The 66,903-nt window shown below is 39.2% G+C and overlaps 1 protein-coding gene across 3 annotated transcripts; it reads right to left on the bottom strand.

Moving 5' to 3' along the window:
- Window positions 1–6,276: 6,276 nt before the first annotated feature.
- On the bottom strand, window positions 6,277–38,961 carry znf407 (zinc finger protein 407). Of its 3 annotated transcripts, none has more exons than XM_051720607.1 (10): window positions 38,878–38,961; window positions 30,253–33,278; window positions 17,973–18,087; window positions 17,320–17,394; window positions 16,856–17,022; window positions 13,428–13,511; window positions 13,228–13,348; window positions 12,763–12,941; window positions 8,723–8,851; window positions 8,159–8,302 (listed from the first exon to the last, which is right to left on the bottom strand). In XM_051720607.1, the coding sequence occupies exons 2-9, from the start codon at window positions 33,245–33,247 to the stop codon at window positions 8,748–8,750; spliced, it is 3,840 nt and encodes a 1,279-aa protein (XP_051576567.1). In that variant the 5' UTR covers window positions 33,248–33,278; window positions 38,878–38,961; the 3' UTR covers window positions 8,159–8,302; window positions 8,723–8,747. The 3 variants fall into 3 exon arrangements, with proteins under 3 accessions (XP_051576565.1, XP_051576567.1, XP_051576566.1); XM_051720606.1 differs by having other exon boundaries at window positions 8,168–8,302; window positions 8,708–8,851; XM_051720605.1 differs by lacking the exon at window positions 8,723–8,851 and having other exon boundaries at window positions 6,277–8,302.
- Window positions 38,962–66,903: the final 27,942 nt, after the last annotated feature.

Here is a 66,903-nt window from a genome sequence, read left to right as displayed (position 1 = left end):
TCAGAAAATTAGAATATTGTGAAAAGGTTCAATATTGAAGACACCTGGTGCCACACTCTAATCAGCTAATTAACTCAAAACACCTGCAAAGGCCTTTAAATGGTCTCTCAGTCTAGTTCTGTACGCTACACAATCATGGGGAAGACTGCTGACTTGACAGTTGTCCAAAAGACGACCATTGACACGTTGCACAAGGAGGGCAAGACACAAAAGGTCATTGCAAAAGAGGCTGGCTGTTCACAGAGCTCTGTGTCCAAGCACATTAATAGAGAGGCGAAGGGAAGGAAAAGATGTGGTAGAAAAAAGTGTACAAGCAATAGGGATAACCGCACCCTGGAGAGGATTGTGAAACAAAACCCATTCAAAAATGTGGGGGAGAACCACTACGCACAGACGTATGCAAGACATGGGTTTCAGCTGTCGCATTCCTTGTGTCAAGCCACTCTTGAACAACAGACAGCGTCTGAAGCGTCTCGCCTGGGCTAAAGACAAAAAGGACTGGACTGCTGCTGAGTGGTCCAAAGTTATGTTCTCTGATGAAAGTAAATTTTGCATTTCCTTTGGAAATCAGGGTCCCAGAGTCTGGAGGAAGAGAGGAGAGGCACACAATCCACGTTGCTTGAGGTCCAGTGTAAAGTTTCCACAGTCAGTGATGGTTTGGGGTGCCATGTCATCTGCTGGTGTTGGTCCACTGTGTTTTCTGAGGTCCAAGGTCAACGCAGCCTTATACCAGGAAGTTTTAGAGCACTTCATGCTTCCTGCTGCTGACCAACTTTATGGAGATGCAGATTTCATTTTCCAACAGGACTTGGCACCTGCACACAGTGCCAAAGCAACCAGTATCTGGTTTAAGGACCATGGTATCCCTGTTCTTAATTGGCCAGCAAACTCGCCTGACCTTAACCCCATAGAAAATCTATGGGGTATTGTGAAGAGGAAGATGCGATATGCCAGACCCAACAATGCAGAAGAGCTGAAGGCCACTATCAGAGCAACCTGGGCTCTCATAACACCTGAGCAGTGCCACAGGCTGATCGACTCCATGCCACGCCGCATTGCTGCAGTAATTCAGGCAAAAGGAGCCCCAACTAAGTATTGAGTGCTGTACATGCTCATACTTTTCATGTTCATACTTTTCAGTTGGCCAAGATTTCTAAAAATCCTTTCTTTGTATTGGTCTTAAGTAATATTCTAATTTTCTGAGATACTGAATTTGGGATTTTCCTTAGTTGTCAGTTATAATCATCAAAATTAAAAGAAATAAACATTTGAAATATATCAGTCTGTGTGTAATGAATGAATATAATATACAAGTTTCACTTTTTGAATGGAATTAGTGAAATAAATCAACTTTTTGATGATATTCTAATTATATGACCAGCACCTGTATATATATATATAGCAGGGAAATAAATTTACAGTGCAAATTTTGTTTACTCCAGGGATGCTTGTGCATCAGCATTAGACTGGAAATGTCCCACCCCTTACTGAAGTGGAAAATATGATTGGTTAGCAAATATCCAATTGCATCTGAAATTAAGGTTCTGACTGATGGATCAGCTTAGTCAGACTGTCTGTCTTGCCCGTGCTATCAGTTGTTTTCCCGACTTCCGCAGCTCCGTGCACATTTATAGGGCTTTTCCACTGCACGGTATGGCTCGACTCGACTCTGCTCGCATTTTGGGTGTTTTCCACTGTGGATAGTACCTGGTACTTTTTTTTAGTACTACCTCGGTCGAGGTTCCAAGCGAGCCGAGCCAATACTAAATGTGACGTCAAAACCCTGTAGATAACTGACTGGTCAGAGAGAATCTATAAACTAGATGGCAGGTTAGCTTACCCTCATGCGTCGTCGAGCTAACACAGTGATGTCCTCGTCTGTGCTTTGGTGTATGATTCCCCAAACTCTCCTGTTTTTTTTTTTGCTGTATTTTGTCTTGCTGCCATCAGCCTCTTTTTAAACAAAGTTTGTTGTCTTGCTGTGAAAAACAGCCACATGCCGAGAATCAAGAACACCATTCCTTCGATATCCTCCATTGCTCCTTTGTTGTGTGTTTGTGTCACGTTTAATATGATGTCACGGCAGTAGAGGCGGTGCAGCTATGACGATCAGAATATAATCCCACCCACGTTGAGGCTGCACTAAACTGCAGTGGAAAAGCAAGCTCAGAAATGCGAGCAGAGTCGAGTTGAACCGTAACGTGCAGTGGAAGAGAGAATTCTCTGTACACTGCTCAACAGTGCTGCAGCATCCCGTTAGTAGACTGAAAAAGTTCCGGGTCAAAAGCCTACTCGTTGTTCTGGCGACCATACATATCATCCACTGATCTATAATGTAGAATATAAAGATCAGTGGTATCATCACTTATATTTAGGTGGGCATACACAAAATCCTAAGAAAGATTGGTGGGTATACGGTTGCGAATGCCCTAGACTACACTACACTACTGTCTTAAACTATATTTTTCGGACATGTAAAAAGATTGATACTTTTGGAATGTTAACTGACAAAAAAGAAAAAAAAAAAGTAGAAATTCTTTGACATTTCAAAAAAATACATTAACTACAGCAAAACTAGTGTGATACATGTGAAGACATATTTTTTTATCTAAATATAACATAATATACAATTTATAGTAACATCTAATGTGAAAATTATTAGTAATTTGAATGAATGTCCTATTACTTATAACTGCTGAATACAACTTGGTGGTCAAAAGTTATAAAACCAACATATTCCTTTACAACAAATTAAAACAACTGTACAACTCAAGTTTACAACATTATTACTTATGTACGATGTTTTTAAGCAAAATCTATTCTATTTACTTGCATAGACTGGCGAATGTTGATGTGTGAGTTTGCTGTAAGCTGGTTCTGCATCAGATGGATGCAGAGTGAAATGTGGACAATTTCCTCTTTCAAGACCTATTTTGACTAATGTGTGCATGAACAAAATCTTGCCACACCCCCTTTAAGCCATTGTACCTTTGATTTAGTATATTTGTTATGTTTGTTACATCTGTCATGTCTGTTTTAACAGGAATGTGTGTGTGTGCGTGTTTGTACACAAGATGCAGTTCTAGTGAGAAACAAAAAAGTGTGTGAGAGAGTATGGGAAAGGGGCTAAATGTAAGTGAAGTGTTTATAAGAATTCACAGATGCTCAAAAAAATTGACATAATATTATGTGTAAAGCCACAATTGATGCCCGGGTCAAAACTGACCCGCGAACACAAAATATGTATTAAAAAAAAATAAAAATGGTTATATCTCTTAAACAATTTTATATAAAATTCTGAAGAATTTTTTTTTTTATTATGTGTATTTTGATAGTCTTGACAAAGTCACAAAATTTGGTCCCCATACTAAAAATTATGTGGTATTTAAAAATTATTATCTACCGGGGCCTGGGTAGCTCAGTGGGTATTGATGCTGACTACCACCCCTGGAGTCACGAGTTTGAATCCAGGGCATGCTGAGTGACTCCAGCCAGGTCTCCTAAGCAACCAAATTGGCCGGGATGCTAGGGAGGGTAGAGTCACATGGGGTAACCTCCTAGTGGTTCTAGCTCTCAATGGGGCACGTGGTAAGTTGTGTGTGGATCGCGGAGAGTAGCATGTGCCTCCACATGCTGTGAGTCTCCGTGGTGTCATGCACAGCAAGCCACGTGATAAAATGTGCGGATTTATTGTCTCAGAAGCGGAGGCAACTGGGACTTGTCCTCCGCCACCTGGATTGAGGTGAGTAACCGTGCCACCACAAGGACCTACTAAGTAGTGGGAATTGGGCATTCCAAATTGGGAGAAAAGGGGCTAAAAATAAAAGAATTATTATCTACCTGTCCCAGGTAAAAAATGATCTGAATGCAATATGAGAGTTAATTTTCTTTCATATTAATGTATGAAATGTTATTTTCTGTATTCTGGAATTAATATTTAGGACCTTACAGCCGTTATGTGGCAGAACCATAGTACAATGATGGTGTCAAGATAGTAATACTACTGTTCTGAATGGTTACCATGGTAGCCTACATGTCCAAAAACATGTAATACCATGGTACTTTTTTCAAAGTGATTAGTCTAATGGTTAATTAGTTTAAACAAAAAGTAAACTGACTTTGGCTAAATCAGATAGATCCTTTAGTTTGACAAAAAGTGAAAGTGACGCGACCGCTCCCATTATAATGAATAAAGCTGTGTTATTAAAGTGTGCAATGTCGTAAATGTGGTAGCAATCGAATATTATTGTTTGATGAACGTACAGTACAACGCATAGAGTGGATTTTTCAATCTGACCAGGTAAGTCTGAGGCAACGCTATGCCGATAATCTTATCTGCTGTAGTGTACACTGTTAAAGGCAACTCCACCTAATTTTCTTTAAAGGTGCACTCAGTAACTTTTGTCTTTGTGTCATTTTGGACTTACACTGACACCTAGTGGCTTGGATGCAGCATCATTTCAAATCAAAAGTTTTCAGTTTCAGATGCCATTGTAAAAATTTTGGCAGCCATGATTACTTTAATTAATGAGTGAAAGTATCAAATAACAGGACGGTTACTGAGATTAAGAGAGTAGTATTCAGCTGGTCATGTGATTCTAACATGGCAGCCCCCATGTGCGGACCCTCTCCATGTAGAACAAAACAGCTTTTATAAGGTTACTGATATGACTGGAGTCTTCATTTAAATGTGAGTGCTCATGAATTACTACATATATTACAAAATCACAGTTCATGTCTTTAGAAGTTAAACTTTTTTAATCAGGAAAAATTACTGAGTGCTTCCGGTCACTAATTTAAAGAGCACCTATTATGGTTTTTAATTTTGTTTTAAAGGTCTCACAATAGATTTACATGCATCCAAGGTCAAAAAACACAATTTAAATTGCAGCATTACCTTTTTTTCCCAGTGTCAAAAACTAAACTCCTCCTTTCAGAGAGCCTACTCTGCTCTGATTGATCAGATGTCCCAGTCTGCTGTGACTGGTCTACCGCTTAGTGTAGTGTTTGAGGGCAGGTCAAAGCTGTTCGCGAGTAGCCAATGAAGACCAGAGGCAGGTTTTTGTTACCAAATTACGTAGGTTAGTACAGGAAGTAAGTCTGGAATTACTAACAACTCATTTCATGTGTTCAGAATCAGTTCTTTCTTTTGGGAGTCAATAACTCCATTTGTCGTGCACTACGATTTTTGAAACTTTGCAGACTTTTTTACATTCACAAACAGCTATATAACACACTACATGAAAGGTAATATTTTAAAAACCATAATAGGTGCTCTTTAAGTCGATGTCAAATTGACACATTATTTCTATTATTGTGAGATTCTTAAGAGATTTAAATTTTTAGATTTTCCCCCTTTTTCTGTATGACCTTAAATGCCAAAGTATACTTCAGGTGTCTGCTTTGCGGATCCCTCTGCGCACAGTATGTGTGACGCAAATTGTGTCATCAGCACATTTGCGTGGCTTGACCACGTGCCGCCAAGATTTTCTTGACTCGCACACGCGGTCCACGTCTGTGCGTGTCGTCTGCACATGCGCTGGCCATTGACTGTACTAAAAGAAAGCAGTTGTAGTGTGCATGTGTCAAACATGTTCCTATTCATTCGTGGTCAGAAAAGTTTACTCAGAAAGGCAACGCATTCTGCCAGGCACGATCTGATCTGGAATGCGGAAAAAGTATACCTGGGCCTTAAGGGCACAGTCTTTAGGTTTTGGCATGAAAGGGGCAGGGGCAAGAGCCTGTTGCCCCCATTCTGTGCACGCCACTAACGTTTTAACAATGAACATTAACTAAGATTAATAAATGCTGTAAAACCATACACTCACTGAGCACTTTATTAGGAACTATGACCTCTTTCATCAACAAGGCATTTCCATCCACAGAACTGCCGCTCACTGGATGTTTTTTGTTTTTGGCATTATTCTGAGTAAATTCTAAAAACTGTTGTGCATGAAAATCCCAGGAGATCAGCAGTTACAGAAATACTCAAACCAGCCCATCTGGCACCAACAATCATGCAGTGGTCGAAATCACAGAGATTAAATTTTTTTCCACCTTCTGATGGTTGATGTGAACATTAACTGAAGCTCCTGACCCATATCTGCATGATTTTATGCATTGCACAGCTGCCACACGATAGGCTGATTAGATAATCAGGTAGGTATACAGGTGTTCCTAATAAAGTGTTAAGTGAGTGTATTTCATGTGAAGTTTTATTAATAGTACATACCTGTGACAACATATTTAACAATGTTTTTGAAACAAACACATGTCTTAATAAACCGATCATGTTCTTTAATTAGAAATGACGATGAACAGGATAAGAAACAATTCACAAACAAAAAACAACCCAAAACCCTCCAGCTGCAGTCAAACTCTCAAATGAAAACTGTTCAATTGTACATTTAATAGGAGGTAAATTCAGAAGTACATTCAAACACATTCTGTAAATCTATTTTTTTTTTCTCAAGTAGGTTTTAAATAATGTTATATTTCAACCTTAAATTGATTTTTTTTTTCACTAAACAGTTTGAGTGCGAAAGGATCTTCAAGGTTGTGTGAACATTGTTTAAAATTGTCTTGAGCTCTCAATTCACATGTAGCACAAGAAAATGTATTTCACAAATGAAATATCATCAATCATATATAAGGGAATCAAGCAGAAGGTGTATGTTGAACATCTAAGCATCTACAGATCATATCCTTAAAATGCTATAAATCTTTAAATAAGTTTTTAGTTGTTCCAATGTGAACATCTTTAGTGGCATCAGAAAACTATATGCTGCATTTCTACAAATAAATCAAAGCTGAAAAAGACAAATCAGCACTAAAGGGAGGTTCATGTCACAAGCATGTGGCTGTTGTATGTTGAATGTTTTTAGCACCAACACAGCCAAAATTATTTTCTTATTCAGTACATTTGTCTTGTTTTCCAGTAAACATATCTAAACATCTGTAAAATAAGATTTTTTTTTTTTTTAAATAATTTACTTGAGAAGAACAATTCTGTAAGGTAAGACTTATTTTCAGAGAATGTATCTTGAATTTTATCTTTCTTACCCAACTGGTATTTTTAAAGCTTACTAAGCCTAAGTTTAACTAAGCCTAAGCTAAATTAAGTTACATTTATGATTAAAACAATGCAAACTTTGCCAGTGGGGTAAGAAAAATAAACTTAATTCAAGATATATAATATGAAATATAAAATTCTAAACTCTGAAATATTATTAATATCTTAATATGCAACTTCTCTTGTTTAAATATTTTTACTGGAAAACAAGACAAATGTACTGATATAAAAAAGTATGTTTGCAGCAAAAGCAAACCATCCCAATGAGCTCGCTTGTGTGTGTGATGTCACAGGAAGTGACTGAGTTTTACAAGGACAGAGAGACACAAATAAACCTCAAAAGCATCTCGTCTCTCTCTCTTTGTCACTCTGGACTGATTTGGGAGTACACTATTGTCTCCTCTGTGGTTGGCTCCTCGACAGCACCCTCTACCTGCAGCGTGGAGCCGTCCAGCTGGGTGACAATGTAATGTGTTCCCTCATCATTAACGATGACCTGCGTAAGCCCCTCCTTCATCATCAGCTGACTGGCTGCAAACTGCAACACCTCCTGCATCTCCTCAGATGTGTGCTCATGAGGGGAACCCATAATCTGAGTGACCATGCCCACTGACTCCACTCCCTCTTCATACACCTGCCCTTCATTCTGTGAGTCAGTCTGGGAGGACCCGTCTCCACACTCCTCGTCCGGCAAGTGTTCTGACACCGTGGTGATCTCGCCTTCTGTAGTGCCGCTCTGTTGGCCCAACTCTGTAACAGCACAAAGCAATGCATCGAGAGCCGAGGAGGACTCAGAGACAGTGTTGCCAGGCTCCACCCCTTCCTGTCTGGCTTCTTCTACAGTCCTCTGCTCCACGAGCGTCGTCTCCCCGGACGACTCGACCAGCACATAGCGAGTGGAGGTCCCAGGGATCTGGATCTGCCCCCCCGACAGCTGGGCCTCGACTGAAGACACCTCCCGGCCAGATGCAATCAGCTGTCCGTCCTCTGTGATGTGCAGCACTTCGGCCAAGTGGCTGGACATGGCGAGGGTCTGTAGCGTGGCAGCGGCCGACTCTTCCAGTGCGTGATTGATGGCCACCTCCTCCCCGTCGTAACCCTGAATGATAATGACCTGCTGAACGGCCTCTGAAGTTAGTTTACTCTCGTCAGGCGCAAATGCCGCCTCTGACTGCACGAATGCTGCGCCCTGTCCTTTTAGACGACACTCGAATGATTTGGACATAATTCCTGCCACAAACACAGGAGAGAAGAGAAAGCGAGAGACATATAAGATCATTAAACGTATTCTAGGAATGGGTATCACTAGCTTCCTCATCATACATTAAACATGATAATACATACAGTTGAAGACAGAAGTTTACAAACACTTAGGTTGACTTCATTAAAACTCATTTTTTAACCACTCCATAGATTTAATTAGCAAACTATAGTTTTGGCAGGTCGTTTAGGACATCTACTTTGTGCATGACACAAGTAATTTTTCCAGCAATTGATAACAGACAGATTGTTTCACTTTTAATTGACTATATCACAATTCCAATGGGTCAAAAGTTTACATACACTAAGTTAACTGTGCCTTTAAGCAGCTTGGAAAATTCACAGGTGTACCTGTGGATGTATTTTAAGGCGTACCTTCAAACTCAGTACCTCTTTGCTTGACATCATGGGAAAATCAAAAGAAATCAGCCAAGGCCTCAGAAAAAAAATGTGTGGACCTCCACAAGTCTGGTTCATCCTTGGGAGCAATTTCCAAACGCCTGAAGGTACCATGTTCATCTGTACAAACAACAGTACGCAAGTATAAACACCATGGGACCACGCAGCCATCATACCGCTCAGGAAGGAGATGCATCCTGTCTCCTAGAGATGAACGTAGTTTGGTGCGAAAAGTGCAAATCAATCCCAGAACAGCAGCAAATGACCTTGTGAAGATGCTGGAGGAAACAGGTAGACAAGTATCTATATCCATAGAAAAACGAGTCCTATATCGACATAACCTGAAAGGCTGCTCAGCAAGGAAGAAGTCACTGCTCCAAAACTGCCATAAAAAAGCCAGACTACAGTTTGCAAGTGCACATAGGGACAAAGTTCTTACTTTTGGAGAAATGTCCTCTGGTCTAATGAAACAAAAATATAACTGTTTGGCCATAATAACCATCGTTATGTTTGGAGGATAAAGGGTGAGGCTTGCAAGCCGAAGAACACCATCCCAACCGTGAAGCTTGGGGGTGGCAGCATCATGTTGTGGGGGTGCTTTGCTGCAGGAGGGAATGGTGCACTTCACAAAATAGATGGCATCATGAGGAAGGAAACTGATGTGGATATATTGAAGCAACATCTCAAGACATCAGCCAGGAAGTTAAAGCTCGGTCGCAAATGGGTCTTCCAAATGGACAATGACCCCAAGCATACCTCCAAAGTTGTGGCAAAATGGCTTAAGGACAACAAAGTCAAGGTATTGGAGTGACCATCACAAAGCCCTGATCTCTCAATCTGATATAAAATTTGTGGGCAGAACTGAAAAAGCACGTGCGAGCAAGGAGGCCTACAAACCTGACTCAGTTACACCAGTTCTATCTGGAGGAATGGTCCAAAATTCCAGCAACTTATTGTGAGAAGCTTATGGCTACCCAAAACGTTTGACCCAAGTTAAACAATTTAAAGGCAATGCAACCAAATACTAACATTGTATGTAAACATCTGACCCACTGGGAATGTGATGAAAGAAATAAAAGCTGAAATAAATCATTGTCTCTACTATTATTCTGACATTTCACATTCTTAAAATAAAGTAGTGATCCTAACTAACCTAAGACAGGGAATGTTTTCTACGATTAAATGTCAGGAATTGTGAAAAACTGAGTTTAAATGTATTTGGCTAAGGTGTATGTAAACTTCTGACTTCAACTGTATGTCATGATTCAATACACTGCGATGCATCACAGTCAGTGTTGGGTTAATCTGATAACAATTAATGAATTACTGTAATACAGAATATTGTGTAACACAATACATTTAAATTATTGTAATTAGTTTATATTAACTGGCTTTCAATCAATTACTTTTAAGTACATTACTTGAGTTACACATATTTCTTAAATAATTAAGTAAAATACATTTAAAACATGAAAAAGTAGGTCTGTTGCACTTCTGTGACAGCAGAAGTGTGCGCCGCCTAACAAGTCAATGTAAGAGAGAAACCTGTAGTGCTGAATTTATCTTTCACACGACAATGGAGAAAATATAGACACTGATTAAGACACGCCCCCTCTTTTCAAAACCCTGCCCTCCAAAGATACTGTTGTACTGCTGAGACCGTCACAGAGCAAAAAAGCGGCGGTGTGTCTTCTCAGAGTTGCTACAACAGTAGCAAAACAGTGCCCTCAGATGAAAACTGTTATCAATCTGATTATGGCATTAAACCGGAATGATCCTCTTCAACTACTACACTAGGTTGTGTAGTAAGCGGAGCTTTAGTGACTTTCGCTTAGTTATTGTTGCTGTGAGGGGAAACTTCCTGAGAATTGTTAGAGACTTGGCCAAGACTAGCATGAGTGTGTTTACAAATAAATAAAGAGAGGAGAGTGGTCTATCAGCAGTAGGAGATAACATCCTGTTTACACTGTTGCTTGCCTCTGCCAGCAGCGATGAGCTGACCAACAGTATTACGTAAATAGTGTTCAAAAACACTTTACAATAAGATTTTATAACTTTACATTAGTTTATAGAATTGCTAACATAAAAAAAAAAAAAAATAAGTTTACAGCATTTATTAATCTTGGTCAGTGTTAATTTCTTTCTAATACATTTTAAACATTTCAAGTTGTATGCATTTACATTAGGTAATATACACTGCCTGGCCAAAAAAAATGTTGCATACTCTAATATATTCATTGGACCGCCTTTAGCTTTGATTACGACACACATTCGTCGTGGCATTGTTTCGACAACCTTATGCAACATCACAACATTTATTTCCGTCCAGAGTTGTATTAATTTTTGGCTGAGATTTTGTATTTATGACGGGAGAGTCGAATCACTCCGTGTAATGTTCTCTAGCACATCTCAAAGACTTTCAATGGGGTTACGTTCAGGACTCTGTGGTGACCAATTCATGTGTGAAAATGATTCCTCATGCTCCCTGAACCACTCTTTCACAATTTGAGCACGATGAATCTTGACATTGTTGTCCTGGAATATGCCTGTGCCGTCAGGGAAGAAAAATCCATTGATGGGATAACCTGGTCATTCAGTACATTCAGGTAGTCAGCTGACTTCATTTTATTGCAGCATAATGTTGCTGAGCCTAAACCTGACCAATTGAAGCAACCCCAGATCATAACACTGCCTCCAGAGGCTTGTACAGTGGGCACTATGCATGATGGGTTCATCGCTTTGTGCGCTTCCCTTCTTACCCTGACGCACCATCGCTTTGGAATAGGGTAAATCTGGACTCACCAGACTACATGATCTTTTTCCATTGCTCCACTGTTTAAACTTTAAAGAAAGCGAAAGTGAAACTACATGAGAGAGACTGAAATTGAGACTGGCGGTAAATGCATATGGTTGACTACACTTTTGTCCAGTATGATGCTTCACAAAAAACGGCTCTGACTGCACTGAGAAAAGCCACTTTCATAGTCAAATATTATGACAATTTAGATGAACTGCTTCTTCATTAATTGAACTGTAGGAAATAATATTAATGCACAGTTGCACACATGAAACAAATATTGATACAGGGATCTAAAGTATCTCTAGAATACTGAGAAATATAGAAATAGTGAGAAATAGTATTGTGATATCCTGATATATGATTATAAGGGCAGTCCTAATACTGTAGCTCAGTGTTAATGTATTATGAGCGATATATCGGCTAAATAATGCAGGAAACAGAAACAACAGAATATCAGCTCAGATGTCCAAAAGCAACAAAAATCCCATTCAGCATGTGTGAGTATCTTGCTAGGAAAGCTCCCTGAATGTTAATGTAATGAAACACACAGCTGATGTCTGCCAGACAAACACACAGGATAGAATAACTATATGACTTATTATTTAATTATAATTTAAATGAGAGGTTAAGCAACATCATGATAGGCAGAGACATCATCACAGTTGGGTAATGAGCAGGCCCAGACACAATCTGCAGACTTTCTTTTTTTTTTGTGGAAAATCTATGGAATTCTGCAGAATGGTTATAAACACAGTAAAATGTCTTCATAGGAGTTGAAAATACTACACTCTTATTGGTGGCTAAAATCATGATCAAATTAACCAAAGTATTTAATAAACATGAAGTGGTGAGTGTGTAGCACTTTGTAAAAGACTACAGAATTTTCTGTGGAGTTCTAGGGCCACGGGTTATATGCAGGCACGCTTATGAGGATCTGTGTGGAATGCAGAAGTGCATTTATGTGTACACATTTCTTTTTTAACACTTTAAACTGCAAGTAAGAAAAGTGTTCTTACTGTGACCTACAATTGTTTACATTAGTTACATAGTCTTTCATAAATCCACATGCCTTCATACAGTAGTTTTTACATCCTCATTTCATTACATGTGCCACTGATGGGAATTCAGTCTTTTATCCAAATCAGGACACATCATGTCTCGCTTGGCAGAGAAACTCTTCTACTGTAGATTTAACCAATGAGAGGTCTGTATGTATGTTGTGTATGAGTACCAGCGTGCAGGTAGGCCAAGTCTGGGTTCTCGATGTCGGTGTGTGTCTCTTTCAGATGGTTTCTGAAGTCCATGGGAGCATTGGTGGCGTAGTTGCACTTGGGGCAGTTATACATCTTCACCCCCTCGTGTTTGCCCGTGTGCAGGATGTGTTTACGAATGTTCTCTGCACAGTTTGATCTGAGAGAGGAATAGACAAAACATAAATGAGGATGAACATTTGATGAAATTACACACAAAAATGTATCTGAGGTAGAGTGAGAGATAGAGAAAATTCTCTCTTGAACCAAGCAGAAGTGCTGCAGGAAAAATTCATTCACAGATTAATGTTGATTCTTTCTCAAATGATTCTACATCCATACACAAAAAAAAAATCATTTTTACAATTGCATTGTGACTCCCTACTGTATAAAAAAAACACAGAAGAAACTGAAGAACACTGCAGCCCTGCACTCAAATCACTGACCTGTAATCACACCAGGGGCAGCGGTAGGGCTTCTCGCCCGTGTGCACACGCTTGTGACGTGTCAAGTGAGACTGTGTGGTGGAGGCAAAGTTACACATCTGACACTTGAAGGGCCGTTCACCTGCAGCAGACAGAGCTAAGGCATTAGAAGTCATGACAAACACTGGACGATTCTTGTAAACATGAGCACGCGTGTGCACCTGTGTGCTGGCGCCGGTGTTTGGTGAGGGCGTGACGAGTGCCTCCAGCAAACCCACAAAGATCACACAGGAAAGACTTTTCTCCTGAAAGAGGAAAAACACACACGCACACACACACACGCACACATTTACTTGTGGACCAGCATTCAAAACACAGCATATGTTTGTGACCAGCAATGGTGGGGTGTTTGGTTTCAGTGCTCCCTCATCCTATGTAAACATGTGGATGTACTACTTGCACAACTGCTTCCACGTTCTACTTACTCAGCCGTTTCAAGTAACAACATTCAGCACACTTACATGCAGAGATTTATTAATGGAAAGACAGTTATTTCTAATTTTTAAGGCTGTCAATTTATTAAAATAATAAATCACGTTTTTGGCATTAACATGACTGACTTCCAATTTTTAATTAGCTGACATTTGAGTCTAAATATATTTTTTTCTTTCCAAATGTACACTCATCTCCTGAATAACAAATTAAATATACAGTACTTTGCAAAAGTCTTAGGCACATAAGATGCTTCACAAAAGCATTTGTCTTAAGATGGTTATTTAAATCTTCAGCTTTAGTGTGTCAATAGGAAATATAAATGTAAGACTCCCAAACATTACTTTTACAAATAGAAAAGATTAGTATAGAAGAACAGGGAGCCCTGCAACAGGTGTCATGGCCCCCACAGACCTCCCCCACTGAACATTGAGTCTGTCTGAGATTACATAAAGAGATCGAAGTGATTGAGACAGACTAAATAGATAGAAGAACTGTGGCAAATTCTCCAAGAAGTGTCCAGGTGTACCTAGGAGAATTGGTGCTGTTTTAAAGGCAAAGGTGGCCACTCTGAATATTGATTTAGCTTTTTTTATTTTTACTGGACTTTGTATGATTTTAACTGATAAATGAAAACTATTTATGTCATTATATTTGAAGACATTCTCACTATGCAACATTTTTCACAAGTGCCTAAAACTTTTGCACAGTACTGTATGTAACCCTTTAATGCATACCTTGGGTCTTTAGTGACCCAGGACCTAATTCCACCCCATGTACCTCATAAATTTTTTGGAGTTCTGCCCACACCTCTTTAGTATTCCTCAAGCTTTCTCTTCTGAATAGTGTAACAAAAACAAGAAAATGACAAAATTGCTAAATATATTATATTATAATATAATTATATATATAAATATATAATTGCTTAATTACCAAAAGTGTACAGTATAGGGTCATTAAAGACCCGAGATATGTAATAGTGTCACTTTTTTTAGCTTCCATAAATTATATTTTTTATGATTTTCATATCTATATAAGTTTACTATCACGGGATATCTATTTCTTTGTTTTTTGTTTTTACAAGACAAATGAGTATATTCATACAATTGACTACTATATAATGTTGATTTTCTGTGTGGCACTGGTGAATTATCAGTATCACAGATACATGTACACATACGTATTAAGCATGCTATTTGCTCCTCAAGGTGGTGCTAATGTTTCAGTGAGTGAACTGATTTACATTTGACAAATTTAAGTAATGTTCAGAATATTTCTTCTCCTGCCTCTGAAAATGTCCAGACTCTAAAATTTCTTCTGAACACTAATTATAAGTGGAGTTTCAGGAACAAGGCAACTATGGCACATTGTAAACACATTTAACCAGAAACTATAGTCACATTATTTCTAAGCAGAAGAACATGATGAAGCTCAGAGCAAATAGTCCCTAAATTCATAATCTGACCAAAATCTATTAATAATGCAAATTAATAACCAAGTTTCCATTTACTTTTTGTGCCTTTCTGTTATCGGCAAAGTGGAAATGCGTAAAAAAATATTTGCGAAATTTGGTGACTCATGCTCATTTCCATTCAAATGGCCTTTTACCGATAAAATTGAAAAAAAGTTTTGGTTTAGCGCAAAAGAAATCTGTTCTTGAGGCATTTCCATATAAATTTTGTGTATATCACAAATTGTATACCTTTTGCGTCCCAGATTTGTGTAAAATGGAGAGAGTATTGATTTAATTTACTGAAATTGACCAGCTTACTGTCATTTTAATTTCACATAATTGCAATCGTCAGAAACGTCAGAAGGTGACATCGAAATGAAGTATGCTTGTCTGTATCTGGGATTATTAGAAGAAATTGAATGGAATACCTGGCAAATACAATAGAACAGGTGGCATTTATAGTGAACTTGTAATGCTATATTACATTCTTGAATTATAAATATGGATAGTCCGTTCACATTATGTAATTTTATTTGTCCCTCCAGAAAATATGTTGTGAAACGCGGGGCTTTGGTGTCTGAAAAACACATTAAAACTTCAACACTCCTCTTTACTCTGCTCAAATCACACAATTTTGTGTGTAGGCTACTTTTCTAATTTTTCCAACCAAAAGAAATCACGATCGCTTCTTTCTCTTTTACACAGGTAAATAAAAACAAAAAATTTATAGCATGAAATGCTTGACAAACATGCATTAGTCCATATGCAACAGCCAGCGTTATCTGCTATCTGCAGTCATTTTTTCAAAGAAATGTTGGAATTTACATTAAAACTCCAATAACAAAATTTTTTGGAATGGGTGAATGAATTTTGGTGTCTTTATATAATTTTTGGTATAATCTGACCCCATAGCTCTGTTGTTTATGACTTTATTTACCCGTCTCTGCACACTTATGATTTATTTTTTCTTATTTAAGTTAACTACTTCATCTATATCCCTTCTCTCTAATGACTGTTTTTATCTGTACATTAATTATTTTGGCACTTTTGTTTTCAATTTTATTTCTCTTTTTGTTTTTCTGTTCTGAAAACTTCTGTTGTTGCAATACAATAAAAAAGAAGCGGATAATTTAAACAACCGTAAATAACGGGCTTACAGGCTGGACAGTGCAGATTCACTATTTTTTACCAGCATGTCAATTGCACGGGATTAATATGAGTTATTTTTACTGGCCGTTTTGGGAAAAGACACTGTAATCTTTACCAGCGTGCAAATGCGCAGTCCATAAAAAGTAAAAAAAAAACGTCCATCAAGAATAAAGGTAGGCTAGTGTCATTGTCTTTGAGGAAAACCCGAGTTTCCTCAACACTCCAAGTGATCCTCTCCGCTATGCTCTTTGTTGTGAGGACAGATGTGATGTAAATTCTGTCATGTGACACTGAATTTTTTTGCGATAATGCCATTTTTCTAAAATAGTTTTTCCACAACATTTGACGTGTCAACACAGGATTTATGCGCTAAAGATAAATGGAAAAATATTATGTTGATCCTTGTGAAATTGTATCGATAATATGCATTTCCATCAGCTTTATTTTGATGCGCTAAACCTTTTTTTTGTGCAAAAAATCCTTAGATGGAAACGTAGTTATTGACGCTAACATTTATAGACACGATCCTGATACTGTGAGATGGGGAGTGTGTACCTGTGTGTGTTCTGTGATGGTCTTTCATTGCAGAAAGCGTGAGGAAGGCGTAATGACAGGAGGGCCAGCTGCACTTGTAGGGTTTTTCTCCCGTGTGCAGCTTCATGTGATTATTTAGAGCCCATTTCTCACTAAAGTTCCGCTCGCACAACTCACACTCAAACTTCCTGACACAAACAAAACAACACACGTCAAAAGTCAACAGATGCCAGATGTCTCATCTACATGCAAATGTTTGTTATCAATGGAAAGCTGAGACTTTTGGTAAAGACTCGTGCAGTATTACAATAGTAATGCAAACACGTGTCAATTCATATCTGATAAATGAGTTTTTGACTTTTTTCATCAGTAAATCACAAGTAACAATTTTTATAGTTTTAATTTCACTAATGTTCCCAAAACATAAGGCCAAGTAAGTTGTGTGTGCGTGTGTGTGTGTCTGTGTGTGTGGTGTAGTTCAGTACCTCTCTTTGGGTTGGCCCAGTCCGTGTTTCCCTAGTAGATGAGTGTTCAAATGTTTCTTCATCACAAACGCCCATCTGTAACACACATGCAGAATATCACTGCACATGCTAGCTCTATATAACTCAACCCTTTACAACATTTCCATATATCAAATCTGTGTGATGTTTACACTACATGATGCTGTGTAAAGCAGTGTTAATCCAGTACAGCAAATAAAACTGACTTCATACTGTTTACAAAGAGATGTGCTGATAATTAATATCCAGAAACACTTTTTTCACTTATATTGATCACACATTACTTTCCAGAACAAAGGCTGCTGAAAAAGTAGGCAGTCACTGTTTTGTTACTTTCAGACAATGGCACCTTGTGATTAGTCAAACGGAGTTGTGACGTCATTACAAGTAATATAGTCAAATAAGCATGAATCTCTGAATAAACTACACATTCATTATCATTTATTGAATTAAAAAAACACTAATAAAGTGGTCTATCCACCTCTGATTACTGTAAAGATGTTGTTTGTATTATGATTTAATCCTTATCAGAAGAGCTTCACACAAGCGTCCAGATCTACTGAACATCGCGTAACCGCACTGTCTGTGTTAGCAATATCCAATAATGTCTGTGCTCACTGTACATGTGAACTCACCCGCAGATGTGACACTTGTACTCTCTCATGCCCAGATGTCTCTTGACGTGGTTACGAGCATCACCCAGCTGAGCAGTAGCAAAGTTACAGATCTTGCACATAAAGGGTTTGGATCCTAAAGAGGAAACACAAAAAAAAGAGATGCTTTATCATATTGACAACCCTGACAAAATAAAGTTCAGGAATGTTACATTAAACCAATATCACATCACTGTGAGCATTTCAGCATTTCTTTACCTTTATTGCTAATATCATCATAATTCTTTCTTTCTGCACTGGTAAGTTACACATACTAGGGCTTACATGAAACAAAAGCTGTGTTATGTAAAACAATACGACCTCACTTTTTTGGAACATTTCTGTAATAATTGTCTTACACTCATTGGCTCTCACTAATGAAACCTGAGCAGAACAAATGTGTAAATTAGGGCTGCTAGGCAATGAAAATCTTCAATGAATTGCCGATTAATGAATCAAATTCATTGCAATTAATCAAATATATAAATATTTACTAAAAAGGCCCCCTAATAAAGCTAAATTAGTATATACCATAATAATTTCAATATTATAAAATATGTAATACATTCTACATTTCAGATATTTCAAATATATTAGATCATATGCATACTGTATATTGTGGTAGCAAACAATTAACCTTGTGCAACCCCATGTCCACATGTGTGGATGTTGTATTTTGGCTTCGCTATATGCAACGCATAATTTAAATTCATAAAAACCGACTGAATACTGTTCACAAGACTCTAGACTGTCATTTAAAGGGTTAACTTCTGCCGCACCGAGTCACGTGACAACAACATGCCGTAAAGTGCTCCTATGGACGCAGCGCCAACAAAAGTGCTTCTGGTTAGAAATCTCGAAGTTATTTCATTGAAACCTGTTTGGTTGTTCATGTGTCAGCGCGCTTATAAATATGATGTCCACATCTGTGGAAATTGGCACCGCATTTTCTCAAAATTAGAATTTAAAAAAATATGTAATAACTTTCAACTGTGGGTCATTTCACTTCAATTTGATACACATTTTGTTACATTTTATTATGTTATCACTGTACAATACGATTATATTATTTAACATTAGTAAATGCATTCCTATATTTACTGTGTATTTTCACATTAAGAATAAATAGGCTCATTCAAAAGATTAAAAATATACAGAGTAAGGATGAAAATAAGGTGCAATTCAAATTGTTCTGAGACCACTGCAGACAGACAGCACACTAGAGGTTAAGTCATTCACTAAATAGTGAGCAAGGGAGCATCCTATAGCTTTCTATGCAGCCAAGTGCATTAAATCCGAAAAAGTTCAGTTTCAGGCTTCAGATGATATTTGGACCACTCAACATGTTTGGCAGACATGGGACAGTGATAATCAGTACATAGATTCAGAATTGTATAATGCTACATTTTATTTTAACATGGTTGGCAGTGATTGGATGATGCTGGGCATTACTTTTAATCAGAATTATTTATTCAGCTTTACAGAAAATGAGCTGTAATGTTTGTAATGTCTCAAAAACATGAACACTCCTGGAAGCATAAATAATTTGATGAAAAAAATCTGACATTCTAATGATTGGTGTTATTAAAAATTTCACAACGTAGTCTCGCTGACCACGTATGTGGTCATCAATTTGTAGGACAACTATTTGCTCTAGAATTTTTTTTTTATTTTTTTAAGTGCTACTAGTTACAAATCAAAAAAGGAAATGGAAAAATGCTCACAGCAGTCATGCAGGGGTCTCAGGAGGTTAAAGCATTTAGACAATACAAAAAGTGGCTTTAGAAGTCAAAATAATGTTTGTTTCTTTCCAAATAATTGAACAGAACCCTATTATTGACCTACTTATGTCTGCGTTACTTTTAATCATTGGTCTATGTACTCATGTGTCAGACGGACGCTTTTGAAGTGCCTCGTCATAAACGTTGTGTTTTTAGGACGCTGTGTAAAGTTAAACGTAGTTTGAGACTTTGAAAAACACATCTCAAGATCCCTGCATTCTCGTTGCCACTCTTTCTTGGGGTCACTTCCTGTTGCTTCTGACGCCTAGCTTGAGTCTGTGTTTGTAGTCTACTAGCTTTTTTTTTTTTTTTTTTTTTTAGCATCGCTTAAATATCTGTTTTCAGCATTTAATCTTTAAAATCTGCCATTTTTCAGCGCGTATCAGGTTTTCCCCCGCATTATTCTCTTATAGCTATTCAACTGCATGCATTTTTCCATGTGCATCAGCTTTCTATTTTTAACACGATTAAACTGTGTGCATTTTACAGCACACACCTGTTTTCTCATCTGTGTTACGCGGATTATTGCATCGATCTCAAAGCACCGCTTATCAAGAACAATCATAACAAACAATGCGTGAGGGATTCACATCGATCTCAAACCCTCGCCGCTCAGGAACAACCAACAACAACAAACAATTGTGGTAAGTCATGGCATTCCCTCATATTATTGCTTCCTGCATTACATGCCACATGTTTACTATAGCTTCTTTCAAAAGCAGTGAGGGGTTTACATGTGAAAAATGTAAGGAATTAGTCAGGCTGACAGAGAAGGTTAATGAGTCAGAGACCCGCATCCAAACCCAGGTGGAGGTCAGTGAGAAACAGAAGCCGGTAGATACAGTTTCTGATGCGGGTAGAACAGCGAGCAACACACACACTTTGGTTCCAGCTCTAGAGCCCCTGCAGCAGGGCGTTTGCGTGACGTCTCGGCAGCATACTCGCTCAGCAAAGTGACACCACTCTCCTGTTCCTGTTAGGGTTTCCAATCGATTCTCCCCACTCAGGTGATGCACCCACTGAGAATCATGTTGAAACAGCCCTAATATTTGGTGATTCTTTTGTAAGGAACGTGGAAATAAGAGACTCCAGCCACTATTGTTAAATGCGTTTCGGGTGCCAGAGCGTCTGACATCAGATCAAATTTATAAGTGCTGGCTAATGCTAAATGTAGATTTTCTAAAATTGTTATTCATGTCGGAAATAACGATGTCCAGTTTCGCCAGTCGGAGATCACAAGAGATAATGTTAAAGAGGTGTGTGAACTTGCAAAAACGATGTCAGACACTGTAATATGCTCTGGCCCCCTCCTTGCTCGTCGTGGTGACCAGGTTTATAATAGATTAGTGTCACTGAATGGCTGGATGTCTGAGTGGTGTTTGGAGAATAGCATAGGATTTATAGACAATTGGAAGAGTTTTTGGGGTAGACCTGACCTGCTAAAGAGAGACAGACTCATCCCTCCAGGGAAGGTACCACTCTCCTCTCTAGTAATTTGGCTCATAGTCTTAATAGTGATAGTATTTGACTAACTGGGGCCCAGGTCAGGAAGCAAAGAAACTGACATCACACAGGTCACATAAATTACAACACAGAGACTGTATCACCTAGATATCATATAGAGACTGTCTCTGTTCCACTAACAACCAAACACAAACCAATAAATTTATTTAGAAAAATTTGACTAAGGTCAAATATTTTTTTTTTTTTTTTTTTTTTTTTTTTTAAGATAAACATCATATAAAGATAGCACTACTAAACATTAGATATCTTTCAACCAAAGCACTAATTGTAAATGAAATTATTACAGATCATAGTTTGGATGTGCTCTGTTTGATTGAAACCTGGCTTAAACCAGATTAATATATTAGTTTAAATGAATCTACTCCCCGAGGTTATTGTTATAAAAATGAGCCTCGTCTGAAGGGTCGAGGAGGAGGTGTTGCTACAATTTACAGTGACGTTTTTGGTGTTACTCAGGGGACAGGATATAAGTTTAATTCTTTGAACTTATAATGCTTAATGTAACACTGTCAGATATAAATAAAAAATCTCCTTCGTCTTTTGCCCTTTCACCCGGGCCTTATTCTGATTTCCTTGGTGAATTTGCACATTTTCTATCAGGTCTAGTAGTTACTGTAGATAGAGCTTTAATTGTTGGTGACTTCAACATTTACATAGATAACTTACATAGTTAGGGCAGTGGTAGCTCAGCGGTTACTGATCAGAAGGTCGGGGGTTCAAACCCCAGCACCGCCAAGATGCCACTGTTGGGCCCTTGAGCAAGGCCCTTGACCCTATCTGCTCCAGGGGCTGACCCTGCACTCTGACCCCAGCCTAGCTGGGATATGTGAAAAAGAAGAATTTCACTGTATATGTGCAAATGTATAATGTGTGATAAATAAAGAAAATTATTATTAATTAGATAATGAAAATGACACATTGGGATTAGCATTTATCGATATTCTCAACTCGCTTGGAGTCAGACGAACTCATCACCATAATCAAACGCTAGATTAAATTCTGTCATATGGAGTTGATGTTGAAACTATAGAAATTCTACCAGGGAACCTCGTCTCTTGTATGCTGCGATCAGCTAATGTTACTCAATCTACACTATGCTATCGTTCGGGTAGAACAATTATTTCGACCACTAAAGAAACATCAAAAGCCACAACATGCATGTTAGATCCAATACCAACTAAGCTCTTAAGAGGTATTCCCTTTAATCTCCGAACCTCTTCTTAATTAGGGGCTCAAGCGCTTAGCACTGAAACCCTATTGTAATTGTTAAGATTTTTAGGGGTTCAAGCGCTTAGCGCTGAAACCCTATTGTAATTGTTAGGGGTTCAAGCGCTTAGCGCTGAAACCCTATTGTAATCGTTACGATTTTTATTATTATTATTATAATTATTATTATTATTATTATTAGGGGTTCAAGCGCTTAGCGCTGAAACCCTATTGAAATTGTTACAATGTTTATCATTATTATTATTATTATTCCGGCATAAAACTGATCGGGCAGAGCAAACCGTAAGGCCTAGAGACTTGAAACTTGGTCAGATGGTAGTAGTATTGCTCGCTACTCAGAAACATGGACTCGGCCAAATCGATTAATAGGGGGGCGCTACAGCGTTCAAAACCGTGAAACTGCTCATAACTCCTAGACCGTTTGTCGTAGACTCAAGTGCTTCATACCACTGGAATCCTTGGCTCAAACCAAACAAAACATATATCTCCGATTTCATTTCCACCTATAAAAATTTTCCGCCAACTTGGATTTTTCATAAAACCTACTTTTGCGAACTAGTCCTAGGTTTTTCGTCCGATCGGGACCAAACCCTTGCCAAACGATTCTATGGAGTGTCAATATCAAAAGTTATCAAAAACGTTTGAACTTTCGACTCAAGCTAGCTACATTATGCGAAAACATTGGAAGTAGGAGTTGCCAATTTTACGTAAATGGCTATAACTCTTGAAGGAAATGAGATATCTTCAACAAACTTGGCATGCTTATGTAAGAGGTCAATCTTTGGTCGCCCATACAAGTTGGCACTGTTTTGCCACATGGTGTTGCTATAATACCAAAAAACATGAAATTGGCTGTAACTATGAAACTTTGCATACATTGTCTCAGCTGCCATCATTTTCTATATGGACATTCACGTATGTTGAAAAACATGGCCGCCATCGGTCAATCAAATTTCAGCAGCTATTACACAAGGTTAACAATGACCAATCGGAACGAAATTTGGTGGACCTATTTGACTCTTGGTCTGAGAGAGTTGTAAAAAATGTTTTTAAAAATCGGCCACTAGGTGGTGCTATCACGATTTTTGTAGGTGTTAGTGGTTGTATATAATGCAGTGTTGTGAAAAAACACAAGTAATATATATCACCTAATAGCTCTTCTCATTCTAAACAACTTTGCCTCAAGAAGCATTGGTGTCTGTCAAACCGTTCGGTACATATTTCAGATAGGTTTTGAACATTACTTTTGCGAACTAGTCCTAGGTTTTTCACCCGATCGGAACCAAACCAGTGCAGAAATATACTCTGGAGTATGATTATCAATAATTATCCAAAAAAAAGTTGAAATTTCGACTCACGGTCGCTAAGGGGTGCCAAAATGTTCAAAAAGGGCGGGCCATTTTTACTAAAATACCTATAACGCCCGAACTAAATGAGATATTTTCACTAAACTCATTAAACGTGTAGGAGCTCAATCTGAGGTCACGGTTAAAAATCCGCAGAGTTTGGCCACTTGGTGGCGCTGTAACAGGAAAAAAACATGAAAACAGCTCTAACTACGCAACCGTTAGTCTGATTGAGTTGAAAATCGGCATGCAGTGTCTTTTTCTAAGGTGCCATGACTTTTTATGAGGACGTTGGCGTATCTAGAAAAACATGGCCGCCATTGGCCAATGAAGTTTGAGCACCTATTAGACAAGGTTATCAGAGGCCGATCGGCACAAAACTTGGTGGGCTTGTTCGACTCCTGGCCCTAGAGGTCTATGAGAAATTTGAAAGAAATCGGACATCCTTTACCCTTTGGTAGCTATAACAGTGTCATTTAGAAAATGGGCATTGTCAAATGTTCAAATAAGCCCATAATTCCTAAACAAAAACTCAAAGTAGCTGAGCACATGCGACATATGATTCTAAACAAGCATGCAGACTTTTAAGGAGATTGGACCATAGGTGGCGCTATGGGCTTTAAAAAGCTTTAAAAACCATGTATTTCCTTAGTAAATTGCCTTTATTGGCTGTAAATGGTCTATTCAATCTATGATGTAGGTGGTTACATGCTTGCTAAATAAAACATAATACCTTTTTACGCATGTGCTTAAAGGCCTTAAACCGCTTGAACCCCATTAATTGCTGCTCGCAGCTATATTTATTATTATTATTATTATTCCGCCATAAAACTGATCGGGCAGAGCGGGCCGTAAGACCTAGAGACTTGAAACTTGGTCAGATGGTAGTAGTATTGCTCGCTACTCAGAAACACGGACTTGGCCAAATCGGTCAATAGGGGGCACTACAGTGATCAAAAATGTGAAACTGCTCTTAACTCCTAGACCGTTTGTCGTAGACTCAAGTGCTTTATACAATTGGAATCCTTGGCTCAAAACGTATATCTCCGATTTCACAAAACTAGGTAGACCTGTTCGACTCCTGGCCCTAGAGGTCTGTGAGGAATTTGAAAGAAATCGGCTAATGGATGGCGCTAACGTGTTTTACGCCTCTGTAATCATGTGGTGTTTCACACACACACACAATGGCTGTGTCCCAATTTAATGGCCATGCCTTCGAAGGCCGCAAAGGTCGGACTGAGCATTGTTAATTGGGACAGTCTAGCCTACGGAGGACTGTTCTTGTCACCTAACAACTGTGACAGCTGCCGAGTGACTGTAACGTTTGTACTGGACTTTTTTGAAAGTTATATTAAACTGTCTGAACACAAAACAGGGTTCACAATCGGTCTAAATATTTTCACCATGGTCCATTTCCGTATATAATAAAGAGTATAAACTATATATAATCGCATCTTAGTAAGATATAAGTCAACATTTGAACCACTTTAATGTTTTTTTTTTTAGATATTTAAGTTGAAACCCAATACTTACATTTAAAAGTGTAATTCAGCAAAAAAATCCTGTCGTCACTGGCGCGCAATGAATTTTGGGGTAGGCAAGGCCGCGAAGGATCCATCTGTTGTATCCTTCATTTCACAGGAAACGAAGGATGCATTTGGAGGTCACATTTGAAGGATCCTTCGAATTGGGAAAGCCTTTGTCACGCAGCAGTGATGCAAACTGCCTTCGAATGCGACCTTTGAAGCATGCAGCCTTTGAATTGGGATGCAGCTATAATTCATATCATTTGTTAGATCTCCTCATACTAAACAACTTTGCCTCAAGAACTACTGCTCTCAATCAAATCGTTCAATAAATATTCACGATTATGTAAAAAAACCTACTTTTGTGAACTAGTCCTAGGTTTTTCGCTCAACCTCAATAAAACCAATGCAGTACAATTCTCTGGACTCTCTAGGTAAATAATTATCAAAAAAAATTTACCCTTTACCCTTTGGGTAGCTATAACAGTGTCATTCAGAAAATGGGCGTGGTCAAGTGTACAAATAAGCCCATAATTCCTAAACAAATACTCAGAACTTCACAAAATTAGGTGAGCACATGTGGCATACGCATAACAAACAAACAAGCATGCAGACTTTTATGGAGATCGAACCATAGGTGGCGCTATGAGCTTTAAAAACCATGTATTTCCTTAGCAAATTGCCTGTATTGGCTGTAAATGGTCTATTCCATCTATGATCTAGGTGGTTACATGCTAGCTAAATAAAACATAATGCCTTTTTACGCATGTGCTTAAAGGAATAGTTCACCCAAAAATGAAAATCTGCTGATAATTTACTCACCCTCAGACCATCCAAGATGAATCTGAGTTTCATTCTTCATCAAAACAAAATTTAAGACTTTTAGGATTTCATTTCAGCCTCCTCCTCTAAACAATGCAAGTGAATGTCCTCCATTTTTTTACGGTCCAAAATGCATATTTAGGGTGCATCAAAATAATCCACATGACCCCAGTCAAATAAAGTTCTTCTGAATGCAAACGATTGATTATTTTAGAAACAAAACAATACTTATATACTTTTAAACTACAAATGTTCGCTTCCATACATCTCTGTGACATCACGCATCACATGGAGGAGTCAGGAAGTGTGTCATTGTTTACAAGAGAAACTTGTGCCGTTCACAAACCAAAACAGTCCAAAACTATTTCAAAACAATATAAAATAAAATATTTTCCAAATAATAACAATAATAAAAAAATAAATACAAATGTAAACAATGATGCACTTCCTGACTCCTCCTCCACGTGACGCGTGACCTTACCAACGAGCTTACGTCATCCCTCTCATGAGCGCACGTCACAGAGATGTATGGAAGCGAACATTTGTAGTTAAAAAGTATACAAGTATTGTTTTGTTTCTAAAATAATCAATCGTTTGCATTCAGAAGAACTTTATTTGTCGACTGGAGTCGTGTGGATTATTTTGATGCACCCTAAATATGCATTTTGGACCGTCATGCAACAATTTGCATTGTTTAGAGGAGGCGGCATGAACTGAAATACTAAAAGTCTTAAATTCTGTTTTGATGAAGAAAGAAACTCAGCAAATTTTAATTTTTGGGTGAACTTCCTTTTAAGGCCCTAAACCGCTTGAACCCCGTTAATTGCTGCTTGCAGCTATATTATTATTTACTCCCTGCTATCCTTAGGACATGTCCCAAGAAACTTAAAAATGTCAGTTATCAAACCACTTGTTAAGAAGCCACAACTTAAACCTGGAAATTTGTCTAATTATAGACCGATTTCAAATCTCCCGTTTATGTTGAAAATACTAAATTCAGTCAGGATTTAGGCCACACCACAGTACAGAGACTTCACTTATCAGAGTTACAAATGACTTGCTCTTATCATCTGATCACGGCTGCATTTCTCTTCTAGTGCTTTTAGATCTTAGTGCTGCCTTCGACACGATAGATCATGATATTCTCTTGAATAGGCTAGAGAATTATTTAGGCATTTGTGGACTTGCATTAGCATGGTTTAGGTCCTATTTAGCAGACCGCTACCACTTTGTCTGTGTAAATGAGGAATTGACAAATCAAACAAAAGTATGGAGTGCCACAGGGATCAGTTTTAGGGCCTCTGCTTTTCTCCTTATATATGCTTCCCTGTGAAATATTATCAGGAATCATGGAATAAGTTTCCACTGTTATGCCGACGATACCCAACTTTATATTTCTTCGAAACCCGACAAAATTTCACAATTCTCCAAATTAGAAGTGTATCAATGAAATCAAAGATCGGACGGCCAGAAATTTCCTTCTACTCAATTCCGACAAAACAGAGGTACTAGTTATTGGACCATAAACCTCTAAAAATAAGCAGCTAAAATATAATTTGACTCTCGATGGATGTACTATTACATCGTCTTCAACAGCGAAGAACTTAGGTGTTATATCCGATACCAATATGTCATCTGAAAATCAAATTTCCAATGTTTGTAGAACAGCATTCTTCCACCTAAGAAATATTGCTGTTACGACACATGCTCTCGGTTGCTGATACTGAAAAACTAATCCATGCATTCATAACCTCAAGACTAGATTATTGTAATGCATTACTGGGAGGATGTCCAGCAAGTTCAATAAATAAACTTCAATTGGTTCAAAATCCAGCAGCCTGAGTGCTGTCTATAACAAAGAAATATGATCATATTAGCCCCATATTATTGTCGTTACATTGGCTACCTGTTAAATTTAATATTAATTTTAAAATTCTGTTAGGGTCCATTCCTGCTTGGTATCGGACTCCACTGCTACGTGTCTCTGAGTGATGACGACAAAATGCAGCCGGTGCCAGCCAGACATCACATCAGTCTATTACGATGGACCTCAGAGGATGAACTGATGCCAACTCCAACTATAAGACATGGGATACTTCATATGCCATTGCCTGAACCTTGGACTTAGGATAGACCTCACAGGAATTACCGGCCAGTTGAACTGCAAAGCACCTCACTGATCTCAGCCTGCATCACCTTGGTCTAATAATGGACTGCACTTTTAAAATGGAATACATAGACGATCAATAAATTGCCAACAAAAGCCTTCATCAGCCAACTAACAAAGGACAATGCGTCTATATGAACTTCTGCAGTTAATCCAGGATGGACTTCAAAGACATTAGTCATTAATCTTACAGTTCTTACAACATCTTTGTTTAGACACTGGCCCTTAACACTCACTGGGTTTCTAAATACAATTATTATTTAATTACTTATTTTTATACACACATCATAATTGTATTTAATCAAACTACACAATGATGACTAAGACTTTATAGATATTATGGTATAATTTTCTGTTAATACATGATTTTCTGTAAAGCTGCTTTGAAACAATGTGTTGTGAAAGGTGCTATACAAATACAAATTACTTGACTTGGTCCAGCTGTCAAGCTCAAGAGCGCATCATATGTGGAAGCAGGGCTCTACAGTGAGAGCGCATTTACGAGTGAAAATTACTGGGTCCGAATGTGGAAAATTATTTGGCTGAGCACGAATGACATCTGATCTAACACCTAAAGTTATTAACCTGTTATTGCAGCCTACCATCAGAATAAAACCTCCCTTATGCATCTTGCCTCGAATATCAAATACTTTTAAAAGAGGCGCGCTAGTTATTTTTAAATTAAAAGTGCCATTTTCTCATTCTCGCACAACGCTGTGAGCTCTCTTCTCTCTTATGTGCACGCAGAGACAGAGAGTGAAGATCTACCAAGTAAAGATGGTTTAAGCAGAGCTTCTTGTTTTTCATCTGTCAAAATGACGGATGCTTTGAATAATGACAAATTGATGGATGTCTTAAAAACCTTGCGCTTACGTGCAATGATTCTTAGAAAGATAGCGAGTCAAATATACACAAATTGTGATACCAATAAAACAGGGTGTTAGCGTTCTCGTCTAACTCACTGTGAAACTGTAACTGTAGCAAAACATCATAAAATGTCGCAGACTGCGATGCGCTGTGTTTGTTTGTGGGCTTGTTATGCAGTAATGGTTTAGTTAGATCATGATTCTGTTCTCAAGAAAAAGATGGCCGGTATTGAGATCACTTCTGAAGTTTCCGTGCAGCTCTGACATGAGCAGCACGGTGGAAAGGCGTATGTGTGTGTCTTTGGCTGTACAATAAAGCCTATTAGCTATTTTTTTTTAAATGGGTAGAGTCGTTCGACATTTCCCACCCCCAGTTCCTGTTTCAGTAGGAAATACGTCAAAACACCAAATCGATTCGTGCTCGTCAAAGCACTTCACTGGGTTTTAAGCTTGCCATTCAGCTCACAACTAAACAAAACACGCCGCATGATTATGAGGAAAGACTACATCAAGAAGTAGATTGTCATGCAGGTGCGAGGGACTTCATCTAAATAAAATACTCATCTTTCTTGCATGCCAGTGATTACCTCTCTGTGTGCCAATGGTGGCACGTGTGCCATAGGTTGCCGATCCCTGCTCTAAGTTAACACATTAAATCAGTGGTTCTCAATTTCTTTGCAGCCCTGAAATGTGTTAATTTCAATGGGTGGAGAGAAAGATTTATCTCACATGATAGAATGTGTGAAAATGTATGTGGCCTAAGAAGATGTTTTGATGAAATAACAGAAAATATAAATACAGTCTTCTCTAGCACTCTTGATATTGTCGCCCCCTTCGATTAAAGAAAAAAGCATGCACCATGGTAACGTTTGGTACGTGGTATGTTTTTACCAAGGAAGTAATAACATGTAATTACTATAGTAAATATTTTGATGGTTTAAGAATGCCAAAATTGCATGTATGAAAATCTTACATGTAATTCTAATGAAGTTTATTTCTGTACCTGTGTGTGTGCGAACATGAGCTAGGAAAGCCATGGAGTTGCTACTCTTGCAGACTTTACCGCAGTATTTGCACACACTGCCCTGGTTCTCCTGGCGCTCTCGATTGATCTGCTCCGTGTCCTCCAGCACATACTTGTTCACTTCTTTCAGCAGCTCCTCATGCTTCTCTTTTATGTGAACAAACAGTTCCTGCTCTGTCTGGCAGGGCTCATTGCATCGGACACATTTGAAGCTGGCGCCTCCTTCTGGAAGATCTTCGATGCTTCCCTGCTCATTGCGCACATGCGCAGCACTGCTCAAGTGCTGCTGCAAGTTACTTTCAGTGTAGAAGGACTTCCCGCAGAGCAGGCAATGGAAATGCTTCTCTTTGGATGGATGCTTCATGGAGATATGGACATTAAGGCCGCTTGAGCCATCTGCTAAAAACCCACAGTCCTCACAGCGGACGTGTGTATTTGGTATGGTGGTCTTTGTCTCTGACCCTGATTTAGGCTTTTTGATGTCCTGCTGTGGTGATGCACCTGTAGTATGATCATTGGCTGGTGGTGGCTTGTGCTCTGCTAAGGCTTTTAACGGAAAGATGCACGCATCAAATGCTATCGCTCCGAGAAAGTGCTTCTCCACACAGAGATTGTCCCCTCTTAAATCAGCCATTTCATCCTCATCAGACATGTTTTCCTCCTCCATCTTCTCCAACACAGTGTCCTTCTCTGTCGCCACTGACTGGACAACATAAGACACACCTGACTCAATTGGGTTAGCTGATGATTCTTGGCTCTTGTTGGATGCTTGTTCTGGTCTTTCTTCATTTGTACAGTTCTCCTTACCTCCATTTGCCGAACACATTGCGACTTCAGTTGTGGCAGTTTCAGATGTCGGATCAGAATCGTCACAGCCCTGTTCTGATCCTTCAAGTGTCTCCTGGTCATCATAGATGGACTCAGACTGATCTTTTTTGACGCTTTGGTTCTGTCTCTCCAGATAGCTCTGACATTTCTGCTTGTGTTTCTCTGTGGCTGCATGCCGAAACATCTCTCTGCGGGTGACGGTGTAGTAGCTGCAAGCTAGACAAACAAACTCAAAGTCTTTTGTGTGCTTACGTCGCACATGGAGAGCAAGAGAAGGCGTTGAGTGAGCAACAAAGTCACACTGAGTACAGGAGTTACTCAAGTCATACTTGCTCTTCTTACAAGGTACAGCTAGGGGAATCTCATCCACATCATCAATAGTTGTCTCGATCTCTGCTACTTTGTCGCCCAGTTCTGCCTCATCTTCCTTCAACTGACCTGGCTGCTCGGCATCTAGCAGAACTACCCCAGTGCCTTCACTTCCAGCTGCTTGCATTTTGTTGATGTGCTTTCTGGTTTCACAGTGCCGGTCCATGTCACCTTTGGTCACGCAGTAGTAGTTGCACAACTTGCAAACAAAGCTGTAGAGGCGACTGTGCCTGCGTCGTATATGCACACTAAGGTTTGTGGCATTGGAAGCGACGAGCCCACAATGACTACAAACTGTCACGTTAGAAGTCTTTGGTCTGCCTCGCTTCCGTTTGTTCCCTACAGCCTCAGCTAACTCTGCTACAGCTGAAACATCTTCTGCTTCCTGAACTTCCTCATTAGTGTCACTGTCATCCATTTCCCCGTCCTCTCTTTGATCACCCAAGAGAATCACAAGGATCTTCTCAACACAGTCTTTAAACAGAGGGCTAATGTTCTTCTCTTTGGCCACATGTTGGTGGGCTTCTCCTGACAAGTGGATCTCCATGGCCTCTGTCGTGGTGGTGTAGTAGTGGCAGGCCCTGCAGTGGAAACGGTGCTCCGCCGGATGGTGCATTTTGACGTGTTGCGCCAACATTACTGAACTGTTGGCCGTGAAGCTGCACGTACTGCACTGATGCTGTGCCCTGCTATCTGCTGAACGTTTCGGCATCCTTGTTGCAGGTGGTGGAGAAACCAGTTCTTCTGGCGTCATCATCTGCTGTTGCTCTGACATCTTTTTTTTGTGCTTGTTGCTCAAGCAGTGCTTCTCATAATCGCACTTTACAACACAAGAATAGCTGCAGAAGTCACAAAAGTAGTTCATTTCTTTAGTGTGCCGTCTCTTGACGTGCGTGTCCAGACTGGGTCTGTCTCTGAATTCATGTCCACAGTAAGAACATGCATGTGCAGTTTTAGACTTGGAATGCCTTTGACTCTTAAGGTTCTCATCATGTCCATCCAATCCACCATTTTCTTTACTTTCCACCTTACTTTCCAAATCAAAACTGCAACCTGCTTGTGCACTGTTGCCATCTTTAAGGGTCTCGTTTGAGTCCTTAACATCCTTTTCGGGTCTAAATGTGGTGGGCTCTACCATTTCCAGCAACATCTGAGTGGGACTGCTTCTTTCAGCCTCAGAGGTACTGACAACCTTCTCTGATATGACAGACTGGTCTCCAAAGGGATGATGCATGTGTTTGCTCTCTGTTTGAACTGTGTACTCATTTGGTTCTTTGTCCTTGTTCAGTTCTTCTGAAAAAAGTTTCAGTTGTGATTCTGAGAGTTGTGTTTGGTTGTTGATTTCTTGTAATTCTGATGTCTTCTGCATGGAATTCATCCCTGGCACAGTTGTGTAGGAATTTTTCTCATTGTTGATGTGTAAACCTGGTCGCTTAGTGTGTTTCCTTTTTGAATGAATTTTCAGTGCTGTTTGAGTTTTTGCTACAAAATTGCAAAGTGAACAAATCAAAGCATCAGTTATGTATGAAGAGCCACATTCATCAGAGCGTTCGTCTGCTGTAGTTGTAACAGCATGTTCACTTTCTTCTGCAACAGACCCAATTCCTGATTCATTAAATCCTTTGGCCCTTTTATGTGAAACATCTTCTGCATCAGTATCACTGGCCTTGTTCTTAGGTAGGCCCTTGTCCTCTGAAATCTCCTTTTCAGATATTAATTTCAGTTTTGGGTTGTCCATTTCACTGTCCATTCTCTGGGAATACTCAGCAGGCTTCATTTAAAGGATCCATGGATCTTTCATAAGAGTGCTGTGAAAAAAAAAAATAATAATTTAAAGCAAAATTAAAAAAGTCATCATTGTAAAATACTTCACTGTATTCATGTAATTTTATACCAATATTATTATTAAATGCATCAATACTAACATATTATCAACAAAGTGTGCCAGCAGCAATATACAGGGGTAAAAATAATTTATAAACAATGCCATGGGATATTGCATCATTCATCACGTAAAGGGTCTCTGATGGTTAGACCTGTGTGTATGTGTGTCTGTTTAGGGATGTTTATAGGAAATTTAACATTCTGAAAAATGTCAAGGGATGTGAAATTTGCAGTGAAAATCTGAAATTTACCTACGCACGTATGTATAAAGTCCTCACTGCCTGAATATGGAACCATTTATATGTATAATCATAGACCCCTGCAGATTGAGTCCAGACATCAGAAAATTGTCAGCCTAGTCAAGTTTATCGGGAAAGTAATAACAATGACATAAATGGAAAGTTTTTGGGAGACCACACACTATGTAAAAATCCTGTGGATTGAAATGCACAATCTAGAAATACTAAAAAAACCACAGAATGTAAAAGGGTTGGCACTCTTAAGATCATGTAATATTTAATTTTCATTAATTGTAGTTTTCACATAAATGAGGAAAAACGGCTTTTACGGACCTGACATTTCTTCGTTACGGACGTGACAGTTGTGAAAGCGGCTGTTAGATGATGAGGTAATCATCCAAAATGCTGTAAAACCTGTAGACTTTGCCCTCTGAGACATTAACATGATATCCATCAAGGCTGCATGATCAAATAGGATTGAAATCGCCATATGGCATTTCACGATTACTAAACCACAAAGGCTGCGTTTCAAAATACAGTCTGCATTCACCACTTCAGTCAGCACTGCTTGAGTGAGCGGTGCCTTCTAGGCTGTATGTGGCATGATGAGTAGCACAGCAATATTAGCCTAAATTATGTTTATCATATTACAATTCAAATCGCAATGTTTGTTAAAATGATCACTCCCTAAATGTTGGCTAAAGATGCAGAAAGCTTGAAACACGTCACATAAAGCAATAGTCAGCGATCTATCAGAATCATCATGATAAAAGAACAAGTGGTGGATGTTTGTTTGATTCTCTCGTTGATATCTATATGATTTTATATGAAGCGTCTGTAACAGTCTCATCCATAATGCATTATTATGGGTGTTCAAAGTAATGAAGGGAGACCATATGTTCATCATACATAACATTGATGTAAGTTCTGTATCAGCTTATTTGAATTAATAATGTTTGAGTGATATAAACTTTATCTCAAAAACGTTACAGATGTGGCATAGCAATGAAATGCAGCTAGCTCAACAATGCGGCTCTTATTATTTCAAAAAGTGCTGTTATGAAAAAGTGTTTATTTCTCAGATAATACCTTGTCTTTCTGGAAAATGGTTATCGTTAACATAAAGTGAAAATAAAAAGACCTTTGTTTATCCACCTCATGTGAGGTGGATAAACAATGACATTTTCTTTAAAAAATTAAAGCTCTATAATACAGTAAATAAATGAACAATTTAAAAAGGGTTCTGTTCTTTTGCCTAAAACTTTATTTTTCATAGTATGATTGACATTATTGTGGAATTGTTCAAATGTTTAAAAAAAAAAAACAGCAGTGAACAATGCTGTTAAACAATTGTATTACACTAAATATTAGTGTAATAGACTTAACACACACACACACACATATATATATATATATATATATATATATATATATATATATACACAGGTGCATCTCAATAAATTAGAATGTCATGGAAAAGTTCATTTATTTCAGTAATTCAACTCAAATTGTGAAACTCGTGTATTAAATAAATTCAATGCACACAGACTGAAGTAGTTTAAGTCTTTTGTTCTTTTAATTGTGATGATTTTGGCTCACATTTAACAAAAACCCACCAATTCACTATCTCAAAAAATTAGAATACATCATAAGACCAATAAAAAAAAAAACATTTTTAGTGAATTGTTGGCCTTCTGGAAAGTATGTTCATTTACTGTATATGTACTCAATACTTGGTAGGGGCTCCTTTTGCTTTAATTACTGCCTCAATTCGGCGTGGCATGGAGGTGATCAGTTTGTGGCACTGCTGAGGTGGTATGGAAGCCCAGGTTTCTTTGACAGTGGCCTTCAGCTCATTTGCATTTTTTGTTCTCTTGTTTCTCATTTTCCTCTTGACAATACCCCATAGATTCTCTATGGGGTTCAGGTCTGGTGAGTTTGCTGGCCAGTCAAGCACACCAACACCATGGTCATTTAACCAACTTTTGGTGCTTTTGGCAGTGTGGGCAAGTGCCAAATCCTGCTGGAAAATGAAATCAGCATCTTTAAAAAGCTGGTCAGCAGAAGGAAGCATGAAGTGCTCCAGAATTTCTTGGTAAACGGGTGCAGTGACTTTGGTTTTCAAAAAACACAATGGACCAACACCAGCAGATGACATTGCACCCCAAATCATCACAGACTGTGGAAACTTAACACTGGACTTCAAGCAACTTGGGCTATGAGCTTCTCCACCCTTACTCCAGACTCTAGGACCTTGGTTTCCAAATGAAATACAAAACTTGCTCTCATCTGAAAAGAGGACTTTGGACCACTGGGCAACAGTCCAGTTCTTCTTCTCCTTAGCCCAGGTAAGATGCCTCTGACGTTGTCTGTGGTTCAGGAGTGGCTTAACAAGAGGAATACGACAACTGTAGCCAAATTCCTTGACACGTCTGTGTGTGGTGGCACTTGATGCCTTGACCCCAGCCTCAGTCCATTCCTTGTGAAGTTCACCCAAATTCTTGAATCGATTTTGCTTGACAACCATAAGGCTGCGGTTCTCTCGGTTGGTTGTGCATCTTTTTCTTCCACACTTTTTCCTTCCACTCAACTTTCTGTTAACATGCTTGGATACAGCACTCTGTGAACAGCCAGCTTCTTTGGCAATGAATGTTTGTGGCTTACCCTCCTTGTGAAGGGTGTCAATGATTGTCTTCTGGACAACTGTCAGATCAGCAGTCTTCCCCATGATTGTGTAGCCTAGTGAACCAAACTGAGAGACCATTTTGAAGGCTCAGGAAACCTTTGCAGGTGTTTTGAGTTGATTAGCTGATTGGCATGTCACCATATTCAAATTTTTTGAGATAGTGAATTGGTGGGTTTTTGTTAAATGTGAGCCAAAATCATCACAATTAAAAGAACAAAAGACTTAAACTACTTCAGTCTGTGTGCATTGAATTTATTTAATAAACGAGTTTCACAATTTGAGTTGAATTACTGAAATAAATGAACTTTTCCACGATATTCTAATTTATTGAGATGCACCTGTATATATATATATATATATATATATATATATATATATATATATATATATATATATATATATACACACACACACACACACACACACACACACACACACACACACACACAAAGCAAAACCCACAGGTAACCTCAGGAGAAATACAGGCTGCTCTGGAAAAAGACGGTGTGGTTGTTTCAAGGAGCACAATACTTGTTGACCCCTCTCCAATCATAGCGCTTATGGTTGTGACCATAAAGCTCTATTTTGGTCTCATCACTCCAAATTACAGTGTGCCAGAAGCTGTGAGGCGTGTCAAGGTGTTGTTGGGCATATTGTAACCAGGCTTTTTTGTGGTATTGGCTTCTTTCTGGCAACTCGACCATTCAGCTCATTTTTGTTCAAGTATCGTCATATTGTGCTCCTTGAAACAACCACACCATCTTTTTCCAGAGCAGCCTGTATTTCTCTTGAGGTTACCTGTGGGTTTTTCTTTGTATCCCGAACAATTCTTCTGACAGTTGTGGCTAAAATCTTTCTTGGTCTACCTGACCTTGGCTTGGTATCAAGAGATCCCCGAATTTTCCACTTCTTAATAAGTGATTGAACAGTACTGACTGGCATTCTCAAGGCTTTGGATATCTTTTTATATCCTTTTCCATCTTTATAAAGTTCCATTACCTTGTTACGCAGGTCTTTTGACAGTTCTTTTCTGCTCCCCATGGCTCAGTATCTAGCCTGCACAGTGCATCCACGTGAGAGCTAACAAACTCATTGCCTATTTATACACAGACACTAATTGCAATTTAAAAAGCCACAGGTGTGGGAAATTAAACTTTAATTGCCATTTAAACCTGTGTGCGTCACCTTGTGTGTCTGTAACAAGGCTAAACATTCAAGGGTATGTAAAATTTTGATCAGGGCCATTTGGGTGATTTCTGTTACCATTATGATTTAAAAAGGAGCCAAACAACTATGTGATAAATGGGTTCATATGATCACTATCCTTAAATAAAAGACATTTGCATGATCAGGCATATTTTCAAAATCAATGCCAAAATTTCACAATTTCTGCCAGGGTATGCAAACTTTTGAGCACAACTGTATATATATATAGAGAGAGAGAGAGAGAGAGAGAGAGAGAGAGATAGAGAGAGAGAGACCACCAGAATGTAATGTGACCAAGAATAGGTGTCTAAATGGTTTCTTGTTGTTGATCTAAGTCATTTCTTCATTATTAACCATTTTATTGCCATTTTATAGGCTATGCATCATGTGCTTACAAAGTGAGTAAAATTAACTTTGCTTAAATAGGACGATGCAATTTAAGCATGAGACAAATTGATGTGCTCATAGTACACAGATAAACTCAAATCTTATGCAATTGTACTGTATTTCTTATGAAAATACTGTAAAATTAATGATAATAATGATAAACTATACCGAAAAGACAAGTATCTGAGAGCTAAAATTGTGTTTTCAATGTGTAGCTAGATTATTTAAATTCTCATTTATTTCAAGAAAACATGGCAGAAGAATAGGCTAACCCATGTCATGTGTATAAAGGGAAGATCACGTAAGCAAGCATGAGCTCGTATGGAATGATTTACATTTTTAAGGTGTTTAAGAGTAAAATTAGTTTGTGATGTCTGATAATCTGCGGGTTGAACCTCTGATCATGTTACAGGCGTGGAAACACAAAATACATTAAAGTGAAACACTGATCATGGGAACTTAACAAAAAACTCTAACTCACTATTATACTGAATCATCTCAAAATGTTAATTTATTTTCATATGAACTTCTTTTTCAAATTAGCGCATTAGCTCATCGACACGAACCATGAAATAGCGTCCATTTTATTGTTTTATGTTCAGTTCGACTAAACCTGCTTCCTTCGGGAAAATAAATGTCAAACTTTAATGTGAATTGAATAATTTGATGATGTTTATCTTTATTTTCTGACATGAAACTGTTGATATAGTTTGTCCTATTTACTTCCGATTAACATGACCCTTTATTTGACTGGCGTGACTTTCGTCCAATCCAAGGGCTGATTTCTTGAGTTCGTCCAATAGAAACACAGGAAAGGAGATTTTTCGCTGCTCTGCTGGAAACGACGGCGGCACAGAGGCCCAAAAAGCGCATCATAGACGACTTATAAATGTTCTTCTTTACGCCGTACTAACCTACTGGACATAGCAAAAATGTATATGCAACAATTCTAAACATCAGATCTGTCTTTAAATTGCCAATACAATTGTGTGTAAATGTAATTACCTGAGATGTCGCTCGTAATCCTTCACTCCGCGCTTTCTGCTCTAAGTCACTAATGGCGCGCCGTAGTCGGCTTGCTGTGACGTCATCTGAATGCAGCGGCTGCTGCGTCGTCTTCTTCGTCGTCGTCTTCTTCTCGTTTTTTTGGCGGATCGCATACAACTTTTAAAGGTGCATACCGCCACCTACTGTACAAGAGTATGTATCACCATGTCACTTAGCTCATATTCTATTTATTCAATCTAGTATATTTTAAAAAGGTAACCCCTTCTTATCCCTTCTTCCTCCCCTTCTGTTCCCAATACCCCTTTTAGATCCCATGCCCGTCCTGTTTCTCTTACTTTGTCATGTATGATTCTTCTGTCAGATTCATATATTCAGATTCAGTGTATGATGACATGATCTACATTTTCTTTATCTCCACAGTTAGCACATTTATTACTATTTCTTTTCCCTAGAACAGCCAACATACTATTTAATCCTGAGTGATCTAGTCTGAGTCTTGTTATTGTTCTTTTTTTTATAAATCTTTATTTTAACTGATTTTTGAATTTTATATTATCTCCTTCCTTTCAGATCTTCATCCCACTTTTCCTGCCAAATCTCCATATCTTTATTCTTAATCAGGTCTTTTCCTTTTCCTTCTCCTTTTCCTAATGTAATTGATATTGCAATTTCCTTTTGTAAGGCTTTTTTTGCAAGCAAGTCAACGCCCTCATTTCCTTTCAGACCCTCATGAGCTGGCACCCAACAAAACTGCCCATCAATACCATCTCTATGGATCCTAAACAAATTCTGAAATAGTAATAAGATCTTCTCTGTCACTTTTCCTCAATTGGATGCTTCCCAAAACAGTGATTGAATCAGAGCATATTACAACCCTGTCCGGGTTAACCTCTTCAACCCATTGTAACCCTATTATAACTGCCACTAATTCTGCTGTGTACACTGATAAATAATCAGAAAGTCTTTTAGCAATGGATATTTTAAACTCAGGAATGTATACACCGATTCCCACACTCCCTTGCTTATTCTTTGACCCATCTGTGTAAATTTTAAGGTATTTGAAATACTTATTTCTTACATATAAACTTGCTTTGTTACCCCCTTCATTCGTTTACCATTCTCTTTTCTTCTCTAATATATTAATATCTACTTCTGTTGCTGGATAAACCCATGGTGGAATATGACTAATTGGGGAAGTCCTAGTGAACTCTATAGACTCCAAGCCATATTCCCTAGCTCTTCCTTTCGATGTCCATCCAAATCCACTTCTCGTAAATTTGTATTCCCAGCAGTTCTGAATTGTTATTTTTGTGGGGTTTTCCTCTCCACATTTTTTTAACCTAATCCAGTATTTAAGTGATATTTTTTCTCTTCTGAGCTCCAGTGGTATTTCACCTGCTTCTATTAGAACAACATTAATGGGGGTTGACTTTATGGCTCCAATACAGAAACATAGAGCTCTATACTGTAATCTGTCTATATTTAGTAGTATTGTCTTAGCTGCTGCTCCATAGACTATACAACCATAATCAATTGTTGATCACATAATAGCTCTGTATATATCAATTAGTGACTGCTTATCAGCCCCCCAATCATATCCAGCCACTGCTCTTAGTAAATGTATTACTTTCTTGCATTTTGAGCTGTTCCTGGCTGTTCTCTGGCTGGTCGTGTCTAGAAGGGATCCCTCTCTCGTCAATCTCACAAGATTTTTACACGGCGTTAATTTGAAGTTGCACAGCAACCAGGAGTGCTCGTAAAAGATTATTTTAAACAATCAGTTTTGATGATCAATTCAAGCTATAAAATAAATATTTCACATAATAAATTTGATAACTTAAGCTCTACGTCTGCTACTTTCGGTCATGAGATCTTGTTGGTCAGTGGAGAAGTACATTAGTCAGCTCAGTTATTGAGAGTCTGACTGGGTGGTCAAGTGGTAACATATATTAGTGGTAACGTATTAGTTTTAATTTAGCTAGAAGCTGGTGCGACTTGTGTTGACGGTGTTTGTGTAATTGCATAGTCCTATATGTTAGCTAATATTCAAAATATTTGTTTTAAATTTCAGTGCAATGTTTGAAAACATGTCAGTTGCTGTTCACATGCTGTAATGCATTGTTGCTGCACTAAAATTACACGCAGTGCCACAAAAGAGAAAAACGTATGTGTCTCGACTTGAGACGTTTTCTTTTTTAACTTGACATTGCATCTAAAAACATGAACAAGCCATCAAAGACATCTATCTAGTGCATGTTTACATTGAAATCAATTATAAAACAGTGCGGACGGACATAAAAATGCCCTCAGTGTGAACGGCCCCTCAGTGTAAGACTGGAACTCTGTAGAAAAGTTTGCTCACACTTGCTTATTCTTTATTATTTGTTACTGCACATTTTAGATTTTAGAGTATAACATCATCAAAACTAACAAGTAACACAAAAGTATGGAAATTATGCAGTGCAGTATTGAACGATTTCATATGCTGGACACTTGTTGGCTACTTTTCTTTAAAAATAAATAAATAAAATAATTTCTATATTTTCTATAATTAGGCACAATTTATTTTTTAGTACAGAAATAATCCCAAGCATTTGACCATAGGTTTTCCAAAAGTTTGAAGTTTATGAGAAACAAACTTAGTCAGTGTCCTTTGGACTGGTTGTGTGGCTATACATGTATTTATTTTATATTTATAAGTTCTTGATATTAATTTTATTTACTAACTTTTACTATTTTTTATTTGATTTGTATTTTATCTTGCTATGTTTAGCTATTGCTGTAGATAAATCGAGGATAACTGAGTTTCAAGTTTTTAGTTTAAGTTTTTAAGCTTAAAGTAACCATTTAAAGTGATTTTAATAAGGACAAACAATTTACCAAACCATTTGGTAAAATTAACTTCAGAAAAAGAAACTTTAGCTGATAGGTGAGTAGTTTGCCTCCCTGGTTTAAATATCAGACCAAATCTGATATTTCCTGACAGAGAGATGTTTTTGAGTTTGATGTGGTGAAAGATTAAATCTTTGCCCAAAAATGAATGCTTCAACGATACAAGACATGGTACAAACCGGAAGCAAGCACAAACGATGAAGACGTGTGAGAGTGATTGACATGGGGTTTAGCCTGCGTGATTTCACGGATCCCAAAAGCTATCAAATCAAATCAAAATCAATTCACTTTTATTGTTACACAGCCATATACACAAGTGCAATGGTGTGTGAAATTCTTGGGTGCAGTTCTGATCAACATAGCAGTCGTGACAGTGATGAGACAGTACCAATTTACAATAACATCAAATTAACACAGCACAATTTAAAGTCTAATATACACAATTACACACAACACAATATACAAATAATAACATACACTGTACAGTATACAATACACACAATATAGATACACATTATTCAATAAAAAAAGTATATATAGTATATATAGAATGTACAGTAGGTTGTATTGTACTGTATTGACATTCAGGCTGTCGGTTGATAGTAAGTTGTTAAGAGAGAATATAATATAATAATAATATCATTTATGACAGTCCGGTGTGAGATATAAGAGTAAGAGTAATAAAGTGCAGTGCTAATGTATTTTGATCGTGGGAGATCAAGAGTTCAAAAGTCTGATTGCTTGGGGGAAGAAGCTATCATGAAGTTGGCTGGTGAGGGTCCTGATGCTGCGATACCGCCTGCCTGATGGTAGCAGTGAGAACAGCCCATGGCTCGGGTGGCTGGAGTCTCTGATGATCCTCCGAGCTTTTTTCACACACCGCCTGGTATATATGTCCTGGAGGGAGGGAAGCTCACCTCCGATGATGTGTCTGGCAGTTCGAACCACCTTTTGCAGTGCTTTGCGGTTGTGGGCTGTGCTATTGCCGTACCAGGCGGAGATGCAGCCAGTCAGGATGCTCTCTACATTGCAGGTGTAGAACCGTGTGAGGATGTGGCGGTTCATTCCAAACTTCCTCAGCCATCTCAGGAAGAAGAGGCGCTGATGAGCCTTCTTCACAACGACTTCAGTGTGGATGGACCATGTGAGTTCCTCAGTGATGTGGACACCCAGGAACTTGAAGCTGCTGACTCTCTCCACTGGTGCTCCAATGATGGTGATGGGACTGTGTTCTCTGTCTTTCCTTCTGAAGTCCACCACAAGCTCCTTTGTCTTACTGACGTTGAGGGAGAGGTTGTGCTCCTGACACCAGTGTATCAGAGTGTGCACCTCCTCTCTGTAGGCTGTTTCATCATAGTCAGTGATCAGACCTACCACCGTCGTGTCATCAGCAAACTTAATGATGGCATTGGAGCTATGTCACAGTCATGTGTGTACAAGGAATACAAGAGTGGGCTGAGAACACAGCCCTGTGGGGCTCCAGTGTTGAGGGTCAGTGATGAGGAGATGTTGCTGCCTATTCTAACCACCTGGCGTCTGCTTGACAGGAAGTCCAGGATCTAGCTGCACAGCGAGCTGTTTAAGCCCAGAGCCCGGAGTTTCTCATCTAGCTTGGAGGGCACTATGGTGTTGAATGCTGAGCTGTAGTCTACAAACAACATTCTTACATAAGTGTTCTTTTTTTCCAGGTGGGAGAGAGCAGTGTGTATTGTAGATGCAATGGCATCATCAGTGGAGTGGTTGTTGTGGTAAGCAAACTGCAATGGGTCTAGAGAGAGAGGCAGCACAGAGCAGATGTAATCTCTGATTAGTCTCTCAAAGCATTTGCTGATGATGGGGGTCAGAGCAACAGGACGCCAGTCATTTAAGCAAATGATTTTTGATTGATTTGGAAAAGGCACAATGGTGGATGTTTTAAAGCATGTGGGGACTACAGACAAAGAGAGGGAAAGGTTGAAAATGTCCGTAAAAACACCAACCAGCTGGTTCGTGCACGCTCTGGTGACGCGGAATGCCGTCTGGGCCCACGGCTTTGCGGATATTCACCCGTCGGAAGGATCGGGTTACATCCGCTACAGAGACGGAGAGTGAACTAACCTCTGTAACTTCGGCTGCAAGAGCTCTCTCCGCGAGGGCGGTGTTATTTCCCTCAAAATGATCATAAAACATATTTAGCTCATCCGGGAGAGAGGCAGCGTTGTTCATGGCGGAGTTTTTATTCCCTTTAAAGTCTGTGATGATGTTAATTCCCTGCCACATGCTTCTAGAGTTGGTGGTGTTAAACTGTCCTTCAATCTTGTTCCTGTACTGGCGTTTTGCTGTTCTGATAGTTTCGCGGAAGGCATAACTGGCTTATTTATGCTCCTCCGCGTTTCCGGAATTAAAAGTGGAGGTCCGCACATTAAGTGCCACGCGAACATCGCTATTAATCCATGGCTTCTGGTTCAGATAGATCCGTGTTGTTCTGGTCGGAACAATGTCCTCTACACACTTTCTGATGAAACACATTACACTATCAGCGTAAAGCTTGATGTCGACATCAGAGGTGGACCGGAACATCTCCCAGTCCGTGTGATCAAAACAGTCCTGTAGCATAGAGTCTGATTGGTCCAACCAACACTGGATCGTTCTGAGGGTGGGTGCGTCCTGTTTCAGTTTCTGCCTGTAAGCGGGCAGAAGCAGAATGGAAGAGTGGTCCGATTTGCCAAATGGTGGGCGGGGGGAGGGATTTGTAGCCATCCCGGAAGGGAGAGTAGCAATAGTCTAAAACCCAGTCCCCTCATGTGTTGAAACTAATGTGCTGGTGGTATTTTGGTGCGACTGATTTGAAACTGGCTTTATTAAAGTCCCCGGTCACAATGAACGTGGCCTCAGGGTGTGCAATTTCCTGTTTGCTTATAATCCTATACAGTTCCTTGAGTGCCCGGTCTGTGTCGGCTTGTGGGGGGATGTACACAGCAGTGATAATGACCGCTGTGAATTCCCTCGGTAGCCAGAATGGTCGACACAGAAGCATGAGAAATTCAAGATCAGGAGAGCAGAAAGACTTGATAGAATGTACGTTCCTCTGATCACACCAGGATTTGTTGATCATAAAACATACACCACCACCTCTGCTTTTACCTGAGAGGTCTTTTGCTCTGTCCGCTTGGTGCACGGAGAGCCCCGCGGGTTCAATGGCTGCGTCTGGAATCTCCGCAGACATCCAAGTTTCCGTAAGGCAGATAATGCAGCAGTCCCTCGTCTCTCATTGGAAAGAGATCCGCGCTTTCAGCTCGCAGAGCTTGTTATCCAGAGACTGAACATTTGCCAGTAGAATACTGGGTAGCGGGGGTCGATTTGCGCGGTGTCTTACTCTGATGAGAACGCCGGCTCTGTTTCCCCTTTTCCTCCTGCGTTTCTGCGGCCGTGCAGCCCAGACAAAGGGCTCCGCTTGCGTGTTTGTAAACAGCGGGTCGGCATTGAGGAATTTGAAGTCCAGTTTACGGTGTGTAATTGCTGAACCAATGTCCAAAAGTGTTTGTCTGTTGTACACAATAAGGCAGACAACATCCAAGACAAAAAAACATAAGAATTGTAAACAAAACAAACAAAACACTACCATGTAGTGTCGGAGCTTGCAATGCAGCAGCCATACTCAGCGCCATCTTGAGTCCAATGCCTTCTTATCTTGGTAAATACAAAGAAAGGAATATGTTATGGTGTTTCTTTTAACAGCACAAACCGGCACAAATCGAGCACAAACGAACGACACCGGTTTGGAGTGATTTGGACCACATGGGGTGGAAAGTGACATCACACAGACAAAAAAATATGTCCAATATCTCAAACAACGAACCAGCACAGACGTTAATTTTTGTGGCACAAAAGCAGCACAAATGAATGGTATAGATTTGGTAATGATTTTATTATATGGGGTGCCAACTTCACGGAGGTTACAAACATCCATTACTTCGTGGATTTTATCCAGTACGTCATTACGCTAAAGGCTGCAGTAAGGACAGACTCAATAGGCTCGTTTGAGATAAGCAAGTTCTGTACAGAACCAATGTCATGACGACATATGTCAAGAATTGTCCCACAAGAGCGAGGTGGTCGCAGTTGTAGCAGGCAGGCAGCGCAGTTGCTTTTTCCGAGTTGTGCGAACTGCATCGGAAAAATGACTGGCAGACGACACAGCTTAATGCTCATTGGCTTAAACAACCATGATGTTTCGTTATCTTCTAAAATGTTAGATTTCTAATCTATAATATCATGTTTTTATGTGTATAAATTATATTTAAATATTCACAACACTATGCAATCTCTGTATGGGATATGTGATAGGTATCATATTTCTGTACTGCCTGCCTGCTACAACTGCGGCAGCCTTGCTCTCGCGGGACTATTTTTGATATACGTGGTCATGATATCACAGCAAGTCAGACAGATTTCTAACTGACATGCACCTGTTGGTGATCACCGGTGATCAGTTCTGCGCAGAACTTGCCCATCTCAAACGAGCCTAATGAAATGCATGCTGTTTTTTCTTCAATCATTGGATTGGATCATAAGCAGAGAATGTGAAACATAAGTAGCCTACTGTCGCTCACATGTTGCATGTTTTAAAAATGCACTCTTTTAACAATTTAAAATGTTTTCACTGTAATGTTCTAATTTCAAAATGGACTGCAGAAGATGAAAGTTGAGTTTTTAAATTTAATTTGATACCAAGTATGTGAACACTGATGAAATCAGTGGCACCACCTAGAACATGGGCATGTTCTCTCACATGGGGGCTATGTAGCACATCCCTTTTGAGCTACAGTCACCAAAACAGCTACAGTCATAAGCTCTGCCCAAAAGGAAGTTGGCCATTTTGCATTGTTTGAAAAAGACATGCTCAGGAATTTGATATACTCCTCCCAGGGATTTTATGTTACAGGTACCAAATGTGGGCAACATCATGCCAAGACATTGACAATGCTAAATTGCGAAGGGATTTTTGACATATCAAATGATGTTGCCATGGTGAAGTAATAAAATAACGTAAAAAAATGGAATAAGGAAATGTCTCATATATTCTGCATGCATGGCGTGATTTTACATAAAAATTGAGCCAAATGTTTGTTCTTGCAGGCTGATCACATTGATGTGGTTATTGTGGGTCACGGTTGTAGCGCCACCAACTGGCAGAAGGAAGTGTGTCACTTTTAACAGACTTTGAAATATCCCTATTATGTTAACCTGAATTGCTTCAAAATTTTTTAGAATAATGTCAAGGGATTCTTGATATCTTAAATACTGTTGCCATGGCAATACATTAAATGTCATCATTCCTTTTTGTGCATATTCACATGTTTTGAGGTATTTGGCATGCTTGGTTTTTAAAGTTTATTGTTAATAAACATATGTCTTAATTTTTATATAAATAAAATATAATAAAAATATCAACTGAAATGTAAAAATACTTGAAAACCCAGGCTATGTCTAACCCAGTGTGTTGTAATTGCCACTCTGAGTGGCAATTACAAGAAATATCCAATAGAGGGCATCCACGCTCCATGAATGATTCCCAAAATAACACTGAGAAGATTTTTCATGTTATCTCTAGAAGGGATCCCTCTTTCGTACATTATGTATATGAAGTATGTGTAACTTCGTTCTTCAGTTAACTATATTTCTCTTTTCATGTGTTAAACATCTCCAGTTCTTGAGTTGGAGTTTCTGGTTCATCTGATCTGTGTATGTTTTGATTGCTGATCTAGCGCTGGAATGTGTAATTTTGAATTTATGATAAATGTTTGTTCTGGCTGTTATCATTGTCGTTTAGTGTCAGCAGTTTTTTCTGCAGTTTGTGCTCTTTTCCAGGAAAAAGAAAAATATGTCCCCCATTGTGATTGCCTTCTCGGCCGTATTGTTTGTGTGTATGTAGAGTGTGTGTTTTGTCTTTAGCTCGCTCTCTCTCTCTCTCTCTCTCTCTCTCTCTCTCTCTCTCTCTCTCTCTCTCTCTCTCTCTTAATCTCTCTCAGGTGTGGGGTAACCAGGTGATCTGATTATTAATGTGCAGCGTTGGCACGCAGTGTGTTTTCTTCCTATATAAATCGAGTGTTTTATGGCTGGGTTGTGTGATGGGGGTTCGTGAACTGTGCCATCTTGGTCACCAGTGCTCTCGCGCAAATTCCCGGAGCGAATTTTCCTGCAATTTATTTTTTTATCTACGCAGTGCTGATATGGCAACAAGTAAACAAATGAAATTTCGTCTTACCAGCGTGTGTGGAAACATTTAAACCATGTGTGTCAACTAACCCCGCGTTTGAGTTTGAGCCCTTTTCCAGTCGAATCCCAAAGAAAAATGCAAACAAATGTGTCCCACCTCAATATATACATCAACTGCTGTTTGGATGCAATCTTTGTTAATTAAAACATATAATTTTATATGGACGAATTAGAACTGTTAACCTCTTGTGCAATGGGTGAATTAATTACCACTAGACCACTCAGTCAGACTCTCTTTACCAGTGCTGATTTATGTACTTCTCCACTGACATACAATACCTCATGACTGACAATAGCACACATAAAGATGAAGTTATCAAATGCATTATGTTATTATGGGAATCCCACCATTTATGTTTGACTGCGGCAAAACAGATGCTTAAAGTCTGAAGCAGTCGCAACATTTCCAGATATACAGCAGCTGTTTGTATGATCTGCATATTAACGGTGTATCCTTCTAAAAATTCGCGGCACCACAGACAGCACACATACATCACAACTTGCGTTTAATCTTCACCCTGTGTGCTGAGAATGAGACACAAAAACTCGCATTTATACAAAGAATCCCTAACATTCACTTAAAATCCCCATTAGCTGTGTAATAAAATGTGATTATAATTTGAAGTGTTATTAATACAGTAGAAGAGAGCAGGGCACAAACTAACACACTTTGGTTTTCTTACGTTTGTGTAAATGTACTTGGGGTTCGATGTATTTTTCTTTGTTCACATTAATTTCACACGTGTCTATTACACGTATGTGATCTTGTTTCGTGAATACAGCGTCTACTTTTTTCACAATCTACCTCGAAAAAATAACATGAAACAGGAGAGGGGCACATTGTAACAAGACCAAATTACAGCTTAAAATCCCCCTCTAACAACTGTATCTGATCTAATTAAAAAGCCTAGAAGATAAACTAAATTTTCATGTCAATAAAAGCCATTTATTAACTTTACGATCATTTTTTTGTAATTAACATTTTTATTGATTCATGTGCATATGACAGTGAAAAAAAACAAACAAACTCAACACATATATAATGAATTAACATTTTACATTTAAACCTTACTAATACAATCCCACCCTGACCCCTAATGAACACCCCTGTGGTCCCACATAACACACACACAATCCAAAAAATAAAATATATATATATATATATATATATATATATATATATATATATATATATATATATATATATATATCAGGTGTATTCTGTTGATTCATGTCATTTATTTTGAAATTCTAGTTCCTGTTTCATGTTATGTGTTCCTGTTTCCCTAGTCATGTGATTTCTGTTTTCCCTCCATGTTCATGTGTCATGTTTTCATTGGTTTATTGTTTAATTATCTTGTTATCAGTTCTGTTTGTTCATTGGTTTATGTTCTCCCATGTCTTGTATTTAAGCCCTCATGTTTGCATTGTCTATTGGTCAAGTATTGTATGTGATGGTATGTCCATGTCCATGTCCATGTCCATGTCCATGTCCATGTCCATGTCCATGTCCATGTCCATGTCCATGTCCATGTCCATGTCTTGTTTTGTAGTCAGGGTTATTGGAGTTCACGTTCTTTAAATAAACTGCACTTGGGTCCTTCATCTTCACGTCATCGTCATCATTGTCAGCAATTCCAGCATACGTTACATATATACACAAATAAATAAAATAATAAATATACATGATTAAACCATACTCTCCACATCCCCTCCCCAAGATTCCCCCCAAAAAACTAAATATATGCCCCATTTTTTAGCAAATAAGTCCCTCAACCCCAGCCTTTTACTTACCGCCTCTTCAAATGCAGCTACCCTCCCCATTTCCACACACCACTCCGAAAAAGAAGGTGCTCCATTTGAATTCCAACCCCTTAAAATTACTTGCCTGCCGATCATGAGACTGGTCATAACCCAATTTTTTATATGATTGTCCCCTAAATGCATGACCACCCCATCACCCAAAATACAGAGTCTGGGACAAAGCAAAACCTGAGTGTTCAAAACGTCGCATAAATACCTCTGAAACCTCAACCAAAACCCCTGGATCTTAACACACCCCCAAAAGACATGGGAAGTGTCTCCAACTTCTGACTGGCATCGCCAGCAAGTAGGTGTGTCTTTAAGACCAAGCCTATATAATCTAGAGGGAGTCCAATAAAATCTATGTAAAATCTTAAATTGCATAAGGCGAACCCTTGCATCTCTAGATACAGACTTGACATTTTTAAGAATCTTAGTCCACACTCCATCCTCTAATACCAAATTCAAATCTTTTTCCCATACTCCCTTGAGAAAAGTCAAGGCTCCATCCCCCAGACTCTGAATTAGTAGGGAGTAATACACTGATGCTTCATGGCCTATTCCAAAAGCAGCAATCACCTCTCCCAAAGCACCTGCCACTTTAGGGGGGTGCGTGCCACTCCCAAAAATAGTGCAGAGTAGGTGGCGAAGCTGTAAATACTTATAAAACTGAGATTTGGGAATGCCAAAATGTTGAACCAAATTTTCAAAAGGTCTCAATACTCCACTCTCTATAGGTCACCAAGTGCATTAACCCCCCTCACAATCCAATCTGACCAACAAAAAGGGGACTTATTAATACATAGTTTAGGGTTCTGCCATATGCTCAAGGAAACATTTAATAAATGTCAGAATTAAACACTCTGGACACATTTGTCCATATCGAGTGCAAATGCAAAATAACGGGGTGTGACTTAACCTCTCCGGCTAGTTTGATCGAAAGGCTATGCAGTGGCGAGATAGGGGCAAGAACTTCCTTTTCAATACAAAACCAGGGAGGAGCTCTCTCAGGTGGAAGCAACCAATGAGCCAAATGTCTAAGACCGAACGCATAATAATAAAACAAAATCTTGGGTAGGCCTAGCCCTCCTTTGTCAGTTGGCCTATGTAACTTAATGAAATTTAACCTGGGGTGCTTACCATTCCAAATAAAGGACTTTGCTATGCTATCAAATTGCTTGAAATAAGAGAGGGGGACATCTACAGGGAGAGACTGAAGCAGGTAGTTGAATTTTGGAATACAATTCATTTTAATAACATTAACCTTCCCAATCATCGATAAATGTAATGAAGCCCACCTGCTGACATCACTCGAAAATCTTTTTATTAAAGGGTCAAAATTAACTCTAACTAAATCAGACAAATTTGCTGGGAATAAAATCCCCAAATACTTAATGCCCTGTTTGGGCCACTGGAAGGCGCCCGGCTGGAAAGCCGTTTCTGGGCAGTACGCTGTCAGCGCCAAAGCTTCGGATTTAGACCAATTGACTTTGTAACCTGAGAACTTGGAAAAGGAATTAATAATTCTGTGGAGGCAAGGCATAGATCTAGTAGGTTCAGAGACAAATAATAAAATATCATCTGCGTAAAGCAGAAGCTTATGTGCCACACCTCCCGCTGTCACCCCTGGAAAATCATCCTCCTTTCTTATCGCGGCTGCTAATGGTTCCAGGGCAAGACAGAACAATAATGGGGAAAGTGGGCAACCCTGTCAAGTGCCCCTATTCAGAGTAAAATAATCTGAAATTAATCCATTTGTTTGTACCGCTGCTACAGGGTGTTTATAAAGTAACTTAATCCAACCAATAAATGTACTCCCGAACCCATACATTTCCAAAATCTTAAAAAGATAATCCCATTCTACCATATCAAACGCCTTTTCGGCATCAAGTGAGATGGCAGCGACCGGAGATTGTTCTTTCGCCACTGATCACATGATATTGATGAGATGCCTGATGTTATCAGAAGAGCTACGGCCCCGAATAAATCCCACCTGATCTATATGTATAAGAGATGTCATAACCTTACTTAATCGGTTAGCCAAAATTTTTGACAATATTTTTACATCTAGTTGGATCAGGGAAATTGGAAGGTAACTTTTACACTCGCTTGGATCTTTGTCCTTTTTAAGAATCAGACTGATCCGGGCTTGTGTCATGGTTGGAGGAAGTTTTCCCTTCTTCAATGATTCAGTATAAACTTCTAACAAAAGTGGGGCCAGTTCTGTAGCATAGGATCTAAAAAATTCTGCGGCAAAACCATGTGGCCCCAGAGCCTTGCCAGTAGGTAGAGACTTAATTACCTCGTTAAGCTCCTCCAAGGTTATCTCAGAATCAAGAGAGTTTTTTTGCTCAGTCATCAGTTTAGGAAGATCTAATGGTTCCACAAAGTTTCTAATATCTTCATCAGTAGATGAAGACGTGGAACTATAAAGATCAATATAGAATTCTTTAAAGGCGTTATTAATATCAATGGCCAAAGTAAATATTTCACCACCAGCAGATTTCACTGTGGGAATAGTAGAAAAAAACTCTCTCTGCTTTATATATCTAACCAAAAGCTTCCCTGCTTTGTCACCTGACTCAAAGTATGACTGTCTTGCCCTGAATAACCAAAACTCCACATTCCGCGACAAAATAGTATTATATCTATATTTCAATCGGGTCAATTCTCTGAGGCCATCAGCTGACATACGGCGCTTCAGCTCTGCCTCTGCACTTTTAATATTTCCTTCCAACTCCACAAGTTCTCATGCATTGGATTTTTTGATGAATGAGGCATACTGTATGATCCAGCCCCTAAGAACCGCTTTAAGTGCCTCCCAAGCCATGCTCACAGAGGATACTGAGGACCAGTTGGTCTCCATATAAACATTGATTTCAGTCTTTAACATTTGTTGGAAATCAGGATTTTGTAAAAGGGATACATTAAGGCAGCAACTACATGATTTCTTTTTCTCTATATGTGGCATCACCTCTAAACTCACCAGGGCATGATCCGAGACTAAAATGTTTACAATTGAGCAATCAACAACAGATGAAATGAGGGATTTGGATATAAAAAAACAAAAACAAATCTGTTCTAGAATAAATCTTATGGATTGATGAAAAAAATGTATAGTCCCTACCGGATGGGTTCAAAAGTCTCCAAATATCCGAAAGACCAAGATTTTTACACATCCTGTGAAGTGTCAGTGTTGCTCTAGGGGGGTTTACACACTTTTGCTTCACTACGATCAAGGACTGAATCCATCAAAAGATTAAAGTCTCCTCCCAATATTATATCATGAGGGGTGCCAGCGGTTTGCAACATCCCTTCAAGATCTATAAAAAAGCCCTGATCATCAACGTTAGGTGCGTAAATATTAGACAAAATCAGACTTTCAGCTAAAACAATAATTACTCTTCCTAATTTATCTTTAATCTGTTTGAGAAATTTGAATTGTAAATGTTTATTAATCAATATAATGACTCCCTTGCTCTTACTTGAGCCAACACTAAAGAAAACATGTCCACCCCATATCTTCCCAAATTTTTCAGCTTCCTGCGGGGAAAGATGTGTTTCTTGAAGAAACACTATATCATATTTCTTACGTTTAAGAAAAGTAATAACCTTCCTTCTTTTTATGGGGTGCCCCAACCCATTCACATTCCATGTGGAGAGAGATAGTACACTCATATTAACATTTGACATATTGATATAATAAAAAAAATAAATTGTGTGTGAAAAACAAAATTATGACGACCACATTCCCCATTTGTGAAACAATCAACCCCCGAACATCCCCCGGAACAAAACAAACAGAAAAAAGAAAAACGTGCGCATTAACCCCACGCACGAAAGTGCCAACCGGCGTCAATCCCTCTAAACTCAAAAGGTCCATGAACGCCCACGAGTCCCCACGACAACTTGCCATCGGATTGCTCAATTTTGCCTCGCAAATTTGTGAGGCAAAATTACATAACAGAAAATACTTTGTGAAATAAACCCAGTTAATAGGAAGAATGAACACAAAAAATGTGTAGTTTCATTCACAGAAATAACTCAAGGATATGATCTTCCACAAAACAAATTCCAAAAAACAGTTCAGAATCCTCGGACAGACAAACGAATGTTCAGTGAGCCGGCTGTTATGAGTTCAGCGGATAACGTAATCATTCCAAAGTCTCGTAAAAATACTCAACAAAACAAACCACAGCCAGCAGGAGGAATAAGCACGAAGAATGAACAGATTAATCCACAGCTGTTCCAAAGGAATGTTATTCAACGGAACAAGCTCCAACCACTAGGATTGGACCAATACAAAAAGAAACAAAACCGGCATCCTGGTTCCCCGGATGATCGAGTCGATTCACTCGGAGGCTGCATAAAAGTATATACCATGACACAATCCATCAGCTTTATAAAAGACATCCTTTGTGTGAGCATGTAGATATTTTGCGGTCATCCGTAGTGTCCACTCTCAAACTGGCCGGGAACTTCAATGCAAATGTAATCTTCCATCAGTGCAAAAGTTTCTTTAAGGAAAAGTGTTATTCACAAAACAAGCTCCAGCCGCACGGCGGAGCCAACGTGAAAAACCCAAAATTTCACCCAGCTTCCTCAAGAGTTAGGTACAGCGTGTCAGGCCCACTCACATAAGAAACATCCAATGGTTTACTCAGTCACTGATTCTATAAAAGACATTGCCAGATTTGGACATGTGAATACTTTGCGACCGTTTTTCGTTTCTAATCTCAGTTTGGCAGGAAACATCAGAGCAAACGAGATCTTTTTCTGATGTAAGAGTTTCTTACATTCCTTGAACCGATTGCGTTTCTCTTTTGTCGAACTCGCAAAGTCTGGGAACAAGAAAACATTATGGTTCTTCCAAGAAAGCTTCCCTTTGCTCTTCGCCTGGCGCAACACAAGATCTTTATCGGATGATCTCAGAAATCTGTCCAGAATCGATCTGGGCCTATCTCCATCAGCAGATCTGTGAGCTGGCACTCGCTCAATTTCCAGCTTGTGGCCTGTTATGTCGAGCAGACTCGGGAAGAGCTCGTCCAGGAATTTCACCATATCTCTGCCCTCCTCATGCTCAGGAATTCCAACAATTCGAACGTTATTCCTGCAGCTTCTATTTTCAAGATCTTCAAGCTTTTCAAGGAGATGTTCCAAATCAACTTTGGTCGCGGGCGGATTAGCAGTTAATTCCCTCTCCGAAGATTCCAGAAATTCGATTCGTTTTTCAACATCAGACACTCTTGTACCTAACTCAGAGAATTTTGACACTTGACAATAAATACACAACAAAGCCACAGCACTGATTGAAATAATGTATGGATTGATGACAAAACACACACACATTAAGGGGAATTATGTAAATTATGTATCTGACTGCATGGAATTGCATATAGTTTTTTGGAATTGAAATTTTCATGTATCTTTTTTTTTTTTCTGAGACCGTCAACCTGCGCATCTTATCATGTGGCTTGTTGAGCACGTTGCCACGGAGACATAGCGCGTGTGGAGGCTTCATGCCATCCACTGCGCAGCCATGCTCAACTCACCACATGCCCCAACGAGAATGAACCACATTATAGCGACCATGAGGAGTTTACCCCATGTGACTCCACCCTTCCTAGCAACCGGGCCAATTTGGTTGCTTAGGAGACCTGACTGGAGTCACTCAGCACACCCTGGGATTCAAACTTGCGAGCTAGTGAACTCCAGGGGTGGTAGACAGCGTATTTTACCATTGAGCTACCCAGGCCCCCCCATGTATCTTGTTTTTTAAACTTTTGTGGAATTTAAATGTGTACATAAATGCTCAAATATATGAACTCTAATTGTATTTGTTCGTATATGGCCATGGCAGTTTCTCAGGGCCAGCAAAGTCTTCTCTGCTGCATAACATGCCTAATAAATATTTTTTCATCCTTTCATTCTGATTGACCTCTTTCCATTCATAATTCATCTAAAAATGAATAGCAAAAAATAAAAATGGATCCAATCAGAATTTATTCCTTGATGCTTACAAGCAAATGTGACAACTGTTTCACAAATCGCATGCCCGAAGCAGCGCTTGAGTTTGAGCTCCACCCCATCAGGCCTTCATAATTCCACAGAATCCCTCAACAGTGCAGTGAATAGGCATCTAAAGTCAGATTGTCAGATTCATCAGCCAATCAGATTGATTTATTTGTTCTGGTGGGTGTGGTCTTTAGGATATGTTCCAGTCCACTTGCCTTCAATCACGCTTTAAGTGATGTAGGTCATTTGAAATCGAAGAGCGCGAGATCTTATGGATTTACAAACCTGAGATGTTCTGCATGATCGTGCGATTGATTAATTATACAGGAAAGGAGGACTGCTTTTCACTTCAAGCAAATTGGTAAGTGCTTTTTAGGGTGACCATATTCTGGTTTTCCAAAAAGAGGACACCTTTTTTTTCGCCGGGGGTGGGGGGATATGGGTGGGGTGGAATAATAGTGTTCAAAACAGTGTTACTATGAATGCAAATGCATGCCGAACACAACAGCGCGTTTGCGAAGAGATTGACAGGCAGGAATTTGGCCAATAGTTGCTGCAAGCCTCTTATAATCGACCAATTTGTGTGCAAGAAGGCGAGACTTACAAAGAGGTGTTAAAGCAATGCAAATATGCGTGCACACACAATGAAGTATTAGACCAGATGCACATCATAATGCAACTAAAGCTGAATTCCGGACATTTTCGCAAATTTAGAAATCCCAGCCGGATGCTTTTTTAAGGTCTGAAAAAGAGGAGGCATGGTCACCCTAGCTTTTTGCATTGTTATAGCAACATCAGGAGTTTTCTAAGTGTAAATTAGGCTGGTTGAGCATTCGGTGTTGATTCAGGTTTTGAAAAGTAACCGTGTACCCTGATGAAACAATTTATTGCACGGGCCGTGGCTGTATTTGTACAGATTTATTGTACGTCTATTTTAAACTTGGATACGTTTATTTCATTCTCTGAGACAGAAAATTACAATACAAAAATAATTAAGGGTCTTTCAATACCCACAGCTTTCACCTAAATGTATGCTATTTTTGTGTGCATTTTTTTTTTTTTTGGCTGCTAACTGGATATTCAGTTATTATGCACTAAAATATTTACATGTAATTGCATTTGAAATGTAATTAGCACAATTACAGAGGTATATAATGATGATTTGTGAGTTTTCACTGCAAAACAATCCCAAAAAATGCATCAAGTTGCATTGCAAAATTTGAGAAAAGCAGCAGCAAATTCAGCCATTTTTGTAATTCCAGCTAGCCAAGTTACATGGCCATTTCCTAAATACACTGTAATTTGATGACCAAACTTTCGCTATGGAAATGTAACTGATTACGTTGTGATAACCAGTAAAGTGAAATTCCTGTATTCATTGCCACAACGTAACTTTGGACCAGTGCCAGTCCGTCATGACGACGTTGTGGAAACATCGAGGAACAATTGTTGTTTGTTGGTTACCAGTTGGTAATTTTTGCTTTTAATGATTATTCTATAGGTGGAAATGCAGTAGTCTAACCTAATTTATGTCCTTATTTTCCCAACAAAATTTAAAGGTGTAACACTTAAAGATGGGAAACAAATAGACATTTTAATAACACTTTTCAATGTCCAAAGAAACAAAAACACACAATGCTTTTCAGCCAGCTGTGTCAAATCATAACGACATTCAGACACGTGGACAAGCTTTGTACATCTCTGTCCCGTCTGGCGCTTAGTGATGGGTCGTTCTTTTGTGACTCAGAAGAACGTGTAGTCTCAGAGTGATTCGTTCATTTTGTGTTAGCTGCTCCTTTCGTTTGTTACGTGAAAACCTCATAGGCGCTGTACAGGAAACAGAAATGATTAGTTCACCTCTCCAGTCTTTTTGTCCGAGTTGTTCGTCCTTTTGTCATGTGACAGCCGTATACAGATACCAGATGTGAACTAATCTTTCTGTTTCTCATAATTTGTCCTTGGCTGCATTATAATTTTCCTTTTTGGGACTATAATCAAAGTTTGCATAAGTAGATGTAAGAATTTTAATTTAATTCTGCTCAAATTAATGAAATTACTTGAATAAAGATTCGTTAATTTTGCTGAACGAGACTCAAAGATGCAAGTCAGTAAAATGATCCGATCTTCTCATCACTACTGGCAGTGTCTCTTCTCCTTAAATACTCCCGCCTCCCCTCACTGGAACGCGAGGCCGGTCTGGCGTGCAGGTGGATGTCATTCGCCACTTTTCTTCCGACCTCGCTCTGCCCAGACGCTGCTCGGCTCCGCCCTTCTCACCACAAAAGGCTATTTAAACAGTTGCATAAGAATAACGAATGCAGACTAAAAGTTAATGTCCTTCATTTATTTTGAAAGAGAACAGAAAAAAAATGCAACAATAAAAGAAACTGAGACCTACTGCCACATAATTGCAACAAAATTACAAGGCTAAATGACTTCTGTGCTCATTAAACTCTACTTAGACCAACTTAACACCTAATGCATTGAATTACATTTGTTAATTTAATTTAAAGCAATTTTAGGGATATATAAAAATGGTAAATGACTTCATTACAATATTATCTTCAGATCTACATATTTTTTCAATAAATAATTATATTAAATTATAGCAAAAACGTAAAATTAATCAGTTAGCAATAAAACAAAAAATATATATATATATATACACACACATTGTGGTTGTGTACTGAAACGGTTCTGTTTGTATCACGGTTTTAGGGTCACTGTTTCGGTACAGTTCGGTATTTGTTATGTACAGAAAAATAAATATTACTGCCAAACCCAAAATAAATATATTCTATTTGGTAATAGACACTTCCAAGCGATTTGCCCTCACTACAAATCACTATGGTTTTACAGCAGTAAATGGTATTTGAAGTAGAAATACCATTCATAGTAACCACAAATTAACATAGTTACTGTCATGGTTACAATACTATAGTAAAATCAATGTAAATTACAGTTACTATTATAAAACAATGGTTAATTGTATCAAAACTATGACTTCTGCCATGAAAACAATGGTGTCAGCAGTCATTGTTACTTCAGTCATGGCTACTAAATTATTACTGAATACAGTCCTTAACTAACAAAAAATGCTCTAATTACTAACTCAACATTTAACTTAATACCTGCATTTATGCATCAACATAATGTGCATTTCATATTCAACTCAACATACTTCAGAAGTTGTACATCACTATAGAATGAATAACCATGCTGTAAAAATTTATGCTAGAAGAGATGTCGTAATGCAACATGAGTGTTTTAATCATACGTGGAAATCCTCCATCTTCATCAGTGGAGTAAGGGTGACATAACTATGGCAATGAACACCCTGAGCACTTTCGTTTTTGTTTCATGTCTGTCCGAACTAGCAGTGAGAACCTGTTTAAAGACAGAAGGGACTGTGTCTGTTTGTAGTTTCGGGCTCACCTGCGGCTCTGTGCGCACCACACGCTATATATTCCCAGGTGATGTCAGCGTAAATAAATAATCAAACATCGATGTATTACCAGTATACGGAACTCACGTCAAGCAATGTCTGCAAACAGTGCCTGTTTTGTAAAGGTTTTTTGACCATCGCTGTTTTGATTGAACGCAAAATGAAAAAGTTCCCAGACAGGAGACTTGAATGACACAGGGGCTTTTATCTTGCGTCTTGTTTTCTCAGCTTGCCATTTTCTACTTCACACTAATGAATGCAGAACTGTGAATCATCAACTGACTTAAACTTACAGTTAACAGGACAACTTCTCCCTGCAGAAAGTTAACCCACGTGAAACACAGGCGAAGGGTGCATTAGCGGAGGTCAAAACTGCACATGTCTATTTGGTGCTTTATTTTCTTTGCCAAAGTGTATGATCCAAATGCGTTATTAAACTAGAGATGAACCACGGAGCAAATGCTTACCAAACCGTGTGTGGTGAACCGTGCGTTTTTTTTATTTTTATTTTTTACCGAGAACCGTTATACCCCTAATAGATAGATAGATAGATAGATAGATTCACATTTATATTATGTATAGATGTATTTTAACAAATAGCATCAAACATATTTACATATATAAAAGCTTATCCTGTATGATAAACTTAAGTTAAAAACAATTGGCATAATGTTAGTGGACATTTCAGGTGATCATAAGCAGAGAACATGAAATATAAGTACTGTCGCTCACATCGCATGTTTTAAAAATGCACTCTTAACATTTTTAAATGTTTTCACTGTAATGTTCTAATTGCAAAATAGATTTCAGAAGATGAAAGTTGAGTTTACTTGAATTTGATACCAAGTTTTTGAACATTGGAGTTTTTGATATAAAACAAAGCATTTGTTTTATAGCCACATTCAAAGGGCCCACCTGTTGGCCAGTGACAGTTAACAGGTTTAAAATGGGCATGTAAGACGACCTCTGTATCACCCCCATTTTCACCTACAGTCACCAAAATTAGTACATGTATAGTTCTCATCAAGCTGGGCAACTTTCAGAATTATTATTATTAGCTCAGCCCAACAGGAAGTTATCCATTCTGGATTTTTTTGAATATTGCATTTTCTGAACTTTTAAATACTCCTCCTATGGGATTCATGAGACCGTCACCACATTTAGACAACATTATGCCAAGATATTGCAGATGCTAAATTGTGAACAGATTTTGAAATATCGAACAGTGTTGCCATAGCAAGGCATTAAATGAATGGCAAAAAATGGGAAACAGCAGTGTCTCATCTTCTGTGTGCAATGTGTGATTTAGATCAAAATTGAAATGTATGTTGGGGGCTAATCACATGGATTTGACTATTTTGGGTTACGGACATAGTGCCACCACCAGGCAGCAGGAAGCGTGGCTCTTAAAAGAGACTTTAAAATAGTTCTCTTATATTTACCCAAGTTGCTTCAAAATTGTCTAGAATAATGTCAAATGCCTAATGCATGTGTCCACCTTGCATTGTTTTCCGAAAGCCAACGGGTGGAAATGGACCCATGGTGCTTGGGCCCGTCATCGCTGCTTGCAGCTATACTTTTTATTGTTCATTTCAAGGTTTTCGGTACTTTTGGGGTACTTCATATGCGTGAAAACTCTTGAAAGTTTGCACACACATCAGAGTTGTCGGCCATTAGGGCTTGGCAAAGTTCCGGGGGGGGGGGGGTTTCTGTAGCACCACCTAGAAGATGGGTGTTCGGGGGGCTCTGTAGCACATCCCTTTTGAGCTACCACCACCTAATTTTGTACATACATAGATCTCATCAAGCCGGACAACTTTTGCGCTGGCAGTCATAAGCTCTGCCCAACAGGAAGTTGGCCATTTTGGATTGTTTGAAAAATGCATGCTCTGGAATTTGAAATACTCCCTACAAATGTGGATGACATTATGCCAAGACATTGACGATGCTAAATTGTGAACAGATTTTTGATATATCGAATGGTGTTGCCATGGCGATACGATAAAGTAACGTCAACAAATGAGAAACAGGAAGCATCTCATATCTTCTGCATGCATCGTGTGATTTACATCAAAACTGAGCCGTATGTTTGGCCTTGCGGACTGATCACATTGAAGTGGCTATTGTGGGCCACTGTCGTAGCACCACCAACTCACAGAAGGAAGTGTGGCACTTTAAACAGACTTTTAAATATCTCTTTTATGTTTACATTAATTTTTTGAATAATGTCAAGACAGAATTAAAATTCTGAAGGGATTCTTGATATCTTAAATAGTGTTGCCATGGCAATGCATTAAATGTCATTATTCCTTTTTATGTATATTCACATGTTTTTGAGGTACTTGGCATGCTTGAATTTTCATGATATTTTGCACACACATTAGAGTTGTAGGCCATTAGGCATGGGCAAAAGTTAACACATGGGCGTGGCTGGTGAGCTCTGTAGCGCCACCCTTTGACAAAATTGGTGGGGTCAGTTTCTTCTACAGTCACCAGTTTTGCTACATATATTGTTCTCATCAAGCCGGACAACTTTCAAAATTAAAGTCATTAGCTCCGCCAAACAGGAAGTTGACCATTTTGGATTGAATGTGCTTTTTTTAATTTTTTTTTATTGTAGGCCCTAAACTTTTGAATACTCCTCCTAGGGGAATCATGTGACTGTCAGCGAATTTAGGCAACATTATGCCAAGACATTGACGATGCTAAATTGGAAGGCGCCCGGTTGAAAAGCCATTACCAGGCAGTACATTGTTAGAGCCAAAGCTTCGGATTTAGACCAATTAACTCTGTATCCTAAGAACTTAAAAAAGGAATTCATAATTCTGTGGAGGCAAGGCATAGATCTAGTAGGGTTGGAGACTAATAATAAAATATCATCTGCGTAAAGCAAAAGCTTATGTGCCACACCTCCCGCCATCACCCCTGGAAAATCATCCTCCTTTCTTATCACGGCTGCTAATGGTTCCAGGGCAAGACAGAACAATAATGGGGAAAGAGGGCAACCCTTCCGGGTGCCCCTATCCAGAGTAAAATAATCTGAAATGAATCAATTTGTTTGTACCGCCGCTACCGGGTGTTTATAAAGTAACTTAATCCATCCAATAAAAGTATTCCCGAACCCATACATTTCCAGAATCTTAAAGATAATCCCATTCTACCATATCAAATGCCTTTTCAGCATCAAGTGAGATGGCAGCGACCAGAGTCTGATCATTCGATATTGATGAAACGCCTAATGTTATCAGAAGAGCTATGGCCCCGAAAATAAGTAAAGTTATGACATCTCTTATACATATAGATCAGGAATAAACCCCTCCTGATCTATATGTATAAGAGATGTCATAACTTTACTTAATCGGATAGCCAAATTTTTGACAATATTTTAAGATCTAGCTGGATCAGGGAAAATGGATGGTAACTCTTACACTCGCTTGGATCTTTGTCTTTTTTAAGAATCAGACTGATCCGGGCTTGTGTCATGGTTGGTGGAAGCTTTCCATTCTTTAATGATTCCGTATAATCTTCTAGCAAAACTGGAGCCAGTTCTGTAGCATAATATCTAAAATATTCAGCGTCAAAACCATCTGGCCCCGGAGCCTTGCCTGCAGGTAAGACCTTAATTACCTCGTCAAGCTCCTCCAAGGTTATCTCAGAATCAAGAGAATTTTTTTGCTCAGTCGTCAGTTTAGGGAGATCTAATAGTTCCACAAAGTTTCTAATATCTTCATCAGTAGACAAAGACGTGGAACTATAGAGATCAAGATAGAATTCTTTAAAAGCATTATTAATATCAATGGCTGAGGTAAATATTTCACCACTAGCAGTTTTCACTGAGGGAATGGTAGAAAAAGAATCTCTCTGTTTTATATATCTAGCCAGAAGTTTTCCTGCCTCTTCCCCCAACTCAAAATATAACTGTCTTGCCCTGAACAGCCAAAACTCCACCTTCCATGACAAAATAGTATTATATCTGTATTTCAGTCAGGTCAATGCTCTGAGGCCATCAGATTACATTCGACGCTTCAGCTCAGCCTCCGTATTTTTAATATTCCCTTCCAACTCCACTAGTTCTCGTGCTTTGGATTTTTTAATGAATGAGGCATACTGTATGATCCTACCCCTAAAAACCACCTTAAGTACCTCCCAAGCCATGCCCACAGAGGATACTGAGGACCAGTTGGTCTTCATATAAAAATTGATTTCAGCCTTTACCATTTGTTGGAATTCAGGATTTTGCAAAAGGGATACATTAAAGTGCCAACTATATGATTTCCTTTTCTCCATATGTAGCAACACCTCTAAACACACCAGAGAGTGATCTGAGACTAAGACGTTTCCAACTGAGCAATCAACATCAGATGAAATGAGGGACTTAGATATCAGAAAAAATCTATTCTAGAATAAATCTTATGGACTGATGAAAAAAATGTATAGTCCCTACCAGATGGGTTCAAAAGTCTCCAAATATCTGTAAGACCAAGATTTTTACACATCCTGTGAAGCATCAGTGTTGCTCTAGGGACTTACACACTTTTGCTTCACTATGATCAAGGACTGAGTCCATCAAAAGATTAAAGTCTCCTCCCAATATTATATCATGAGGGGTGCCAGTGGCTTGCAACATCTTTTCAAGATCTATAAAAAAGCCCTGATCATTGACGTTAGGTGCATAAATATTAGCCAAAATCAAACTTTGCCCCTGAATTTCTGCTAAAACATTAATGACTCTTCCTAATTTAATCTTTACTCTGTTTGAGACATTTGAATTGTAGATGTTTACTTATCAGTGTAATGACTCCCCTGCTCTTACTCGAGCCAGCACTAAAGAAAACATGCCCACCCCATATCTTCCCAAATTTTTCAGCTCCCTGCGGGGAAAGATGTGTTCCTTGAAGAAACACTATATCATATTTCTTAAATTTAAGGAAAGAAAAAACCTTCCTTCTTTTTATGGGGTGCCCCAACCCATTCACATTCCACGTGGAGAGAGATAATCCACTCATATTAACATTTGACATGTGACATATTAGAAAAAATTGATTGTGTGACAAAAACAAGATTATAAAGAACACATTCCAACATTAGTGCAACAAACAAACCCCAAACTTCCCCCCGGAAAAAAAAAAAAAAACAGAAAAAGAAAAAGATGCACATTAATCCCGCGCACGACAACACCAACAGGCATCCATCCCTCTAATCTAATCGCCAATGGGATTTGGCGAGTGGAATTTGCATGCCACTCCCACGGACATACGGGTATAAAAGGAGCTGGCTCGCAACCACTCAGGTTTTGTGCTGAGGAGCCGAGACAAGGTCCTGGCCATTTCAGCGGGTAGTTCAGTATTGTAGCAAGAGGGACACAATGTCTCGTTCCCTCCATCTGGGAACGGAGGTTACAAAAGTAACCAGTACGTTCCCTATCTGTCACTCACTCAACGTTGTGTCGATGTAGTGACACTTGGGGTCCCTATACAAAACACCACAACGACTGAACTGTGTTACGTGGACTGACAGTGCGAGACGGGCAGACCGCTGTGTGCCTCATAGCCAGCGCACCAGGCCGTCACGTAACCTCCCCCGACGCTCCTATGAGAGTCGAACGGTCCCCTGTACTTAGGGGATAAGATGACTGCACAAAAAATGGGGACAGGCTAGCTCAGCCGTGGCCTCTTCTCCTCTTTTTTCTCCCCAAAAAGAGTGGAAATCGTGTACTGACTGGGGGCCATAAGTGTCCGCGTCGGGGGGGTGTCACTCCCAAGGGGAAGACACCACGGAGACCACACCCTGCCCGGGGGGGGGGGGGTATTTGAGTGGAAATACGTCACATGGTTTTACCGAGTTTAGTCGGAAATACAAATGCCCATGGAAGATGCAGTTTACCAACAGGGAAACTATTTTGCGGAAGATACATCGCACGGGATTACCTGCGGGGAACCAGCACATGTGGAGAACCTACCCCTAGTTAGCACACGTACTGGGCCGGCAGCGAGTTTCTCTGCAAACCCACCTGCCACAGGGCTAAGGAGTTGACCCTGCATCAGTGTGGAGTGGCATGAAACAACTTACGAATTACAGGACTGCTACCCCCAACCCTGTGGTGGACCAACAACTGGCTGATGACCTGAATGTGTTCTACTGTAGATTTGAAAGGCCCAATCTCACACCCCATACCCACTCTGACCTTCACTTCACACAAACACCAACACCTCCTGCAACCCCCTCCTCCCCCCTCCTGCTACTCAACCTGCACTTAAGATCTGTGAAGATGATGTGAGCCATTCTTTCGAAAACAAAGGATAAGGAAAGCACAGGGCCCAGATGGCGTTTCACCTGCATGTCTTAGATCCTGTGCTAACCAGCTGGCCCCCATCTTCACACAGATCATCAATAGATCACTGGAGCAGTGTGAAGTCCCATGCTGCTTCAAACATTCCACTATCATCCTCATCCCAAAGAAACCAAAAATCACAGGACTTAATGACTACAGACCTGTCGCCCTGATGTCTGTGGTCATGAAGTCATTTGAGAGACTGGTGTTGGCCCACCTGAAGGACATTACTGGACCCTTTCTAGATCCCCTTCAATTTGCTTATCGAGCAAACAGGTCTGTGGATGATGCAGTCAACATGGGATTGCATCATATCCTGCAACATCTGTACAGACCAGGGACATATGCAAGGATCCTTTTTGTGGACAGTTCGGCTTTCAACACCATCATCCCAGCTATTCTCCGGACTAAATTATACCAAACCTCTGTTCCTACGTCTATATGTCAGTGGATTACCAGCTTTCTGACAGACAGGCAGCAGCTTGTGAGACAGGGGAAATTCACTTCCAGCACCTGTACAATCAGCACTGTTGCCCCCCAGGGATGTGTGCTTTCCCCACTACTCCCTCTACACCATCGACTGCATCGCCAAGGACCCCTCTGTCAAGCTCCTGAAGTTTGCAGATGACACCATTGTCATCGGCCTCATCCGAGATGACGATGAGTCTGCATACAGAAGGGAGGTTAAACAGCTGGCTGTCTGGTGCAGTCAAAACAACCTTGAGATGAACATGCTCAAAAAGGTGGAAATGATTGTGGACTTTAGGAGGAACCCCTAACACTTTCCCCCCTCACCATTCTAAACAGCACTGTGGCAGCAGTGGAGTCATTCAGGTTCCTGGGCACTACCATCTCACAGGACCTGAAGTGGGAGACCCACATTGACTCCATTGCGAAAAAGGCCCAGCAGAGGTTGTACTTCCTTCGCCAGTTGAGGAAGTTCAACCTGCCACAGGCACTACTGATCAGCAGATCACTGCTGATACAGCGGTCATTGAGTCTGTCCTCTGCACTTCATTAACTGTCTGGTTTGGTTCAGCTATGAAATCAGACATCAGAAGACTACAAAGGACAGTTCGGACTGTTGAGAGGATTATTGGTTGGCCCCTGACCCCCCCCCCCCTTCAAGAACTATACACTTCTAGAGTGAGGAAAAATGCTGGAAAAATCACTCTGGACCCCACTCACCCTGCCCACTACCTTTTTGAACTGTTGCCCTCTGGCCGACGCTTCAGAGCACCAGAACCGTCAGGCACAGGAGCAGTTTTTTACCCCAGGC

Source organism: Myxocyprinus asiaticus, chromosome 16 (assembly GCF_019703515.2).
Source record: "Myxocyprinus asiaticus isolate MX2 ecotype Aquarium Trade chromosome 16, UBuf_Myxa_2, whole genome shotgun sequence".
NCBI lineage: Eukaryota > Metazoa > Chordata > Actinopteri > Cypriniformes > Catostomidae > Myxocyprinus > Myxocyprinus asiaticus.
Note: the sequence above shows the minus strand (reverse complement) of the source record. Positions and strands in the feature narration are given on the sequence as shown.

What these genes read in the sequence shown, in the direction of transcription:
- znf407 (XM_051720605.1), bottom strand. Translation starts at nt 33,247, where the DNA reads ATGAAGCCTGCTGAGTATTCCCAGAGAATGGACAGTGAAATGGACAAC. An exon ending in TACAAGTGTCACATCTGCGG is followed by an intron (nt 17,395 to 17,972) that starts GTGAGTTCACAT and finishes TGTGTGTTACAG; the next exon opens with ATGGGCGTTTGTGATGAAGA. An exon ending in CCATCACAGAACACACACAG is followed by an intron (nt 13,512 to 16,855) that starts GTACACACTCCC and finishes TTCCTCTTTCAG; the next exon opens with GAGAAAAGTCTTTCCTGTGT.